Source organism: Fulmarus glacialis, unplaced genomic scaffold (genome assembly GCF_000690835.1).
Source record: "Fulmarus glacialis isolate BGI_N327 unplaced genomic scaffold, ASM69083v1 scaffold41324, whole genome shotgun sequence".
In the NCBI taxonomy this organism is placed as follows: domain Eukaryota; kingdom Metazoa; phylum Chordata; class Aves; order Procellariiformes; family Procellariidae; genus Fulmarus; species Fulmarus glacialis.
In genome coordinates, this window is record NW_009210654.1 from 1 (window position 1) to 70148 (window position 70148).

At 36.7% G+C, this 70148-nt stretch overlaps 1 protein-coding gene across 1 annotated transcript; it reads right to left on the reverse strand.

Annotated features, from left to right (window-relative positions):
• Window positions 1–6205: 6205 nt before the first annotated feature.
• Window positions 6206–46248, reverse strand: CNOT2 (CCR4-NOT transcription complex, subunit 2). The gene is made up of 15 exons (XM_009577236.1): window positions 46240–46248; window positions 46002–46124; window positions 33880–33946; window positions 30402–30549; window positions 29601–29783; window positions 26698–26777; window positions 25418–25543; window positions 22716–22840; window positions 21004–21124; window positions 20736–20892; window positions 16864–16925; window positions 16718–16767; window positions 15754–15854; window positions 15049–15193; window positions 6206–7346 (listed from the first exon to the last, which is right to left on the reverse strand). The coding sequence occupies exons 2-15, from the start codon at window positions 46110–46112 to the stop codon at window positions 7260–7262; spliced, it is 1563 nt and encodes a 520-aa protein (XP_009575531.1). The 5' UTR covers window positions 46113–46124; window positions 46240–46248; the 3' UTR covers window positions 6206–7259.
• Window positions 46249–70148: the final 23900 nt, after the last annotated feature.

Here is a 70148-nt window from a genome sequence, read left to right on the forward strand (position 1 = left end):
ACCCCCCTCTAATCCAACATCACCCCCAGGATGGGGTAGCGACCCTGCAGCTAAATCCAGAAGAATAAAATCATGACTTGAGTCAGGCCATGAATATAGTTTGTGCTTCCCAATTCTCACCTCCGGCTTGGTTAAGTCCCAGAGAGCCCATGTGAAGTCCCGATCAGTACCATCACGCGTCAAAATCTGCTAGGTCTCTATGTATACACACACAGTCAGATTCGAAATTAAAGAAATTAAATATCTGGAAGTGAGGAAGCAGCTACTATTTTCACCTTATTAACTGAAAAGGGAAATAATGGGAGTTGGCCGAATGTTATTCTGCCTCAACAGGACTTTTCGGGGATGCAGGGTAAGTGCTCTGCTCTGGCCAGCCCCAAATCCAGCACCCACACAGCAGGGACAGACCCAGCCTCCGAGTCGTTCATTGTTATTTGAAGACAATAGGTAAGCAAGATGACAGCTGTCAAAATGTTTTAGGCGGGAATTGCTTTCAAGAGGAAAGTATTGACCTTTGAAAGGTCACCCTAAGAAGTGCCCTCTTCGAAGCAGGTCTGCAGAAAGGCAGTCAATCCAAGAAAATCCACTTATTTTGCAAATAAAGTTTGGTTATTACCCAGCATTTCCCACCATGGCAACACAACAGAACAAGCTCTTCTGTGCCAAAGTACCATAAGCAATAGTTGTATTTTTATTCTATAGTCTTTATCATAGGCAATTAGGTAGAACAAAATGTGACAGTTTCAGAGCCGATAGCTGAACTTGATGATACAGCAGACAAGAAGGTACAGAAATAATAGAAAAAATAAATACGGGAAATAGCACTTTCCTCTGGCCACCTTTTTCAATCACTTTCCCACTGCAGAGTGCGACATGAAACTTTAAAAAATAAAGTTGATCCATAGGTTCTTCAAATGGACTATTGAGCAAGGCTTGGCAGGAAGGCTATTAGGAATCCACGCTGTGACATGAATACAAATGGATGCAAATATTGTCCTTGGTTGCACCCGTGCGCTACCACGCTGCCCTCAGGCCAGCTGCTCCGTAGTAGCCATTCCTAATACCAAAGGGTTTCAGAAAACATACTCTGGCTCTAAGCCAGGGACTATTTCTATTTTTTATTAAACTTGCAATAGGGTTTTATACTAGAAACCAAACTCATCTTGGTTAGTCCTTGGCTCTGTTCTTCCATTCCCATCAGTCAGGCTTTGCTGTCTTTAACGGTGGGGCTTGCTGGATATAGCTTTCATATTATAAACAATAAATTTTTAATCAGGTAGATTAGTTGCCTGCCACCTGAAGCCATCTTCCTGAGGAAAGCTCCAGCCCTGCTTTCTCAGTTTAGATCGGCTGTGACTTCTTGTCTTCTGAACAGCTGGCGTTCAGTCTCCCTGCGTTCGATACTCGGTTCAATTGCTTGCTGTCCCCTGTACATAAAGTGCCGTCAGCCGAAAATTAAGGCAACAGCTCACTGGGTAACCTTGAGAGTTCCTGTGCACATCCAACCCCTACATCATCCATGCTTGGAGGAGATGCTGAGGCTTGTATTTTAACTGGGAACGGCGTTTAACATTTACCAGGTAATCTCATCGCTTTTGAAGTTTTGCACAGGACTCATTTGGATCAGTTGGAAGTGAAAAATGATCATTAATGCCCAGTTTGTAAGAGGATAAAGCTGGGTACTAGGGGCCTGTTGAGAAGATTTTAGCTCTGCTGTCACCTGCTGAGGGCAGGAGTCGGGACGTTGGCTCCATGACCACGGGCTGCATCAGGAGCAGCCAGGCTGAGAAAGCCAGGATACAAAGTTAAATGTCTGTACGAAATCTTCAACGGCAGGAAAAGAGGTTGCGATCTGCTTTTTCAGGCCCTTCCTTGCCTCGCTTACCTGCGGCCAGCCACTGATCATCCACCTGACGGCAGCTTGTACGGCCCGTGGTGAGGATGCCTCCACCTCGGTCGTGTACCTCGAGGCTGGACGGGCCGCGGTGGGGCTCTGCCACCCCACGCCCAGAGGGGCTGGCTGATGGGAATGGGCTCACACGTCCCCGCCTCCTTGCAGAAGTCTAGCGGTGGTCCTCGTGATGTCGACGGTGGAGCTGCCTCGCACCATCTTCCATGAAAGTGCCAGTAATGAATCGCCTTTTCAAATAGCAAATGTACATATACACCATAACAAAATGCCTATTTGAAACCAATACTGCGATGCCCACCAGAAAGTAAATTGGCCTTCAAAAGGAGGGAGATCCCAGCCGGCTGGTAGAAACACACCTAGGGCCAGGGGAACAACCAAAACAGCCCTTTGTCCAAAAGAGGAGCTGTAGAGAAAGCTGAAAAGTTTCCACAGAATTTCATTGATGTCTGCATCAGTCAGAGCAGCTCCGGGATGCCTGCCTTCCCTTCGCTCCTCATCAGGACTCTTTTACAGGTGATGCAGGATGGTGCAATCATCAAAATTGGCTTCTTCACTGGATTGTTTGTCTGTTAAACCAGAGGGAGTTCAAAGAAGTCATTTTGCAGAAAATTATTTTGGCAGCTTCAGCAGAAAAAACCCACATCCAATATTGGCATGTTAATACCGACAAGGGAACATGAAACGCAAACGATAAGCCGAAGTCTAGGAAAATAATATGCAAGCTCGGTTAGCACTGCTAATTCTGAAGTGGGTTGAATCAGTAATATTCAAAACTATTGTTCGATGTGCTTTAACATTACTTTCAAAAAAAAAAAAAAGTTTAACTCCAACAGCGAAGTGGTTTTAAGAGTGAAGTAATTCAAACCACAATTTCAAAATAAGTCATCCACCTGCATTTCCTCTGGGCTTTTAAACATACTAGAAGCTTTCTGATTTGTGGAAATAAGAGTACGCATGCTTATCAGAGGAGAGAAATGAAAACAGCTACACCATTTTAATGCTCATACTATACAAAAATAAAAGCATCAGTTGTCAATCCAGACTAACTGCTTAGCCCAACCTGCATTCTTTACCAGACTTCGACTTCTACCAGCATAATTTTTAGGCAGCAGCAAATTTTGACAAACATGATGAAAGGGTACAGTATTTGAAAACTAAGCACACACAGAAATTTTGCTTTAACAGAAGCAATTGTTATATTTAGGATCTTAAATCAAAAGCACTGTCGAGCTACCTCATGCTCAGGATGACAACTGTGCATTTAGAAGCTCTTCTTGAGCGTGACAGATAGCAATCAAATTTTCTTTTTTGTTTCAGTCAGCACCCAGCCATAGAAGTACTTTCAATCTGAAGTTACGGGGAATTAATTAAAAAAAAAATTAAAACGTGTTCCTTTTAGGTGACAAATATCTTTAAAACAATGTTATTTAGAAACCGAACACCCTTCTTCAATAGCCACGGTCACCTATGAGCCATGTGGGATCGAGCTGACTGCCCCATAGACCTCTCTGCCTTCCAGCACTGCTCAGCTCCGGCCAAAGAGAGTTTCTGGTCTCTTCAGAGTCAACAGAAAGAGTCCCTCAGCACTTTGCAAACAATTTTGCATCTGAATACAATGCACAAGTTCTTATTTCGGGTACATTCTCAATATTTTTTTTCATTGAAAATGTAAAATGGAAACAGAAAAGTACAAAAACCACTGGCTTAGGGATAGAGAGGATTTTGGACATGACACGCAGCAAAGTGATATGATTATACATCTTTGTACCGTATGGATGTCACGTCTGTGAAAGAGCAGCATTGGCAGCCATGAATCCTGACTCACACGCAGCCCACACTTTAACGAAGTCATGTGCAAAATAGCTTCACCCATGCGAGTATCTGCAAGCTTCCCTGGACGACTTGGGTCTTCAATTAGATTAATCAAGCCCATGAAGGTTCTTACATGCTTAAGTATTTGTGGCACCAGGTACTTAGGCAGAGGAGACCAAGTCCTGGGTGGTTTTTTGTTTGTTTGTTCGTTCTTAAACACCCAGGGGGAGTACCCTTACCTCCCTTCTCCAGGACTCCCTGGTACCCTCCATTTTCCCATAAGGAGGGTGGTTTGAGTAACAACTGTTAAATAACAACTTCAAGTGTTTTCTGGAATACTAGGGATAATCAAGTGGGTGAAACCCATTTTAGCCCTAGGAATTCAGGGTAGTGGATTCCCAGAGAAACTGGAGCTAACTACTCAATAAAGATTTATAAACAATATGCAATAAGGAGTGATGAATATGAGCGTGTGTTAAACAGGCCAGAAATAGGAATACTTCTACTTGTTTCCAAGAACATCGGGTTTACTACTCAGAACTTACCTTGCACGTTGCTGTACACCACTATAATTACGGGGAAAAAAAATCCACCTCAAATAAATGTATTTTTGAAATAGCATTCTATTCATAGTGTTAGTAGAATGTAAAACCCTTATTCATAGTGTTAGTGGAATGTAAAAACAATTAAATAAACCTCAGAATTTAATTGTCATGTTAAAAACCTCCAGGTCAATTCAGTTGCCAGTTTGCCACGTGTGTAAATGTGTAAATGAGGGCTGAGGTTTTCTTCCTTTCACAAAAAAAGGCAGTATGGGGTTTTTTTCAATTTTTTAAATTAATGTGATATCAGCTAGAAGTGTTTCCAATCTTACACCTTGTTTTCTGTTTAAACCTGTTTCTCCTGCTTCAACCCAGAGTGCAACATTAAATTAAGTCACAGATTTTAATGCCTCCATATATGCTTATTTAATCAACAAATGAGAGCCAGGCTGTTCTTCCCCTTGGAAGGAGCAAAGCACCAGTTCCTTGCTCACGGGTGAGAAGTTTGCTAAAATCAAGCATCTCGCATTTTTGAAGTATTGTGCAGTTGAATGCAATTGTATCATCAAAGTAACTTTTTGGAGGACTTAAGTTCCCAATTTCAGCTTAATTGTTTTTGAAGTGCCATAGGTATTTAGTAGTGTAAGATAGCACTTTTAATGTAACTTATCTTGCTCCTTTTACCATATCTGCTGTTCATTTCCATGAGATTGGCTATGCAGAGGAAAAATGACATTAAAAAAACCCAAGCCTACATTATAAGAAATAATCGCATTTGATTTGAAGATGTAAACATCGTTTCAGGAATCCTTAAAAAAAAAAAAATGCAAAGATCACAGCAGACCTCTGCAAAAAAATGTAGCATTAATTGTGGAGTGAGCAAGACGCTTTTGGAAAATTATCCTTTTTAAAATATATAAATTTCTGTTTGAATAGTCAAATATACATTTGTATCTGCTCTAATTTGAGAAAAAGAAAAAGCCACCATCTTTTTCAGCTGTGTTAGCCATCATCTGGATTATAACCATCCTATTCTTTCAAGTTGAGAAAGTAGTTTGCTTTAACAGTAAAAAAAAAAAAAAAAAAAAAAAAATCAATAGACTTACTTACATTTTTATGTCTATCATCTTAAAATAGACATAAAAAAAGTGTAGAATTTAGAATTGCTATACACCTGATACAGAACCACAGCAATGCCATTAATGGTCCAACTTCCAAGCATAATTCAATACATGCCAACAAGCTGTTTTTGCACAACATAGAAAAACAGGTTAAAACCTAAAAATAAACCCCCACGGGTTCACTGACATGTGTTTTGCTGTCTTTTCTTGCTTTGGTAATTTCAGGTATTTTGAAATGGTTTGCATCACCAGAGGCAACTCAACTAGACGTGGCAGTCACACCAAGAAAAAGGAAACTATCCAAACGTTCAGGTTTTCTTCCTCCGCTCTAGGTAACAGTTACAATTTTTAGAACCAGTGTATATTCATGTTTGCTTGTATCTGGAAGTTCAAGGACTAGTGATCATCAAATGAAATGTATTTCTGTTTTAAGTGGGAAAATACCAATCTGGAACTAAGCTATGATCATTTCTAAACCAAGCTTCTTCCAAGTGTTCCTTCTGTGATGAATTCTTGAAGCATCCTTCTATCATTTGAAATGTTACCCACCCACCTTTCTAAACATGATTTGCTATTTGCTATGACAGAGAGGGGATCTGAAACCAAGGTTAACCAAACTTTTTGGCTGTGGAAACTTTACTGTGGAAAAGAATATAAAACTCTCTCATAAATTTACTTGTCAGCAGCAAAAAGACTCTTCAAGTGTCTTAACCACTGTACAGCTCGATAGTTTTAATACTTCAACTTTTTTTTTTTTTTTTCCATTTTTCACTGTTGAAGAAATAATTTCACAATCTCAAATCAAAGTCAACACTGCAGTGAGGAGAGCTTTTCTACTTTATTACAAAGAGAAGAAGCCTTTATGTGGTCAGAAAATACAAGATTGATCTTTTTTTTTTTCTCTTCCTATGAAACGCTGCTGTTCAAACAGCCAGAGTGAATTGTCTCAGTTCACTTCTTTAAGTCCCATCACATTCACTTGGGTATGGATGTCCTTGGCTGCTGAAAATCTGGCCCTTTAGTGCACAGGGCGACAAAGTAGTCCCCTGACCAGCAGTTCCAGAATGTCCCGTTTTCATATATTGCATCCATGCACACCTCCTAAAAATGAGGTACAGCAGGGCAAACATTTTCCAAAATAGATGTCATATATATAATATATACACATTCGTACATACATACCTTTATTCATGTGATGTCCAAAAATTTAAAAAAAATGTACACATTTATTACAAAATCGTAACAAAGACTGGACAGTGTTTTGCTCATTCTGGAAAGATGAAGCTCAGTAATACACAACTCTGGAAACTAACCAGAGACTGTGGCAATATCTTTCTTCTAAACAGTCAGATATTCTTGCATTAAGCTTGGCGAAAACTGCCTTTCAAAAACAGAAGGGGAAGTAAAATGAAGGAAGCAAACCTTGCTCATCTTTCCAAATGAAATACGAGAAGGATCTTCACATAAAAATGCACAAACATTTTTTATTACCAATAGTGCTACAATGAACAATGCAAATTTTGTTGTCTAATTTTTTGTCTTTTTTCTTTTTTCTTGTTTTTACATTTGGAAAACTAAGTGGTAAACTTTTGTCAGTGTACTCGCTTGTCTTTACAGACCCAAGCTTGTCTGCTGGCGAAAAATAAAACAAAAACAAAAATTCAGACCCTGCTCAAACTAAAGAAAAACAATTACAAATTTAGTTGTTGGGCAGCACATAATTAGTAAGGCAGGACCTCAAATGGTGACCCTTCGCATGAGCCAATTGCCAGATCCTCAAGGAATTAAAACCAGGATGCCTGAGCCACATCAGTTCTGCAGTTATGTTGAGTATTGTGCTGAGACAGCCATACCCCAAGAAAAGGGAAGTCTTTAGAAGGCTTGCTGAGCAGGGTTGTAGTTGAAGGTTGATGGCAGATGAGGCCTTTCTTCTAATTTGTCATATTCCAGATGGAACTCCTACAATTAAAATAAAAAAAAAAAAAAAAAGACAAAACCAAATAAAACAACATATTATTTACCTGCCGAGAACTGTTCGTTCTACCAGCCATACTGGAAAAGCACAAATATGGAAGGGATCAAGTCCTAACTTATCTCAAGGCAGAAACACATGATTTCGCTCTCGGGGATTCTATATTTTAATTAGGAGAAAGTCAGTATCTTAAACTGTTACACCTGCAACATGTAGGCTCTCCTTTTTAATGTTACATTACTCTCAGAACCCTCGTTACGATCTCAAACGATTTTATATGTATATATACACACACAAACCACAAATATAAAATCATGGCACAAGCTGAATTATGAATAAAAGCTTCTGTCTTTCCACAGTTCAGATGTACAGAGACTTATTTTGGATGACCTGAAGTTCTGGGATATTTTGTGCCATTCTACCAGACCCAATTGTAAGTTAAACTAGCTAGGTTTCTCCTTCTTAGTACAAAATTGGGGAACATTATCTAAAATGCTAGCGACAAACTACTGAAACCTATTTAAGCCAGAATTTAGCAAAACATTCCACCACATTTCATACTCAGATTTAAGCTTCAGACTCACCCAACCCTCCTGTACATCCCAAGTGTCTTGTTCCTATATCGCACTTTGCCAATGTCTTTCAGGAGAAATTCTGCTGGTGTTTTATAAACAACCGCACAGAATAAAAATCTTTGCCTATGTGCTTGGATGCCACACAGGCTACTCATTCATAAATAAGCAGCTTTTCTGTCTCACTGGCAAAATCACCCGACTTTTGTTTGAGGATGTCTGCTTTGCGTAATTGTAAAACATTTCACTGATCCAGTAGGAATTCTTATTCCGACTATAGTAATTGCTACTAATAAGATTGTAACCACCCCTGATGTCTAAACACATCCTGATCTTTACAGTGAAAAGCACAGTTTCCTTGCCTGTGACCTTAATTTGTGCACACAATACTAATTAGTGCACTTTGACATTTGGTGCTTGTTACTTCATTCATGCAAAAATGTACAAGGACTTACTTAAGCCTTGTATTTTTCAGATCCTTTCAGCAGTTTAACTGTGTCTCATCCCCATTTTATCTTCCTTCAAGGAGCAGAGTAAGCAGAAGTTTCAGAATTGTTCTTTAATGCTGCTACCTGGTAATTCAACAACAGCTACTTTGGACACACTCAGTAATTTATGTTGCCTAAGTCAGTGGAGAACCTCAGCAGAACATCATCTGTATCTGCAGGGCAAACTTACTCTCCTATTTTTACATACAGATGAAAACACTAAGAGTAGTGAATAGATTATTTTAGAACACTCCCTGAAGTGGCTAAATAGTGTAATATTTCAGTTTTTGCAGGTAGACAAACTAAATCAAAGACCAAGTCATGCAAGACCAGAAATAAAATCTAGGAAATGCAACTCTCAGATCTGTCTTCTTTAAGGCAAAACAAGGTCCATCTAGCATAGAAAGAACATTCAGCATGGTAAGGAAACAAAATAGGGGAAAATGCTAAGCATTCGGTAAGCCTGTATTCCCCAGAGAACACTGTCCCTAAACCTGGAAAATCCTAGCAAAACCTATGTGAGGTTACAGCCATCTGCACCAAAGTGCTGCACATCTGCTTCTGGTTCCCCACGCTCTACTCCAACCAAGGGCTTTTTCAGTTGGTTGGGTGTTTTGTTTTTTTTTTTTTGGTGGTGGGTTTGTTTGGGCTATTTTAGGTAATATATACACAAGTGAATTGCTTTTGGCATTCCCAATTAACACTGCATGCCAGTTGGTGTATGTTCTCTTTTTGTGCAGATATATACATATGTGCTGATACTGGAGAGGCCTGCTCCCTCCTTTTGTCAGAATCGAGATCAAAGTGTACAATTCTATGAGGGTATTTTGGTGTTAAAGGTTTAGGTTGGGTGGATCTTCAGTAATTCTGAAGTCATTTTATAATAGAAAAAATACCACTCAAACTTCTTTCCCATTCGTGGCTTTCAAAGTTTCCATTTTGCACATAATCATGGAAGGGTCTGCAGATTACTATCAATCTATGGTCAGCTGTTGGGGAATTGCTTCTTTAACAAAATTGTAAACAAAGAGAAGAGTTAATAATAAAAGCTTCAGTCAGTTACCTGAACCTCCACACACTCTGAAATGCCTTCAAAATCACCCATGGAAAATGGCTACTTAAAGCAGTAAGACAGTATCAGTAACCTAAAAAGGGCTTTCCAAACTTAAAGTGGTTGCGTCCCTCTATTGGCAGTAGCAGCTGCGAGCAAGGTGTGTGTCTGAAAGAAATGCTCAGTAGCTTGAGCAGTCCTTTGTGTGCCACAAATTGGAAGCCCCTCATTTAGAAGCAGCAATATGATTCCCTACCAAAGTGTCTTTAGAAGTACGTGAGTTGATACTTCAAACAGTCATCGATTTTTAAAACAAACAGGCTTAAAACAGCCTTTTTGATTTGCATCCCAGTGTCAGCAGTGCTCAAGTCCAATGTCCAGTAGCGTATAAGAACACCTAAAGTTGTATCTGACAATACCAAAAAAAGAACTCACTTGACCAAATATTTTTTAAAACTAAAAGGCAATTATTTATTACATATAGAAAAATACTTGTATTACAGGTATAACTTCATGGTTTTGCTTTTGATTCCAGGGGCCACTGTGGTTTAGGATGTGAACAGTAGCACTGATATTTTTAAATATAAACAGACACAAATAAAATGTAAAAATGCCATTTATCCATTGACAAACATCTGTTGTTAAATTGTTTTATTTTCCACATGGAAGTAATTATTAAAAATTACATACCTTTTATTAACCAAGAATAATGAATACTAAATGTGTGTGGAAACTTATAGCATATGTATAACACTAAATAAACTGTTCTACGCAAAGAAATCAATCGCTTCTCGTGTCATCCTGAAAACTTGTTTTGATGATAAATTACAACAGCCTGCACACGTACAAACAATAATAGGTAAGAATACTAAAGATAGAAGAGAATTGCTTAAGGAGATCCACAGCGTTTATAGACAAAACAAATAAAAAGTTAGCCGAACAGGAAGTGTCCTGAGGAGAAAATATTCTGGACTTTGGTGTAAGTCCACCAAAAGAGATGGTAGAAATCCCATGGCTAGCTCAAAAATTCCAAATAGGGACCAAAAAGCAGCATTTATACTGGCTTAAAGATGGATGCAAAGATCCAAATTTAAATTAGGGTCTGAATTAAAATGCTGTGGCATATCTCTATTAGAAGAACAAATGTAACTTTCTAGCAATTATAAAAGTATTTCAATTAACATTGATCTTAAAAGAATAGGGCGTAATTTAATACAGGCAGCAACCCTTATAAGCAAATAAACACTTGGAAATTTAACCTTCTCTCCCATAAAGAATTCCATGTTTTATAACTTCAAAATAAAAGTGAAAGGGTTTTATAATCTTGTTCCTTAAACGGGATTAATTTTCCTTACTTTTCAAAGGAGAAACTCCAGACAGTTTACTTCAGACAACTTAAAATCAGGATTTCAGTAAAAGTGCAATTATAGAAGGCATTTTTGGTCTCATACCCACTTCCCTTCCTCTCTCATTTGTCTCTCTCTCATGTCTCCTCAACAGCAGCAAACTATATAGCCAAATCCTCAGTGAAAAAATCAAAGTGTCTTTAACCATACTGTACTTTCCACATACCCTAGGATGAAAAATCATATATACAGACATATCTGTAATCAGCATTTTCCTGCATTTTGTTTTGCATTTAAGATGAATTTGAAGTTTATTGTCATTCATATTTTTTCACTATTTACTACTACGTATCAACATAGAATTAATTTGATTTTATTTCCTAACAGTTTAGAATTGTCTCATTACTCAGCTGTTTTGCTGCATTTCCTTCTTCGGTCTATTATCTATTAGAAATATAAAAATAGAACCTACAGCTTAATAAAAAAGATAAATATATTATTTGACGTTTTCTTGAAAGAAGTTTTTCAGTCTACTTTACTGGGTTTTGTTAAAACCAATCTAGGACACTATCAAAAAAACCTGTTAAACCACGTCTGGTTTATGTTTTTACAAACTTAGTCTTAAGATTTAGTAATATTATCCAAAGTAAACAGTTATATTTCACTGTATCTATCGTAATGCAGTATAATTCAAAATAGGTACAATAAATACATAAGCTCGTAATGCATAATGCACCATGTCTGCAAAGCACAACACACTAAAATATGTGCTGCCCTATATTTGAGCATATACACTAGAACAACAGACAAATTTATAAAGCACCTTGAAAAACAATTGAATTTGCACATATATGAGACAGTAATTTACCAGAAATAATTCTTGTCTGACTGCTTCAAAAAAGGACTAATGAAACAAATAAGCAGCAATTACCGTTATGGCCTTCTAAGGAACTGATATTCCCAGCATTCACTAATAATACAGCAGTTATAGTAAGAGACTGCAATTTATGAGAATTCTTTTTTTTCCCCCAGCTTCCTATATTTTTAATTTCTTGAAACATTAACTAATACTTCTGCATTTGTCAGAAAAAATTACTTGGCCATACTTTTCTTTGCATTCAAAGCAACACGGAGTTATCAAATACTGCCATTCTTGTTATTGTAAGTCTATGCTAGTCTTCCTCCAAGGAAATGTCAACTCCAGAAATTAGTATCAGAGGTAACAACATTACCATACAACGCCAAGATCACACCTGACATAAATCTAAGTTCTTATTTACTTATCATAGACAGAAATGTCACAGAATTATTTCTAGCGATTCCTTTTCCATGTAACAAAACAGCAATTTTTCCTCAAATCCTTCTCTAGCTTCCTGTGATCAATACTCAACTTGCCTGCTTTATTTTGAACCAAACTAAAATCAAATAAAAATTTCAAAATAATATTCCAGTTCCAATTTTTACATTAAGAAATACACAAGCCTAAAAGAAAAAATATTATTTCTTCCTATGGACACTGGGGAAAAAAGAAAAACCATGTTGTTCCTTGTTAGCTTACTGCTGCAGGTGCAGAACTTTAGAAAATATTATCCCTCTCCTTACCAGCTACCAATTGCTTCTTAATATTGGGGGAATTATTTTCAGTATACAAAGTAAAGAGAAGAGAATCTGTGTAATCTTGGGCAAAATCATTTGGAGAACAGTAGTGATTCGTATCTTCCTTTCACTGCAGTTTCTCCAGGAATGATCTACTCTTTAAAAGAGGAAGGATGCTGTGTGCTAATTAACAACTCAAGCACTGGATGCTGAATTTCAGGACAGCACTCAGGACTCCAAATAGAGAAAATACTGTCTTCAAAAGTAATGCTTAAAACATCAAGTAGCAGCTTCACACATTTACTACAGGTAAAAAAAGGAGAGACACTAAAGAGGTTACTAAATCTTGTACAATGCGTACGGCTACCTCCTAGTAAAAGAAATGTTGTATTTCCACATAGGGTAAAAACTCAATCTGATACATCAATATATGAACCTATATGAGGCTCTTATTGCTCGTAAATAAATGGAACATATTCAGTTGACTCCAAAGAAGAAATCTATCCTTTCAAAAGGTAATTACTTCCTCTCTGATGACCTTACATAATAATAAAATAGCTTTAAACAGCGTCTTGGGAAACCTAAGGAAGTATACCAAGCAGCAAATAAATAATTCAGGTAGAAATTAAACTTTCCTTTTGTTTGAGTTTTCTTTTGAGGGGACTGATGCTCTTGCTTAAAAGTTCTGGCATTACCTTGCACATACGAAAAACCATACAAGGAGGGCTTGCCATTAAAACCTTCAGTTACAACATCTTGGTTCTCTTATGGTCACAGGAAAGGCAGCAGAGGCAATGAGTCATGCATGCAAATGGACTGAAGAGCCTCCCATATGATTTGGGGCAACTAAAACATTTTTTTCTGAGGGGAGCTTGCATTTACTATGCAAATTTACAGGGGGGAAGAAAGAAAAAAGAGCATCATATCTAGTTAATCTCTAGATGACAGCAAACTTCAATATACTGGCTAGGAAGAAATGTAATGCACTTAGAGGGGAGAACACGGAACTCTATTCCCTTTAATTTAAAGCTGATGCTTAAAAACACATCAACAGACATGTAACTATTTAGTGTAATATTTCATAATCTCCAAGTGTATAGATGCAACTTGCTCACAGAAATGAAATACCTTTTCAGCAAACAATTCATAAGTTAGGCTCCAGGTGAAAAGATTTCTGATTAAATGAAATACCTAAGCATGTGGAACCATAAAACATAGTTCCAACATGCTGGAATCACATCTGTTGAGTTCAAGGCTTCAAGACTAATCTGGTCTCATCTGTTAAGTGTTTTTTAGAGAAAAGCAAGAGTGTGATACCGTATCTACAGAAGGTCTGACATGGAAGTTTTACGTTTGCTCTTTCATCGATTAATCCAACATTGGTTAAAACTTGAAGAAAAATCATGCCACATTCATAAAATCTCATATAACCAAACTTAAATGGGGAATGAGATTCTTGACAAACTATTTAACTCAAACAGACTCTAGGTAGGTGTAATGGTTTTATGTATATTTTGAATTTATCTTTTTTTCAGCTCCAGCTGAAGCTGAAAGTATCACCTTGTAAGGCAGGCTATTTTCAAAAGAGCACACCTCTTGCCAGGTTAGCGAATGTTCAGACTCCTGACTTCTCAAACAGTGTTTTGGTACATATTTGCATTAGAAAAATCTTTGCTGTAGCGGAGAAGAGAAATCACAGAAATTGGGATCCAGCAAGGAAAAGGCATTGTACAAGATGGTCTTAAAAGCTGAAATTGGAACTTGGGTGGTCTTAGAAGTTGGAAGATACTGAAAATTAATTATCTTTGTGGGAATGTGGAGAAAGTTAAGTGCAATTTATTAATTTCTTCAGCTAACAAGTAAAGGGTGAACATTACTGACAGTATTCATGGACAGAAAGGAACAAATAGATTATCAGAAGTGGCAAGGGAGAAGACTGTAGCTTTCAGATTTTTTTTAATGCCTCATGGCCTAGAATACAGAAAACGAGCACCATGAAAATATGCGTCCACTCTAAAAGAAGTGATTTATTTCCAAGTACTCTGATGTTCAAACAATAGAGCACAAAAGTCCTGCAGTATGCTCAAGGAGAGACAGTATCGGGGGCTGGGGGTGGGGGCGGGAACAACAAACCAAACCAACAAACCAAAACAACCAAAACAAAAAAAAACCCAAAACAAAAAATCAAACCAAAACAAAAAAGCCAACCCCCCCAAAACACCCCCCCATAACTATTTTTAATTCCAAAGTGAGATGTGGTAGCTCCCTATTGAATTTTCTAAAGCAAAACAATATAATATCGGCAAGCACAATTTCTAAAGTGCCAAATAATGCTTTCTATTCTATAATTCTGTACTTCAAAAAAGCTTTCGATCTAAACAAAACTCCTAAGTTCTACATCCTTGTACCTCCCAAAGAACACAACAAATAGAGAGACATTTCCTCCTTTTCCACAAACAAGCCACTGTTTTAGGCAATCTCTATTCCCTCACACATCAGAAATTAAGATAATGAACTTAAACAGTAGGAGGTTAAAAAGTTTGAGATTTTTGGGGAGGAGGTTGGGTTTTACTTTTGTCCTTTTAAAAATACATGGTTGACAGACTTAAAAAATCTGCACAAGGGAGAAGAGATACCTTAGCTACTTTCCTCCAGTTAAGACAGTCAAAGAAGTAATATGTTCCCCTCTCGTACGTATTGGTTTTCATTGTTGGCTCCATGCCGGGTGCCCTGGTAATCCATACTCTTTCTTCTTTGTGGTATCTCCAATCCCGGTTAAATCTTTCATTTTTAATAGGAAGGAAAAATAATTTTTAGTTATCCGAATTTGACTTCATAAAATACAATTTTAAAGGTTTCGATCAAAACTATACAATGCATTCAAAACCAAAACAAAATTTCTAAGACATCGTTATACCTGTGATCTCATACCTCTTCCATACAATTGTTACACCTCAAACTAATCACATATGAAACTTTAAGAAGTCTGGTAGGTTCAAACAACAAATTCTTTTTATGATTATTTACTGTTTTTCATTTTGCTGAAGATAAGTTAGATGTTTAATCATCACTGGCACTTGCGCCTTTTTCACAGTGCTTCACAATAATGCAAAATTTATGAGACAGACTTTTGATTTCCGCAATATGAATGAAAAAAAAAGCACAAAATGGAACCAAGGTTGGAGGAGGTTATTTAAAAAAAGGTTTCCAGCTTTAGATTGACTAAGCTCTGTTTTCAGTGTCTAACTTGTTGGGGTTTGTCTTTTTTTTTTTTTACATCTACTACTTCATTACTGCAATAGATTAAATCATATAAGACTGACAAAATAGTTTGAACGTACAGCTCTACTGCTGCTAATAGCTGTAATACATCTCCTCCATTCATGTAATAGAGATAAAACAGGAGATCTTCTCCATATCGGCCAAGTTTTATTGCAGCCAGCTGCAAAAGATTGAAGAAAATGAGGATGAAAAATCACAATAGGTAAATGTTTTAAGACATACTATCCCACTTAAATAACACAAGGATACATCCAGAACGTGCTTCCATCCTAAGTGCGTTGCAAATGATACTCTAATATAACAAGAGTAATAATTATTAAAACAATCATTTTTCTTCACTTTTAGTTAACCTTTCCAACTTAAAAGATACAACAGAAAAATAAACAGAAGTAATGAATCAGCAAGACAGAATTTTCTCCCTGCACCTGTGTGTATCCTCATCTACTTACTTTTTTTTTAATTTAAAAAAAAAAGAAAAAAAGAAAAAACCCCCACAAACATTTACATGTATTTGCTCACTTCACACTCTAAGTAACATTACTACAACTTCTTACAATATTTCTCAGTGATCTCTCTTACGGAACTACAATAGTTGAAAGAAAATACATCTAAGAAAAAAATCCCTATTCATGTAGATATGGAAAGCAACAGATAAATGTGAGAGTATCTTGAACCGCAATTCTAAGCTTATCTCAAGAAGAAATATCTCAATTTAATATGGCATTTGAATATTACAGTATATAGATTATAACAAACTTCTGCTTTGCATGAAGGGCATTCTCTTGAAAACATAGTATGTCCTTTAGCTAACCATGCCCATTCTCAGTTTTGTCTTCCCTTTCTTTTTCTAAGATGAAATGGTTGCATGATGTGTCCAATTAGCCGGTTAATGCATCACTGTTCCTAAAAAGATTGAGGATGTCTGTAAAATGCACTGATTTTGAACATTACCTATCTGAAAGAAAATTTAGAGAATTACTGGTAATAAATTAGCAAAAAATAAGCACACACACACGTACTCACCTTATCCCTAATGTGAATGTTAGTTAAGTATTCAGATGGAACATGGAAGTCTAAAAAAGAATCGGAATTGATGCAACTATTAAGACATGTAAATGAATATAATTTGCAAATATTAGTATTGAATTAAATAGTTATTTCTCTCTTACCTATGTCTTGAGGTCGACAAGGTGATGATGCCCAGGGTGATGCAAATTTGGGATAAAGATTTCTGAAGAAAAAGAAAAGCTCGAATTTATCAAAATTAGAAACAAAAATCAAAACAAACAAACAAACAAAAAATCCCCACAACCAAGCTTGCAAACCTAAAAACCATACCACACAACCAAAATCACTACCTGGGGTGAGAAGGAAGAAGAAAATCTCCAGCCCACTTTACTAAAATAGTTACATTTATTCATTTTCTTTTTAATATGTGGAGTAAGATTGCGTTTAAACTGCCATGGGAATCTACAGGGCCAAGATTTCCTTTTTAATCTGTCATTCCTTTAACTTAGGTGCCAGGGATCTCAACGCTTTTTAGGGATCCAATTGTACACAGGGTTTCAATTTGCATAGGAACACCTGCCACAAGCCTGGTGGGTTCTGATTTATTAGCTTATGATTTAAAAAGTGAGGACAAGCTTATACTGGCAGATTTTTTTTTTTAAACTAACTACTAAAGATATTACTCTTCTTCTAAATTTCAGTGACGACAAATAAATTGAATCCCAGAACAACATGAACATAAGTTTATTATGACTTAATATTTTTCTTTTATATAGACTTTGCTAACATATATTAAAAAAAAAGGAGCCATTATTTTAATAAAGAGAAAATTATGAACCTTCCAACTCTACTACAATGACTGACGTACTGAGGAATGAATTTTGTATTAACAGTTAAAGAAGTGAAAAAAAGGACTGAGCAAAATGTACTTTTGGCAGGTAGCTACAGCCTGCTTTTAGTTATCCATGATAGCATGCTATTATGGCAAGTTTTGTAAATGAAACTTGAGTATGGTACACCCTATCAAATCCTTGCTTCCTTCTTTTCAAGGGCGTAATAATTACTATTAAAAATATCAGAAACCTACCAAATTACCTGAACACAACCAACTCACAGCTGAGCTATATGGGCCAAAACCTACACTGATCAAGTGGTGTCAGTCTTACTCTAAGCTAGTTAATCTTACTGTTAGCAAAAACTTATGCTTTAAAGCCTGAAGGAAGATTTCAATGGCAAAATCTGCAGATGCTGAAAATAACTAAACCATTCCTTCTACTGAAAGCACGGACAGGCATTGCCCCAAGAAGAGGAGTGTCCTGCAACTCCATCACCTTACGCGTGCCCTACAGGTTTGGTTTCCTAAGGCAAAGAATCCAGGATTTTACAAACTTGGGACTGCACCTCTATGCTATAAAAACTGAAGAGTTTGTGCCTAGTGTTCCCTCCATAATACAAATAAAACTCTACTAATTTAACATTTTTCAAGGAGGTATTGGACAGCCTACAGTCTATTTGATGAATATTTCAGAAAGCTTCAGAACATGAACAAATAGCTACATAATCTGTAAAGAATTAAATATAGTAATGCTGTATTTTTAAATTTTTGTTCATGTAGAATTTTAAGTTATCCTAAGGAACTAGAAGCATATTTCTTAACAAAGTAATACAGGACTGTACAGGCAACACATAATCATTCTTTCAACAACCAAAATAAATCTTAACCTACCTGCACGGAAAATCTATATAAAACTAGGAGTTAGAAGGGTTAATTCAAACCATTAGAGATATATACAGAATTCTAAAATTTTGTTTCTAACAGCACATTTATTGTGCTAAGTGTTTAAGTCAGACAGGTATCTTTACCATAAGAAGTACCTCACAAGGCACAAAATTTCAGATTTCCACATGTGAAATGCTTTTAGTTTTTCTAACGACAATTCATAAAGGAAGCAAAGACCGTTTAACATAAGGCAAGATGGCAGGCCAGACACTGAGGACTGCACAGGCTGTTTGCAAATCTTTTCTGTAGCATAAAATAAAACCAGCTTTCTGGTTCCGATACAGAACTGTCTGGATAAAATATTAACCCTACCCCCTCCAAGACCCTTAATACCCTAATACAGAAATTAAATGTTAAAAGCTTTTAAAAATCCAGCTATTTACAGCGTACCTGCTAAGGAAAAGCAGCAGCATGCCAGGTATACATACTGCTTATGTACAAAGACACACTAATAATTTGGATGCTGTATTCAGGAGCTGCATAACACAGCTACAAGTCATCATATCATCAAAGCATGTTTAGTATTTCTCTGCAATGAAGTACTAGTTTTATGTAGACTTTCCACCAGGTATGTTAAGCTTAAGCTTTCTGTTAGTCATTAAAACTAATGAGTAACGTTGAATAAAACATCAAATAGTATCACCAAAAATAGTATCACTACTACTATTCTGCATGCCAACATCTAAAGAAAGAAGCTATATAACCAAAAGACATAACTAGATTCCACCTCTGTCTAGGAACAGCTCAAGAATTCAGATACCGATGTACTTGAAATTATTTTAAATGAACAAAGGCATTCTACTTTCAGCTGATCATCCTCAAATTATGTTTGAGCAGTCTGTACAGAGAACAGCAGATTACTTCAGTATCATGTAGATCCAGGAGACCCATGTCCCAGTTAGTGCTGTAAGCTCTGGGACTATCAAGGAAAAACAGCAACCCATGGTCAGTATAACTGTTCTTTGTGCATTCTCTTTATGTTGTGAGAGAAGGGGATGGGAGCGGGAAACTACTGGATTCGATGGAGGAGTGACCTGCGAGACTAACACTACAAGCGAAGAAGATACTCGGTTAACGTAACACATTCTGCAAATAACTACAGACAATTGTATTAGAAGGCTAACTTTGGATGATCGTTTTGAAGTACTTTCGAAAGTGCCAATGGCATAAGAATTTGACAATTTGACTAAGTTTTGATGCAAGCTCTACAGAAAGTATTTCTAGACGTGGTAATTTCTAAAAAGTTACATCTCTAGAAAAAAATATGTAAATTCATGCCAATTATTTCAAGACAGAAAAAATCAGGAGCCATTTTTCCTATGCTTTCCCTCTCACCTTGATATCCACATTCATCAATCTTCCCTGAACTCATGCATTCAGAGTGCAGCCCCATATAAATTTGTGAAACGTGGAAACTGTGTGTATGCTGTTTGGTCTTTGTTTTGTTAATATATTACGTGCAAACCTTAAAATGCATATACTACTGTCAATAAGGCTAACACTATGTAAATCTCTGCTGAAACAAAATGATGGGAGATTCCCAGCTGAAAGACAGAGTACCAGAAATTAAATTGCTCTCACAACTACAATCATCTAGAAGGTAAGCGGTTTTGTCCAAACTGACCTAGGTTTCTTTCTATAACTAGTGGAGAAAGAGAAGCACCCTGGGCTGGTGATTCATCTCATCTATCTTAAGCACTTATCTTACCATTAGTGCTGTAGCTAATTGCTTTTCTCCCCACTGCCTCTATAAGAAGCCTAGATGACTAAACTTACATGAACTGAATGACTAGAAGTTAACTATAAAACTACATTCTCATTTAAATTAATCTTTGGTGCAGAGTAACACTGTAGATGCTCTGTTCATTATTATATTAATATAAATCGAATTTACCCCCCAAATTGCTGAGAGTTAAGTGTAGATATCCTCAAGGAATATTATTATTTGAAAAATAACATATACATGAAATTTATTAACAATACACTGCCAATTCCTTGCAGAAAGTCCTAAAGAAGTTAGGAGAATAAGCAAAGCCACTAGGTTTATTGAAAGCTTGCATAACAAGATCTGAGTATGCCTCGAAGCACAATTCTCTTGTTTATGAAAATTTTATTTTACTGTCATTACATTTTCAAATTTTATTTGGTAAAATACCTTGTGGGTTTGATAGTCGTGTGAGCTAAGTGAGCCTATTATGAATGACAGCATAATAAAACCAAAACTGAAGATAGTACTAAAAACCAGAAACTTACTCAGGAGAGTTGAGATTGAGACCTAGTGTTGTTAAATCACTTCCTAATGCAAGATGTACCATTCCTGGATCCGTCTCTGCTGCCCTGATGAATGTTAACAAGCCAATCATTCCAAACTGGTCCGTCACCATCCCTTGAGGAATGTTGGTAACCCGACCTGGGCAAGAAGAACAAATTAATTTTCTCCTTTCAAGAAGTGGAGGAATCAACAAGGTGATACAAATGACTGTCAAAACTTTTAAAGAAGAAAAAGTGGAATGACACATACCATCAGGTAACACCTGGATCCCTTTTTTCTGCTGGTTGTTGTTTTGCGTAGTTGAACTTTTATCTCCAGGAAACTTGGGCCCATCTGTGCTGGATGATGTTTTGCCTGATGTACTCAAATTCTATTAAAAATAATTTGCAGAGTTGGTATAATGGAAACAAACCAAAATGGAAAAACTTGTTGACCATATCTTTCAGTCAAGTGCTCTAAACCAGTACGTCAAGTCATGCTAACTAATCAGGCACTAAAATGGAACCAAGTTGAAGCTCTTGAGTTCTGTTGACAGACCTTATGTAATATTTACCATTTCCTAAAGTATATCTGTCATACAATAAGAGCTATTAATGAGCCTACAGCTTGCAAAAGGATAAGAAAATATTTTACACCTGAGTTTGAATATACAATAGATATCCCAAGTGCCTGTGACTAGAGGATATTTTGGACTCATCACATCATGTATTTTTCCCATACAGTCTTGCTCCTGCATAACACTCCATGACGTAGCAACAGATAATAACTCAAGCGAATTTCAGGTGCAAGCAACATACAGTCGGCACATTTGCCACTATCAGGAGAGAGATGTAAACACTGTGATTGTGCTCCAGGCAAGAAAACTGTGATTGTGCTCCAGGAGCCCACATACTGACAAAAGAGATCTTCCATAATTATTATTTCTTACCCTTTATTATTCTTTAAAACAAGTCTGCAGTTACACAAGGTATAATCACATTTACTTCCTCCTTCCTTACTGTATTCAACGCTAACTGTATCAGAACATTTTCCACATAATAAACCTGGCCAGAACATTTGGGGACTACGCTTCCCCCATCCCTTTTTTGAACAGTTGCATTTTTCAGTTTTCACGTGAGTTTTTAGTCACATCTACTACCTACTCATCAGTATTTATGCCACCCTGATTAACATACTTTTTGCAATTATAAGTAATAAAACAATCAGAAACTAGAACATTTTGTCAAATACTGTAGGAAACTGTTCTCTGCCACCCAAATTTTATTCACCTTTCATTTGTAATAAAAAAGCAATTTTTATTACAAATCTTTCAGAATAAACAATGAAAAAACCCCATAAACCTATGATCTAAGCTATATATGTAACGCATGATAATTACAATACTTAAGATACAGTGTATCCCAGTACATACTACAACATACTATGGTCTCTATTAAAAGAACTTGTTCCCTGTGATTTCATTTCCCCACCAAGAATTTCACCCTGAAGTGATATTGTACCACCTAATTTTTAAAAGATTTGACAGCTTTGAGGAAAGATTTTATAATGTGTAAATTACTACTACTGATGAGCGGCACCAACAGCGAAAAATGAGCTGGAATTGGTAGAAAAAGAAATTATGAATTGCAAAACTTGAAAAATATACATCAATTCTCAAAAATAAATTTTGAGGTGTTCTTGCAAGTTTCTCTCTGGCCCCTCCCCAAAATACAAAAGGATACACAGAAATTATATGAAATTAAGAAAGTAAGGTCGCAGTGACTGTTGGGACCAAAAAACTTCCTGAGAAATTCCATTTACATAGTTATATATGAAATGCTGCTTATGCAAAATTTCTTGTTAATTTAGAGGGGCAAATTTGAAAATCTTATATTACAAATATAGTCACTGCCCATTTTAAAATGTAATCATAAAAAGAAGTATGAACACTCAAAATAAAAGAAGATTTAAGGTTTACTTACAGATTTATTGTCATCATTACTCGATGTTGGGTCTTTGTAGCTGGAGCCTGGTAATGCTGGAAAATCTTCATTGTGTATTGAAAAGTCCTGGGACTGCTCACTTGCTGGTTTTGTTACCATTCCAACTATCATCAAAATGAAAGCAGGAATAACATTAAATGACTGTTAAGTAAAGAATTTTCTGCTGTTGATCTTGCTTACTGTCCATTTTCATTATGTGCAAGCTATACAGCAGAAATGACTTTCAAAAAAACAGGTAAACCAAAACAAACCATATTCATTTAAAACATCCACACACATTAGACTAAAGCCTCTTATTTAGGTGTGAGCTGAGAAACACTCCAGGTTAAATTCATAGACACATCCACTGCTTTAAGAATAAAGCCCAGTACTTTTACCAGGAACAGCACCTGTTTTGCACATCTAAATAATCAAATAATCTTTACAGGCATTATTAAAGCGGTATTTAAGGAAACCCACTGATGAAGGAAGGATGTACTGCTTTTAAGATTATAATACATTTCTCCTCCATCCCCTAATTGCATGAAGAATTTCTTAGCATAATCTCTCTAGAAGCACGTATTCTTAAAGGATGCCCAGCTAACTTGCAACAGAACATATCACCAATGGAATACTTGCCTGTGACATAAGAACGACTCCTACTTTCAGTATGAAAACTGAAAGCATTTAGCCTGCAACTCTCAGTGCTCTGACCCTAATTTAAAAAAAGTAGGCCAGTCACATTGGAACATGGATTCCGACTACTGAAAAGCAACATTCTTTTTTTTTTTTTTAATGCCAGTTAAAAAAAACAAAACTCAGAACAAAACAAACAAACAAACAAAACAACCAAAGAAAAGCCTGCACACCACACACCCAAGGGCAAATATTCTTTGCTGAGAGACAGAGAAGTAATACAGTGACTTGGTTGCAAACTGCACTAGAGGAAGAGAAGACAGAAGTAGTCTAGGGCCTATTTTTCAAAGATTCTTAATAGATGTATAGGATCTAAAATAGTTCAGTAGCTGACAATATATATGACTTTCTCTAGTATTCTGAAGTTAGAGATCAAAGTTCCTTTATTTTAAGAAAAAAAACACCGAGTTAATCTTGTTTCTGCTGTTCACCCTTTTCATCCAGAGTTACTATGATTTCTTCCACTGGATCAATAAAACTGATAATGAATTAACTGTGTGTTGCTTATTCTCATTCTATCTAAAAAGTTGTCTGAAGTCTGATTTTCCTAAATAAGCTAAGCATGAAGAAAGTATGTCTCTGCTCAGTTTCAAACCATTTTTTTCTTGATCATAACCAAAAGTGCTCTCCACTTTTTGATGCTGGAGACAGAGTCCAGTGCATCTCATAGCCCTATTTCTTGATTGTTTCTACCACCATGCCTGTCCCCTGCATTAAGCAGATGCTCAAGATAAGTCTCCAGACAGAGAAATTTCTTTCCTGGTACATCACACAGCCGTGTGAACAGCTATGCTAGCACCAAAATGGGGAAATGGTGTAAGCATGGGAGCAATTACAGATTTTTTACGCGGCAGTGCTGCTGAATGTTGAACTCCAGCTCCATGCTGGAAGTACATCCGTGTGGATCTCCTTCCTACTTTCTATCAATTTTCCATGTAATGGCTTCTCTTCGAGAGACACACAAAATCTCATGTAAACCACAAGCCGTATTAGCTCTCCGCTCTCAGGGTGACTTTTCAGTGTCTTTATTTGGGGAAGTGACTTTTCCTTGTGTTCAGGAGCACTTCAGTTTAACTCGTTTAGATCTTTCTCACAGCTATCTTAAGCAGAGGGCCCTGGTTACGCCCAATCCATGAGGCTACTTTCTCCTGATAACGCGGCATCTATTATTTCTCTCCAATTAAAGTTGGAGATATCTCTGAAAAACACTAGCTTTTTATAGTTAGAAAACACTGGGTTATTTTTGGTTGGAAATTTGATAAGTGTCACAAAAATAACTTTAGGTTATAAAAGCAACTTTTTGGAGTAGCTGATGCAACATGCATGACAAAATCTACTAAAGCAGTAACAAAAAAAAAGTATTGTGCCTCACGCTAAGCTTACCTGAATTTTTTCCAGACCCAAGTAATATGATTTGTATCCACCTTAAAGTTTTTCCTTTTATTATTTTCTAAGCTGTTCAGCAAGAATTATATAAGAGACAGACTTGGAATCTGACTGATAATAGTTGATGCTTACAGGTTATTTTTTGAAATCTGATGTTCATCATAAGAGTGACAGTGAACAGTACTACAGTAAGTACTACTGATAAACAGAGAAAACACACAGTATGTTTACAGTTCCTGACTTTTTACACAATAACCCCTCTAGTAATCAAATATTCTAAAATTTACTACTTAGACCTCAACAGTTCTTGTATACATGCAATTAGAAAACAACCTATTGCCTAAGAAATGTCTAGAATGAGCAGCTTCAGAGTAATCCTACCATACAGACTGAAAACCCCAACAACCTCTATTGACGGTAAAACTAAAGCAGATGAGTTCTAATACTTACAAAAGCCTGAGGGGAATCTCCAATCACAGAGATATTGATTATTTATTTTAACAAGTGAGACTTAGGAGCTCAAGTGTCTGGCATTTTTGAAAAGACTACCTATGAACAGCAAAAGGTGAATTAAACAAATACCGATTTCATTCAAAGAGCTTTCAAAAGTATAATCTTACCATAGGGTGCCCTTCCAGCTAAAGGGTTTATTAATGGAGTTGGATTGCCACTTCCTTCCCTTCTGTTTCTGTCTGCTAGTGCTGGAAAATCTGAGAGGTCCAGTCCTGTCACATTTTCACTTCCATCTACAATAAAAACAGATATTTTAAATTCCCTTACATTTTTTACTCAAAGACTTCATTATGTGCAAGATAAATGTAGGATATATTTTCTTTCTTCAAGTTGATCTTTTTACTCTTACTATAATTATTACAAATAACTACAGCCTCTGTGTTATGAGATTAGCCTAAAGAGCATCAAGATGTTTGAGGTTTGTTTTTACAGAATAGCTAGTCAACAGTATTTAGTAACAAAGTCTATTCATTTTGAATTAAAGACTGCACGTGTAAAATACAGGCAGACTATCAAAATTACAGTACTAGGATAGGTAGCCTGTTTAAAATTTAAGGAGCTATCAAGAAGAAATTTGAAAGAAGATAATAACCCATATTAGCAGCAGCATCAAGGAGCTCTTTTGTCCTCAGATAAGGTAAGATAAAGCTGAAGCAGCTGTAAAGCCAATGCAGTGCAAGTTACATGGGAACATTTTTTTATTTGCAGAAGAAAATAGTACATAGGCGAGGCCAGAGCTGCAGCTCTATAAAGATGTCACAAGGTCCTAGGGGATGCCCAAACCCTTCCACTCTGTGATGTCACCAGCACCTCAAGTTGCTTCATATACACAGTCACCTACAGAAACGTCAGCACGGAAAAATCTAAGGCATTTATGCACAAGGATATTTTCTCCTCTCTAGTTCATTAAATTCAAGCGAAGAACTAATTCCCAGAGAAAAATCACAACTGAAATAACTGATTGAAAGGATCACATTCTAAACCAGCTGTTGAAAAGGAGTTTAAGATTTTAGAAAATGCTTTCCTACTGTTTTTACCCTATATAATGTTTTTGTAGAAAATGGGTAAGTCTTTTCTTCTCTGATCCCCTTTTCAATTCCATAGGCTATTTTGCATTTCTAACCGACTAGGTATAATCTATAGTCATGTGATGTACAGTGAGTATTCTACAGAATACTTTCACTTTGTCTTCAAAAGTATTAAAATCCACTGTTATGAAGTAGTAACAGTTTCATAGCACTGCTCTTGGAGCAGCATTTCTAACAAAATAAACAACTAAAAATTATAACAAAGCTGCACTCCAACAGAACAAAGTATTTTCAATTAGACTTAGTCAGAAAATCTCTCTACTGTACTTTAAGACCGACATTAATCAGAGTAAACTCACCTGTTCCATTAAAAATGTTACTTGATAAGGAGTTATTCATTCCAAATGCCTGATTTCTGTTCATCCCAAATCCAGACATACTGTGAAAAAAATCCAGCAAGTCAGACAAAAGGGTACACATACTTTGTAAATTCCAGTGGAAGGCATTAAGGGGAAAAAAAACGACGACACTTAAAATTATTTCAAGCTTAAGCAACCCACATTAGCCTAAACTCAGTTTTTAATTATTGTCCTTTACACTTCTGAAAACTCTGAGCAGCAGCAGGAGGCACTGCTCAATCAAGACAACTGGAATGACTTCAAAATAACTTAGTTTTTTAATAGCCACTGTGTCTTAAGACATCTGTCAACTAACAAGTTATGACAAACGTGATCATTACTCAATAATTTCATACAGAAAAATGAAGCAGCAGTAAATGCAATAGTGAAAAGTCAGACTGCAATCCATTCATTTGCAGGTGGGAAGCTGGACCATGGAAGTGATCAAGTTTATCATGACTCAGTTATAAGCTGAACAGTTATGGTGTGCAATCATCACCACATACATGTGGCACTATTACGAGCACAGGGATGGTTTCTGCCATACAAGGAAACCACCTAAATTAAAGTTTCATATAGTTAGGCAAAGATGTCTGAAGACATCTAAATATCATATAGGACTACTGTGGTCAGAGAGACACCCTCACAAAAGATCCGCTTCATTCTGTGTGAGCTGGAGATGTTGAGAAGCCCAAAGGTGGGCCCCAGCTGAGTGAAATTCTGAATTTCTGCCCTGTGGGAAATCGCAACATTCACTTTTCCCCTGTAACAGGATGGAAGTTGATGTTTTAGAAGTTTCTGTAAATAAAAATGTCAAACGTTTTCCCAGTGGAAATTTTACCTACACAGACTTTTTCCACAGTTACAAATCTGAAGCATTTCATTCCAATTTGAAATAGCCCTAAATGCTTCATTTTGGATTGAGACATCAAGGAAGGGAACAGATAGCCAAGACTGGTCCTGTCCTGCTTTGCTTCACCCAAGGTGGTGTATTTGAAAGACATCCAGATCTTTGACACCTCACGCACCTGAAGAAACACATTCCTGGTATCATCTGTGAATTCTAGACCTGGTGAGAGCACCAGGAGACAACTCGATCTTGAGGGCATATAATCTAACCTGATGACAGACAATGTTTCTCATGCAAGGGGTTTTTTGTTTGCTTTTAAAGTAATTAGGAATAACCATGTTAAGAATTTCTGGGATAAGAAAGGGATTAGGCCACAAAATGCATACTTCCCTATAATTATTTGTAACCTGTTTCACCAATGTACCTAAGAAAGGGAAAGTGAACTACTTCTTATGGTCAAAAACCTAAAAACTTTCATTGCTACAACTAAGGCAACCATTCAGAAAACACTTCTTGGAAGTCACATAATGCATGCACCATAAATTTTTTTTTCCAAGTATAATTTCAAAATTTTGTTAAATATATCAATTAACAATTGGATATGTACTACTACTACTATACTTCTGTAAGCTAATAAACTGTGGAGTAAGAACTTGTCATTGTTCCAGGAATATTTCCTTCCCAACTGGTAAAAATTGTAGCTTCTTGAAAATGAGATATACAATGCAAACAGTGAAAGATGAGAATTTTAATTCAAATGCTCCTACAGACAGGGATTTCATTACCTACCCTACAGTTGAATGATATCTAAACAAGTACATACATCAATCTCCAAAATCATGTCCTGTGCATGTAGAGTTTTTAAGTATATTAGTATTTCAACTTTTTGTGATGCTCAAGTTTCAAAAATACTTTAAAATATAAAACTATCTTTTTAGATTAACATCTCCTTTACTTGCCACTATACATCACAGGAAACAAAAGGCAAATTCTATGTAATCAGAGGCAAGATACAAAGCCTTCTCACACTCCAAGAACATAAATTGCTACTACCAAATCTCTATTGCTGTGATTAAGAAAAGCATTTTTATGCCTGTATCAGTGTGAAACTACAGAACTAAATAGCCTGACCAAGTTTCAGATAACCGTGATACTAGTTTTCATCTTCCTTTACCCATTTTGTAAAATACTAGGATTTGGTTAGAGGTGGCACCTGACTGCCATGAGCTTGTTTGTGCTCCGTGTAAGAGTCAGTCCCCTAAGGAAGGGCCTGAAGGGAGAAAAAGGACGAAACTGGGAGCACAGAGATCGTGAGGTTGTGGAATGAAGCCCGGAAAGCAGTCAGCTGTGTGAAGCTGTGACTACACACATTAAATAATTAGAATCAACACACTTTTTACTACAAGTTTATCCGTATGAACTAAGCATAAACACAGCACCAAAACACAGTTAAAGCCTAATGATTTATGATGTTAGAATCTTGCCCAGAGTTAGAAAAAAAGCAGAAGTGATTGAGAAGCTTTTGGCATCCAAATGAGCACCAAATGCTTAAATGAATGGCAAACCACTATTTTCTATATTATTCCAGAATTTAAAGAAGTAAAATATTAGGTCCCTACTGCATATGAATCAGTTAACTATTCTTCCAGAATAACTACCATGTTTTTAAATCTTGCCTTACTTCTTCCCAAACTCATAGATGAATAGTTTTAAAATGGATGCATATACCCAAAATTCAAAATACGTTTCAAAAACAAACGTGGGAACACATGATAAACATCACATATTTTAAAGAAGCAGCAAGTAGAAATTCAATAGTCAGAAACAGAATTTAGCTTAAAGGCCTCAAAAAGCTTGCGTGAATATTAAAAGCAGCTTCAAAGTTTATTGCCAGGAGATGAGAACACATGAAGCAGCTTTCGAGCTTTATTCTAATGGATAAAAATGAGATTTCCAGAGCAGCATTTAAGCATGCCCATGGCTGTACAGTGATGGTCCAACTAACCAGCCTTACCTGTTCACAGTAAAAGGTTGTCGAGAGGGTTGCTGCTTTGGCATACATATTATGCTTGGAGAGCTTCTGTTGGGGCTGCCTAACCCTGAACTGCTCATGCTGTTTGTCCTGCTGGGAATTCCAATGCCCTGACCAACCTGGGAGTGGTTCATCATATTCCTAGGATTCATAGGCAATATCCCCCTGAAAGAGAAAAACCATCCACAGAGATGAATCTGTACAATAGTATTTGGTTACTCATTTAGATTACTAACGTAGGATGGACTCTGAGCTGTTGCAACTTAATTTGTGCTTAGTCAATACAGCATGTTTGGATTACTCTCTATAATTAATGTAGTTTTGGATTTCTTCAGAAATATCAGATGACCCATTACATACTAATCAAGTCCTTGGTCAGGTTTAGATAAATACTTAAGTATTATGCATCTGAAAAGGTGTTACAGCTCTTTTTTTAATGAGCACTTCAGACCTACTACCTTAATATTCTTACATGGTGTATGACATCCATACAAAAATTTTAACCGTACATTTACCAGAACAATCAAAAACCAGCCTCTTACATTCTGAAGCAGAATTTGCCAGCAATTTGTCCTTTACATACAAAAATCAAATACTGTCTTACAGTAAGTCCTTACTGTTTTACAGTATTATTTCCCTAACACAAGCAGTGGTCAATAGAAACTACTTTTCTTCTTTTTTAATTAATCAGACTCTAAAGTAGTTGAGGCAAAATATGCAGAACATTTAACAAGAGCTCTGCAGAAAGACACAATCGCAGAAATATTGGCTATCAATAAATACCTGCTCGGAGATGGAGGCGTGTGAAGTGACATTGTTGGTACCCCTGTTGTTGGCGTTACGTGGCTCGGTAACTGAGTGCCTTGTGATAAGCTGCGATTTAACTGAGGGGTATTGTTGCTCATTCCCCTCATTGGAAGGCCTAGTGCACCTATTGAAAAAAAATTCAGAGGGGTGGAGATATAGAGCAATCAGGAACAAAGTCTTCTCCATCAGGTATAGATGGAAACAATTTATGCTGACAACCTACAAAAAAGTGTAAAGACTGAAGGAAAGTGCAGTGTAAAAACTAAGTCCTTGTTTGCATAGTAGAAGCCCAATTATCTCAAATTTAGCCCCATTTCTGTTAAACTTCAGAAAGGCTCTTTAAGGAATTTTTGTATTTGAGTCACTAACAAAGTTTTGTTTCCTTTGAGATGTATACTGTACAGAAAGGGTTCAGTTTTGAGTTTTTTAATGAGGACGTGAAAATCTACAAATTATCTCAAAAAAGGCAGCATTTTGAGAAAATTAGTAACTGCACTCAAGAAATACGTTAACTACTCCTGAATAAATTGGTATATATTTGGCCAATATTTAGAACACTGATCTGTCTTGTTAAAAATTAAGCAAACCTTTAATAAAAAAAGAAAGTTATGAATATTTAGTTAACAATAACACTGCTTTTAGGACAACAAAAGCAACATTTCAGGCCAGTTCTCTGTAAAGTTTAAGTTCTTTTTGATAACAGAACTTCAGTGTCCACAATCAAATCAAGTTCAATCTTTTGAGAAAAGAAAGCAAGCAGAATTTTATCTGCCATCTATTAGCATTTAAAAATGTACAGAAGATTTTTAACATTGTGATCAAAAGTATTTTCTATACAAACAATTGGGTGTGACAGAACAAAGTAAGCACTTCAGTGAGGTAAAAAAAGAAATTACTTCAACGCAGAACAGCAAAAGATAACCAGTTCCTGCCCTGTCTCAAAATGTCCAAAAACTTTATGAAGTTCCTCATCATTCTCACATGGCTTTTCTGTGTTTATGAAGTTTTGGAACGATGTTCAAAGACAAGAAAAAGTCATTTAGTGCAACATATCAACAGAAACCAACTTAGCATATGAAATGTGACAGCTATAAGTAACGGTCCCTATTGCTTTGGCACAAGGCTGCTGAGGTAGACTCACAGAACTCAACACCTTATCTTGCAGACCAAAGAAAAGAAAAATTATGATGAATCAGCACTCTCCCCTAGCAGATCACCCTTGCAGAAGAGCTGAATATGCCAGTGTATAACGTGATTAAATACTAAGAATGCAAAGAACAGACATAGCATATGCTCAGGTTATTATCATGGACAAGGTCTGAAGAAACCTCCCAGTTGCTTAGCTCTCACACTTTAAGAACTGCTGTCTGTCCGTGTCTTACCCTACAAGTTGCAATCCAAGAGGTTTGCTATAACACTCAGTTTTGATAACACTCAAATTTATCCCTACACATTCAGATTAAGAGGTAATGTGACTTGCTATAACAAGGCTCCTAAGACCTCATTAAATGCTGATTATATCAAGGTGTTCGCTGTAAATATTTTGGCAATTTGCTGCATCAGAATAATTTCAATGAGCATAAATATATATTATAAATAATATTTCACGCTGATTAACAATTACGTGGAATTTTAAAAATAAAATGGTAAAGAAAAAAATACATACACTTTCCAAACTAGATACAGTATACTGAAAAACATGATTATAGTATTCAGGTTAATTTTGTGCAAGCATTTGTTTCAGCAAAGCCAGTTTTACACTGATGGTTATTGTTGTTGGCTTTCTTTAAATTAGAATTTTTAATGAGTAGGGCTGTTGCAGTGAAGTAGAACCATCTTCCTGTGGCTGGCAAGTAGGGGCAATTGCAATATCCACCATAAGGAAAAAAAGAAAAATTTTTTTCTTATGCTTCCTTTTTCCACTTTTTTAACTGAGACAAGAGATCTGCCTGGGCTATATTGGAGGCTGATCAATGAAGTGGCCAATTTCCTGCCTAATAGTTAAGTTTATGTTACATTAACTCTATAACATGACATCCTGCTAAATGACTGACAGCTACCAATCCAAAAGTGCATAGGCATTATCAGCTTTGTTTTTCCCAAAAGTATTTTAATCATAAGCATTGACTTCAACACAGAAGTTTCTCGCCCCTTTTTCTCAATATTTGGCAGAAACTGAACCCTGACAATATTTACTTTCTAGTTTTTAGCCATGCATGTCTCCATGTTACAGAGATTATGTCCTAGGCACCACAACCAACTGAATGAACAACAAAGTTGATGAAAAAAGTTAACCTCAAAAATAAACAACAAATAACTGTGATAAACAGTTATGATAAATAGATGAGTAAACTACTTCAGTATCTTTATACAGTTAAGTCTGAAAGGTTCAATAGTGCCAGATTCAGGACCCAAAAAGCCAAGAGCCAAACATGACTCTCAGACTGGCCAGAAACTGCTCATATAAATCTCAGTAGCATAATCGAATGCCATTTTATATCACATGGTCACTCATCAACAGCCACTAAGATAGTAAAAAAATCACTATATTTTTTAAACTATTTGAAGAAAGCCAAAAGAAGTTGTGAAGGCCATGCATCTAGCAGACAAAGCTTTTGTCTGTCCAGATAAAAAAACCCACACTCTCTCAAGTATTCTAAAGACACTTTTTCTTAGAATCCAAGTCAGATGCACTTGGCAAGAAAGTTGCAAACATTCAAAAGCGTACAGTGATGAAGAGAGATGTTCACAAACCGTTTTACTTGTGTAGCTGTATATTTAACTCAGATATTCTGAATCACTTTCTGGATGCAGCTCTCAGCTACACGAAGGTTCAGTTCTCAATGCTGGCCATTAAATTAGGTGGCTAGTGTTACACACTGTGGCTGTTGCTCTATAGCTCTTCTTTTGCAACAGTATACACAAGACCGGCAGGTACAGAAAAAATCTTCAAGGTATGGGAAAGAAACAAACAGTGGTGCAGAAGGCAATAATGTTACTGGCATAATTCTTTGCCAAATGCGAGTTGCCAAGCGTGTACACAAGATTTAATTTGCTCCTGTAGAGCATGATATATCAGTTATAATTTAAGGTATAATTTCCTTCTGTTCCTTACATATTTTTCTGAACCAGATTAATTCCTTATTTTTTCCTTCAGAGAGCCACAGTTAAATCACATTTTTTAATAGGATGATTATATTTGGATATTTAACAGCTGTACAGTGTCAGTATATGACACTTTGCATACTAAACACTGCAAAAATGCATAGTAAGCAAAGCAAAAATGTATCTTCAAAAAAAAAAAAGAAATTAAAAAAATCACACAAATAAGGAGACATACTGTCTTTTTTACAATCACCAGAAAACAAAGCCATATGAATGTTCTCTTTCGAAAGAGCATGAAACCAGAACATATTTAGCATAAAATAAACATATCAATAAAAGGAATTCTTACTTTGTTGCCCGTATAAACTTGCCCCAAACTGAGACAGCTGACCTGATGTTGAGGGTGATGCCAGCATCTAAAATATAAGAACAAAAGGTTATTAAAGACACAAAGATATCGTGCTATCTTGCTCTGAAAGTTTACAACAGTACATTGTTTTGCCAAGAAAGCCAAAACAGCAACTGAAAATTCCTTTTAAGCCATCAAAAGTTTTAGAAACTCTCCAAAATATCTGCACAGTAACAACTGTAACAGTATATTACATGTCAATAAAAATTTATGACTTACATATATAAAAACTGACTCTTCTACTTGCGACAAATAGCATAGAGGAAGAAGATCTAAAAGCTTTCAGTTTTTCTACCCTTGTAGCTAAGAGACAAATCTTTACAGAAGAGGATATACTCAGTTATTTAAATCAGTTATAGAGGTTTTTTTCCCCTGCAAAACGTGTATCATACAAGCAGATCAATCCCAGTTCAATATAATAACAGCAACTGCAACGTTTCATATTATCAGTTACAATAGCAAAAGGTGGGAAATGAGTGGCTAGGTAGCAGCAGGTATAGAGAAACAGATACGAACTTCAGATAAGATTCCAATGTTAAAATTATAATGTACCCCCCTAAGAGCTAGCTTCATGCTTGTATACACCATATGAATAGGCAAGATATACAAATATCAGAAGTAACCTTTCCTGCTCTATTGTGCCCACTTCAGAGACAACACATACTACCAAATATTTCCATTAAAACCTTCTTTGTCAACTTTCAGACATCACACAAGAAAAGTGACAAACTAAAGAGACTCTGGAGAAGAGTAAGATCTAAAAAAAAAAAATCATGATCTGTGAAGAAAGATTAAGACTTAGGTTTGCATACTCCAAAAAGAAGGCAACTACGATAGGGACGTGACACCAGACTTCCAGTCATTGCTGTAAGAGGAAAAGAATAAACTACTCTCCATGCTGCTGCAGTAATGGAAAGTATTAATAAATTTGAGAAACAGGAGATTTAGGCTAAATATTTGAAAGAGAAAAGAAAAGGGGGGAAAAAAAAAAAAAAGCCCTTTGCAATCTTAAGGACAGTTAAGCGCTGGAACATCCATCCCTGGATGTTTTTAAAGAACAGATTACATGTTCATCAACATTAGGTATAGCTGATTGTCCCTTTGAGCAAGAAGAGGTATTAGTTGACCTAATCCAGCCAGCTCACAACAGAATATGCTACTCATCCTTACTAACCCATGGGCAAATGTCTGCTTCTTTAGTGCAGTAGCCTGGACTTGGATTGAATTTTAGGATGGTTTCAAGGAAAGGAACATCTGGATTCTTACACAGAAGGGGATTTCAAGCTTTTTCAACTTGAGAGTAAAGAATTCAAATCAAAGTAACTTTTACTGTGATAAACTGCAAATTACTTCATTGACTTAATCTAGACATGTAAAACTCAAACAAACCTTATAAACTGAATCTGCTAGTTGTCTATACTTGGGGCAAATCTAGATGGTAGAAAAGAGAAAGAAGACATGCAGGGTAGACACTAAATATCATAAGTAGCATTCATGCCTGTAAATCACAAACTATTTATGATTTTTTAATACATACAGGAGGGATGAGAAGAGAAATTACAGCAGGCAATTACTGTAGACCATCAGAAAAATGTATCAGAAATATCACCCCAAAATACTATATATTCACACATATTTTGAACAAAGTGCACATATTTGATAATAAGCAACTACAGCAATAAACATCCACACTTGCACACACAAGAGATTTGAAATGCTACGACAAAAACTTCCTGAAGAAAAAAATACAACTAAAACATATGCCACACTGGACCAAAGTTCTCCTTTTTTAGTGAAGAACATTTAGTGAAAAACATTTTAAATAACTACCAGCGGCTTCAGCTCAGCACTCAAAGTTCACAGGCCACATCTCCATCAGCAAGTAATGCCACCAGAGAGAAGTGCATTCGTAAAACAAAAACATTGGTCCTGAGGGCCTAACATACATAGTGTATGCATTTCTAACTAGAGTTAGCCATGACTAAAATACTTGATGCCATGGACTGGTTGTCCGTTAGTGAGTGGAACATGTTTGGGGCACTCCGGGAGCATCTCTTCCAGCCTATTTTGATCCAGAAGGAATCAAATCCACTCACACCAAGACTGCTCTGCAACGTGAACCAAGGCATGCAGAAGTGAGGACACTTGGGAGACGGACTTCAAAAGCACACTCTCCACCCAAACAAACAAACTGATGTTTGTTAAATATTGATAAAACAAGCTGATACAGTAGTTTTAAGAAAGGAAAGACAAAGTAAAATGTTGAAGTAAAAACCCCAAACATTCAAGTTTGACAAGTTGGAAAATCCTAGAACATGTTTGCAAGGTGTGGCAATTTGTAGTTCCATGGAAAAAAAAAAAAAAAAAAAAAAAAAAAACACCTTCAAAACATAAAAAAAGGACAAAAAAAAAAAAAAAAAACCAAAACAAAACCAACCAGACATTGAGATAGAAACAGCAGTCAAAAAGTACTACTAGCTTTGGGACAGGTAAGCAAAAGTTAAGCCAACAAGAAGATCCCATAAGAAAAGCTGCTCAGGGAATTCAAAAATCGCTGTGATGGCATGTGATATAATAAGCAGAAGACGGTAAAAATCTCAGCGTAAAAACCTTTTATTTATAATGTTAACTTGGATTAAAAAAAAAAAAACCAAAACCACAGACCTAAGAGGTACTAGATTACTTGAAAGAGAGGAAAAAGAATCCCACCTCTTCTGAGTACTACTTGACTTTCTAAATTCAGTTAAAAGAAAAAGAATGGCAAATAATATTTAATGAACACTGCTTATTAGAAATTGGATTTTCTTTTGAAACATTGCAAAGTAGGTCACATGTATTGTGCCATTTGCTTTTACATGAAAGTTAATTGCAAATGACTTGTAAATAGAAAACCATAATAAAGGCCAAGTATTAAATTCAGTAAGTCTAACAACTAGTCTTAAAGTCATAACATACTTGGAACATCAAAGATAACAAGCCTGAAGAAGAAATAAATAAAAATTTCTGTGGATCTGTTCCAGGCTGATTAAAGGCAGCATTTCTCAAATCTCATGGAGAAGGAATATGTTGTATGTGTATCTCACTTATTCTCTCTCTAGTTTATTTTGTAATATGCCAAAAAAACCTCCCCAGTATTAAATACTTTTTTCTGTCATAGTTAAGTAAGGAGCAGTTTAAAATTTTGTCTTCTTTTTCTATTATTTCCAATAACGCAGGTCAAAACCAAAACAACTAAATTAGCCAAAACCTTAACCTATGCTACCAGGACCTTTATTTGCATTCACAACTTCTGAGTCACTATTATAGTCTACTCAAACTTGGTCTACCAAAGATAAAGATTCAAGATGAACGCTATTAGTAGTGTTAAAAGCATTCCTTCTGGCATTCTGCAATCATTTTATCTGACTGGACTACCAGCCACATGACACACAAAATGTAACAACTCTCTACAAGTGTACTTGCAAAGGTGGCTGGAAGTGACTGGTGAATTTCTTTTAGTCTACAACAGCCAAAGGTCGTGATAATCTTAATAAAAACTAAAGCAGTCTAACCCTTAAGGTCACTAAAGCCTCTTCCGGTTGGTAAGATCTTTCAAGCTTTATCCAATTATGTCAATATTTTAGGAAGAAAATACTCAGAATTATACCTGTAACAACCTTTGAAAAACAAAACGTACCAAATTACTGAGATCACGTCAATGGATTCTAGCAGTATGTATACAATATCAACTTTTTAAAACAACCGACTAATAATCTTCGATTGAGTCAAGGAAATAGTTAAACAAGCTTCTGACACCTATAGCTTTTGCTGCACATGCACAAAAAAACCCTCCACTCTTCAAACTTTGGCATTTAGGTTTAAATCAATTTGGCAGTGGCTAACAGCTACAAAAACCCAATTGTGAAATAGCATGGGATTTCTGCTTCTGTTCCAACCTTGTATGACTGATCTAGACAGATTGTTTCAACTGGCTTTCCCTGTACATATTAGGAGATGGAGGAGGCATAAGACTTGCAACTCCTACAGGGCAAGGAGACAACTGAGCAAAAAAGCCCTTCTGTAACATGAAGGGTGCACTTTATTCTGCTAGCGTACGGAAGGACCGACACTCAGTACTGGCAGGCTGAAGGACTGAGTTGATGATAGTCAACTAAGATGTGAACATCATTTTACTCACAAGTCTCAAATAGTCACAAGTGCAGTTCTGGTCATGGAAGATTCTGCTTCTAAACTCAAACCAACTGATGAACCAAGCAGATGGCCGAATTTTTCTGGACTGGTCCACATCAAAAATCAGTAAGCTGTAACATGCTATCAGGCAATTTCCTAAGCCTAGTGATGAACGAGATTTTACTGTAACTGCTTTTGTTAACTCTTGATGGGTTTACTGCAGTAAGTTCATTTAAGAGTGTCAACAATCTCGAAAAGACAGCACCAGCTTAAATTTGCCAGAACTGTGAAAAAACTGCTGCATTTTACAACCCTCTCGGGAGACTAGCGAACCCAGGCTGCAGCCTCCCTGAAAGCCGAGGGAGGTGGCAGGAGGAGGCCCGCCAGCAGAGCTGCCTGACAGGGTTCCCACCTCCCCCCCGCACTGCAGCATCCTGCCTCTTCCAAGCAAACCCCCAACTTACCGCGGGGACAGCTGCCTGTCACTGTAACTGTCGCGGTAGCACACCTCGGCACGGCAGCACCAGGAAAACTCAGTAAAGCAACACTTCTGCAAAGGATGCTACATTATGCAGTTATAGCCTAAAGCTGCTTGCTTACACACAAAGCAAGCCGAAGTTAAAATACATCAATCCAACGCTAGAAAGTCAACTAAAAGCAAAACAAAGAATAAGCAATTAAGTCTGTGAGTAATATCTGGTCTGATAAATGATGGTTTTCTCATAGGTGCAAACATCAGCATCATTTTGTATTTGCACTACGTTATTTCTGGTATCTGCCATCTGTGCTGCACTATTTAATAATAAAATAGCTGACCCACAGCCTCGAAAGGAGAAAGTGTTATATTGACGTAAATAATCATAAGTCAAGCCAACAAATACGAGATTAAAAAAATTAGATTTTTCTATACTCTGCCAGTTTAATATTTAGTATTATTATTAGTCCTCCTCTAGATTACAAAGCATTTTTAAATACATTGTTCACAAAATTCACATGTTATAAGAAAATATTTCCAAATCTCAAAATCAGAGACCAATGAAGAAATTTTGAAAGCCTTATATTTGCTGCCTATTATTTGCAAGTGAAAATTGCTATTAGTATATGTTATTTGTGAAATATAAAACCAAATACAATACTGAAAAATATATGAAATTTTATTCAGTCTTTCAGATTTCATCGTTTACAGTTGTGGTCTCCTGCCTTCAGTGGCACTTGGGAAGCACACAGAGGTAGGACCACACTGCAAGCATCACCTTTTGCATTACATTTATCTGGAAATTTTTTGTTATTGGCAGCAGTATCTCAAGATCTTAAAGGCAAGATGTTGCCTTTGAATGACAATGACATTAACATGAGGTTAACATGGCTATTAAAGTTAAACTGTAAAAATAAATTCTCCCTGTGTAGAGACATTCAGTTTGATGGTACAGTATGTTAATGAGCCAAAAGATGACTGAAAACTCGTTGAAAGATGCTACCAAAAATGCCATAAGCAATTAAGAACTAGGACAGCAAAGCAAATATTTAAATTTAATTAAATAACCAGTTACATACGAAAAGCTAAAAAAAGCCACCCACACACTCAGCATGTAAACCACCAATATTACAATACAATATGTTCAGTAAACTGAATTATTGTGTACGAAACCATAATCTCCCCCTCTAGAAGAGACAGAGGATTTTATGCATGGAATTAATCTGGTCCAAGGACCCACTTCAAATGCTAAAGCTGACATACAAAAACTATTATATATTGTTGATTTAAGTGGAGATGCAGTAAAACATAGCTTTTAGATAAAGTACAGAAACAACATCTAGCACAGTCATTTAATTCTTCTGTAAAATGTATCTAAATACAAACTCAACCATAGCGAGAAGTGTATACTCCAGTCATCAACAGTGAAATTAATTTCCTTGTGAATAATTTCAAATTGTAAAGTGAGTGATGCGAAATAACTTTGACTAATTCAGATATATACTTCTTGCAAACTGTGTGATAGAGTATGAAAACCCATTTTTTTCTCTAAGTAAAATTGGTTTATCATGTATTGTTTTATTTGATAAACCCATCCCAGTAGTAACTTGTAGGTGACACAGTAAAACAGTGCACCTTGCATCCTAAAGTTTTGGGTTTTTCTTTATACTGTGTAACTTTATTATGAAAACGCAAGTTATAAGTAGAATGACAATAGGCTCTGAAAGGGTATACTGCATTAAAGCAGAAAACTCCCTCAATTTGTTTCTAATCTCAGCCCCTGCAAGTCCTTCCAACTGTTTTCAATTAATGGCATTGCAATTTTCATTCATTTAAAGTTTGGTTTTGCTTATTTTTTTAAAACACATTACGTGCTCACTAAAAGATGCAAACTATGATTAACCACACTCTGGGAAGGTAAAAAGCAACTTTGTTGCTTTGCAACTCTCCCTTCAAAGAAAAAAGCTTAAGCTATGTGTTTCACAAAGCAAACAGAGCAAACCAACCCACTATTCAGTCAAATCTGCAAGAATGTTTCCATGCAAAGTAATGCCTACGAAAATATTCATTCGCCATTTATAATTAGACATTAATCTATATTCTCACAAAAATAAGCTTTACTTTTTTTTCCTCCACAAATGGATCAAAACTATTCAGACTATGAAAAGTTATGTTAATGTTAAGTAGCTCTATTCAACAAGCCAGCATTAGCAAGAATGCTGTGACTGCTTCTGATACCATGGGAATTCTTAAATACTCAACAACTCCTGTGCAGCATCTGAAGTTAAATTATGACTAAGCTGACAAACTCTCGTGCAATGACTATGGCAAATGCCAAGCAAGACACCTTGGGAAACAAGATACCATAGGTTTTCTTAGAATCCTAAAAAATAGCATTAGAAAGTCAACAATCCAGCTGGAGCAATGTGGTGTTCTGCAACCCTAAAGCCAAAGCTGTCTCCAGAAGACTAATTAAACCCTTCCCACATTTAGTTTCCCAAACTTTGCAAGATTCTGCATCTCTATCTCCTTGGTAAGCTAAGTCTTGTTTCAGGGTTTAATCTCTTGTAAAAGTACCACCTCTTTGTAAGGCCATACATTTCAAAACACAGTAAGAGTTAGGTAAAGGTCCTACAAATTACTTTAATGGAAATTTGCAGGAAAAGGCTTCAATAACAGCTTCCGACCACCCCTTCTTTGTATCGCCACCATCGTGCGCATTACAAGACAAACCCACTGACGTCTGCCTTCATGCAACTGTCTCATGACAGAGGAACACCTGAATTTGATCCCTCACAAACATGCTTCTACTACATCAGGATGGGAGAAACCTCTGGAAAGCAGAATCAATAACCCATTTCACCGTGCTCAATATACAAATCTGAGGACCTCCTACTTCAGGAAAGGTAGTGCCAGGGAGCTAGATTAACAGTTGCAATAAACCAAACCTAATCAGCAGGCTAGATCTTACTTGCCCCAATTGTTAAAATATATATTTGACTTCACAAGAAGCCACGTTCTGAAAGAACTGAGCTGCAAAAGAACATCAGGTCTCAACTGAGAAAGTCCAGAATTAGTTAAAACATTAAGATTTTTCAGAGAGGAGAATAAGCTCAGCAAACTAACCATTAGAAGTGCAAACCAGAGAATTATTACTATGTTACTGGTGAGCATTTTATGATCTGTTGAGCAACTGGAAGAGAAAATGAACAGCAAAGCATTGGGCCAAGAAACGGAAAAAGCATTCATTGAAAAAATTATCCTAACTTTCCTCATAATTTGGGCAGATCTTCATTAAAAGCCATGTCTGTCTACTGTCAGATTTATGACTGCAGTTCAGAATAGAAGATGCCCTGACCTTACATTCTCACATAGGCATCTCCAGTGGATTGGGCTAGACTGGTCAAAGCTTGTAGAGCACTTCTTACATTCTTATACATGAGAAATCAAAGTAGTTCAGACTGAACGGGTCCCATCTTTTCTCAAAGCTCATTGTCATTTTTTTTTGCTCATTTGAAGATGGTAGATTCAAAAGTATATGAAGGCTTTGAGCTACCAATTTCTACCACTGTCACTATCAAAATAAAAATACATGTACCCCTGTCCTCAAAATTATTTTGATGAGTGCATAGACAGCTCAGTTAAGTTGGTGAAATTGGCCACAAATAAACTCTGTAATTATTTTGTGGGCACATTGCGCATCTTGTCGTCAATTTAAGTTACAGGACCACATTTGTTTCAAGCCAAATCTTAAACTATTTTCTTAAACTGCTCTAATATCTGCAAGTTCTATAAAATATCTAATTTCTTTGCCAAAGGATTATTGACCTGGTTATCATGCACTGACCCTAAGTGCAGTAAAATTCATAAACAGAGCATTCATGGATATACTCTGTTCCACTTCCCTACTTAGCACAGCAAGGTTTGTGATGACTCAAGGCAAAGCCATTCATTTAGTAAAAAGGAAGCATTAGATGGCTTGAGTAAGATCTAACCTCATCTAAGGAGTCATAATTTTGTGCCTGAAACAACAGACCTAAACAGCATCCCTATGATTTTGGAAATACTTGTGCGCATGAGTAACATGCAGTTTTTCCATTTCAATTGCCATATCAATCCTGATTGTCCAGAACTGTATTGCCTAGTGAAAAAGCAGGTTAAGTTAAAGAAAGCTTTTAGTTTTTAGCTACTCTGAGGTTCTGAAATAAAAATAACATGTCCTAAACTATTTGCTGGTACTTCTTCCCACATGTAAAAAGTCTTCAAAATTTAAGACAGGACTTGAGCAGCCTTAGTTCACTTTCCCTTTGGGTAAAGAAAATTATTTTAAAATTAAAATTAAAATTAGCCAAAGCAACAAGTCACAAGAATACCACATCAGTAAGTGCTATGAAAATTGTTTATTAAAAGGGATAAAGTATTTTTTCCCATCTTTTTCAGATAGGTTCTAAATTCTTTTTTCACATAATGAGTGAAGAACTACTTCCTAATACAATTTGAAAAAAATTAAACCCTCCACCTTAGGTGTTAAAACAAGGTAGAAAGCTGAAAAGCTCCCAACCCAATCAAACTGTGCAAGTCATCACTGAAGACAATGCCTCTTCACAAGGACAGAAACCCTGCTGTAAAAGTAAAGTGAAAAATAGGTTCTGAAGTTTATACAAAATAATATGCTTGCAGTAATAGCCCTTACTCTAAATTTTAGGAAGCTTTCACCATTCTGCATGTTCCTCTGCTTGGAGTACACATACACAGTAGCAATTCCTTGGAAAGCAGCAACTTTTAAGGTTAGAATCAGTAAGACTTCAACAAAGTGAAAAACCTAGTCATGTCCAGTATGAGGGTAAATACTAAACAAGCTTTACCCCTTCCCAAAGAGCAGTATTTAAGGAGGCCATTCACAGAGGGCTTCCTTCAGAACTACACTATTTCAGGTTGAAGAACTCTAGAGGATAAATGAAGCATAAATGAAGGACTCAGGATTCATGTGTATATATGATGCATTGGAGAAAAAAAAAATTAACATTTAACTCCTTTGTAGCTAAAACCTGCAATACATTAGTTTTCCCTGCTCACAGTAAAGACATATAAGAAAATGAAAATGAGAAAAAGAGCAATAATTTAAATTGCCGTAAAACTGCACCTTGTTTAGACAATTCTACTATAAAAAAGGCATAGACACTGCTGTTTTTCAGGAAGCTTACAAAGAGATTGTGTATGCTATGTTTTAGTCTTTTTATTACCAGTTGGATTTTCTGAATATAAAAGTGATTTACTCCTCTCTCCAAAGTTTTCTCTACCTTTATTTTTCCCCACATTTACCTATTCCATTTCAACATAAACGTAAAGACAGAAAGATTCAAAGTGTTTCAAGATCTAGAATGCTGGAAGATTTTCCCCGCAGGTGTTCATGAAACTGGATCCAGGTTTTGAACATTAGTCTTTATTAGCTTACTCAGAGAAAATTCTGAGCAAATTTATTTTTGTCTGTCAATACTAAGTGTTATCCAAATAGCAACACAGTATTTATTGTGTTCTCATATACAGAACAACATCTTTAGTAGAATTCCAGCTGGAAGACTATTTGAAAACATTGTTATTTTCAATTGGAAAAGGTTTTCAAAGCCGCAAAATTGGTTGGAAACTAAAAGAATACAACCATGTTTGCAACCTTTCCCATCTACTGTGAGCCAAATGAGATATCAAAAGAACATGTCATACAGAACATACATTTAGCTATACATGAGTGATCAAAGGCGTACAGACAATGTCAATATCACCACTACATATTTATTTTGATCAACTTTAAAAAAAAATATTACAATAGTATATAATGGTTTAAGATTTCATAAACATAAACCATATTGACTAATGGTCAATAGTGAAGCTACAGGGGAGGGGAAAATCCTTTAACAAGGATTTGGAAATAAAACTTTAAAAAGCTTTTGCAAAAATCACTCTTCCATTTCCTGTCGGAACGACATCACTCTTCTGCCAACTACAGCAGCTTCTATGCCCCATTTTGGCCACTTCTCCCACAAGCTTTCACGATTTCTCATCTGTCATTCCTGGTGTCTGGAACACCCACCTTCCTTCTCTTGAAGTCCCATTCTAAGATCCACTTCTGCAACATTGCCTACAGAAAGAGTAGGCAACTAAAACACTCATTCATTGCATCAACAACGTGCCAAGCATCAGCTTTCACTGTGTACATTGTACAGCATAGCGCTCATCTCACTTTACCTTTCTTACTGCACCGTACTAATTGCTCTCCCTCAGTGCATCAAATCTAAAAGTGGGGATTTAATATCTAAGAATCACTTTGGAGAAATAGTGTCTACCTCTCAGTGCTCACAGAAAGGAAAGTATGTTCAACATTACAAATATTCCATTGTGCCTGTGTGCATCTGTGGTATGTGCACATATGTAATCAGAAAAGAGCAGCCTATTTAATTTTCTTTACACTGTAGTACATTTTAATCCTTTGCCAGCTCATCTGAAATTTCTCATCAAAATAACTTATGAAACTGAATTGGAGAGCTGCATTTAAGCATTTTTGTTTTGTTTTAAAAAGCCTTCTACTCTAAACCTATTTCCTTCTATCTTTGAAAATCTGGATTAAAATTCAACTAACTAAGAGTCTATAGGAAATATTTATGTTTACATAGGTCAAGGTCTATCAAGACTATGTTCACATCTGCTATTAAACAACTGTATTTCTGGACAGTCATGAAGGCAGACTTGAAGCAATGACACCTTCTGAAAGACTGAAGGGAATTTTTTTTTTTTTTTTAATTAAAGAGAAAATCTAGCATATACGTTGCTTACACATATTAAATGCAAGCCTGTCACAAGATGGTATTACTGACCTTCAGGTGATATGAACCTCAAGTCATGCTTTCAGTCTTCCATATATTTCTACGAGCCACTCCATATAAAAGTGAAATACTTCACTGGCTTCAGTAATGCTAATGCAGGTCTAACACACAATAATGCATTATCAAGGGAAAAAATGTTTAAGAATGGTTGGGTTTGTAACTTTGTGTCATTACAAATGGGAAGTAGAATACTTGAGCAGACAAACAAGCTGCACAAGGCATTTTCAGAAACGAAAAACGGTTGAAGATGTAAAATGCAAAACCATTACAAAAACACTGTAGACACAACATGTAAATACAAGATATAATCAATAACCCAATTTAAGTTACAAATATAATTCTTAAAGATGAAAAAATAAAACCTTGACAAGCATGTGACTGAAGTTTACATGTATAAACTCACTAAAACTAAAGCACTTGCCACTGAAAACACTGTCATTCACAGTTTAAAGCTAAGTGAAGCCCTTCCTCATATATATTTCACACACTTGAAACTATCTCACTATTGAAAGGGGAAAAAATAAGCTTATTCAACTTACATCTTTTTCTGACCGATGTGGGAACATCGACGATTGGCTGTAGTACATGTTTTCATCATGGTAGTCACCATCAACCCCCTCTACAAACTTCTTCCTTGAAGCACCAAACATGCTGTTTGTCACCTAAATAAGAAGAAAAACGATTATATACCATATATGATTTGGTTTGCTATATACTTATAATAGTATACATTTTAAATATATGTAAGGATTGTTAAAAAAAACTGTTTCTAAACACTTCAAAATTCCTCTTTAAAAATATTTTCTGTATATTGCCAACATAATGGTTCTTCCAAGTGGGATTTTCATCTGACAGAAACTCGTATTTCAGAAAGGATTGGGGTAGGGAGAGGGGACACGCTTTGTTTTTTGGAGGGGTGTTCGTTTGTTGATTGTTTTTTTTGAGTCTCATGACCTTTCACTCAGGTTTATTTAAAATTACAGAATGTCAGATAACACAACAGCAAATTTCTTAAATTTTCCTCTCCTCACGTAAACACTTTCCATCTAAAAGAAGAAAATTAAGGAATGTTCTTTAGAGCCCAGCCACCTTATAAGAAATAACAATAAAAAAAGGAAGGGGGAAAAAAAAAAAAAAAATCTATAAAATCACTCCCATGTCTCATCCCCACAACTTTGGAAAAGCAGCTTTCTACTTGACCCTGTGCACTCGGAGCCATGATTAAGTAAGAGAAGGTTGAGCTTAACCCCATTCAACAACCTCATCACAGACTGGCAAAGTTACTGCAGACAGCCCATAAAAAACCACTAGATTTTATTTTGCCGTTACTCCCAGAGGCGTGCACACACACGCACACAGAGCGAGCTGCTAAGTCAGGAACTGGAGACTGAAGAAACAGCAACCACACAGTTGGTCACAGAACCTTAATTCATTAGAAAATTTAATCCTGCAGCAAGGTCATACAACATCCCTAAAGCATCTACCGCATGCAGTGCATATTTATACACCTGACTCTCTTATTTATGTAAAAATACACACACCTCTGTTAAGTTCCTAATCTATCTGGCTACGAAACACTATCACAGCGCAGTGTGGGCTAACCAAGCCCTGTCTTAACCTAACAGGTTAATGTTCAAACCCACAGAACAGCACATACTGGTCAGCACTGAGCAACAGTTTCTTGTATCCTACAGGGAGACTGAAGAGAGCGCAACCAACAGAATAGTAATCAACCCTCAGCTACCGCCCTACATAACATACCTTCAAACGGATCTTTAACATCTCGAAAGGTAAGGAAACTAAGTCACAGCTTATGAAATGCTCTGAGCCCTAAGATTCACTATCTTCACTACTGACAGCATTAGCTAAACCTAAAAAAAAAAGAAAAAAAAAAAAAAAGGACAATTTTTAAAATTTTTCTTAAAGAGTTATTTTGCACTACCTTACACTCATGCTTGAAACTGAAATTTCAAAACATTTATTCTGGTTGGCTGCAAGGAGAGTTACTTTCAGCCTGAAATCCTCTTATCCCTACTGACACAAAATTACTCTGATATTCCTCAGTGTTGCTTATTCAAATTTCACCTTTACTGACGAAGATTTCTAGGCAGTGTTTAATAACATGGTGTTCCTATAGTAGCAACAACTTAACGCCATGATTTCAAAGTCCTAGGAGTTTTGAGTAAAAGTAAAGTCAACACTTCGGATGCATTTCATACAGCTATAATCACAGAATTGCCCTAAAACGTTCAGCTAAATGAAAACCTATTCCGCTACTCCTACAAGAGGGTTTCAGATATTTAGACTACTGATGCCTCAAAACAAATTTATAATCTGTTACACACATGTGAAGGCACGTAAAGGTACTGCACACCTTCTCCAAATGAAACTTGTATTTTATGATATTTACAAAAATGTGCAAATGTAAGGTCCCAAACTGCTCGAATGCATTCAGCTGACTTTCACATTTGTAGTGAAGCTTTCATTACACTATAAGCATATCCCACTGTGCTAATCCCCTTACAATGCAATTATCACCTACCAGATGGGATGGAGCATTTAACAGGCTAAGGGGATTATCTTGTCCTTTGCTCTGCCTGAGTAAAGTGCGGAGAGATGAGCAGTTGCCTTTAACCGCTGTACAAAGGATATTGAAATGCTTTGGTGAAGCTGTCCTGAGCAATGAGGAGAAGCTGAGCATCTCAACCAACTACTGCTCTTGAGAAGATAAACGGCAGCTCCTCACAAGTCGTGAGGAATTTTTTGGTGCTCCTTTAACAATACCTGGGATAAGAGAACTTTTTTTGCCATATAACCTTCCCTTGTGATAGATCATCAGAATAACAAAATTTAACTGTGACAGAAAGCAAGTCACCATGCCGTACTAATGTAATACCTGACCATGAGCTACAGTACAGGAACTATATAAGGGGAAAAAACAATTCTGTCTTTGACCCTGTAGCTTTTGATCTTATTTCCACAAAGGTTTACACATGGTTGGCTACACACGCACCATATAAAGACTTCCGAATCAGTGGGGTAGGGTCAGAGCTTTCAGTCTCAAAATGTATGTTTAAAGCTGCTGCAAGAAAGCTAGTATGTTCAAATACTAAGTCTGAAAAGCTGAAAGATATTTTAAACACTCTCCACTAAATTTAAATTGTCTAAAAGATTATTTTCTATATTGATAATTGTGTAAGACAGTGGCCCAAAAACTAATCAAGATTATGCCCTGAAGACTGATATTAATATGGAGTCTTACAAGAGCATCATTATTAAAAAAGAAATGAAGAAAACTTTTAATAATTAGATAGATTAAGTATTGATATTTTTATTGGCAACCCATATTTCTACATGATACCTAACAGGACTGTGCTGATGAATCCCAGAGAGCAGAGCAGTGCATTGCAGGCTGCAGCTGCAGGGGAAGAGGAGAAGGCCGGAGGAGCCCTGTCTGCAACCCAGCTGCATCGCTGCACCCGACTGCTCTGAAGACCTTCAGAAACTTTTTGCAGAGACTGACACTTCTTCGCAGCAGCATTTTTGTAAGCGATTCTGTGTCATTCAATGCTGCCAAGTGAAGCAGTCGCGTGCAGTGCTCAAGCTGTCCACGCTCCCACCCAGGGAAGCGGTACAGGCGCTGGAGGGCATTCTGGCAGCTGCCACTTCACTAGAAAGAACTAGCCACTCAGGGTGAACCACAGCACAGATCACAACAGAGAAATGCGGCGTTGCAATTCACGCTGCTATGCAGCCCCATTACAAAACTAACAGCACGATAAAGACCAGTAACTGAAAGGGCAGGAACTGGGCTTAGAGACGAAGCTGCAGCTGCTGTAGCCAGGCTGCTCACTTCTTGCTTGTTCTTAGGCTAACACCAGCAGCCAATTTATCTACTTCCCAGTAGTTGCCGGTGACAGTAAACCGCTGGCAAACTTCTGAATCAGAGCACCTATCCCCATGCACACTTTTATAATATTACAGCAGGTTTACATAATGACAGTGTCAGATGGTTGCCAAGTTGGCAGTAGGCATCTTCCTATCCACATTAACTTATTCCAGTATTCACTAACATATTCATTAGTCAGTCATGCTACAAGCATATGCACATATATTGAAAAAACACTGCTGCAGTACTATTTCTAAGAAGGTATGAGAATAACTGGGGCTGTGCCAAATGCGGGCAGATCTGCAGATGGAACTTTGTTGCTTATTTCTCAGGACAAGAAGTCACCAGGAAACCTCATGCACAAAGACTGCAGAGTTCCTTTTTCACAGACTGATAGATCAGTGTCCAATCAGCTACAAAAGTAAATACAGCAAAGTTCATGCAGCACTTATAAATACATTTTAAACCCTTTGGAAAGTAACAGTGACCTGAAGTTTTGTACCTTCGCAGGGTCTAGACTGATGAGGTGAAAGGTAGAAATCAGCTCTTGTATTTAAGTCTCTCATTCATACATATATACTTATATACACACACACACACACTTATGCTAACACAATCTCACAGAAGTGGTACTCCAGTTGCATGGCAATTTTATTAAGTAAAGAATTCCTGTCTACTCAGCCTAATTTCATACAGATCCCTCTCCTAATCCTGTAACTACTTGTCCTGTTCTACTGTGGGAACTCAGTCCTCTGTTGCACAAGACACACTGGCAGTGTAACCATTCATTAAAAATGTAAAAAAGGTGCACTTCTGTCAATTCATGCTTTAGCATAATATTGCAAAAGTACTTACAACTCCCACCGGTAGACCCATGTACAAATATACAAATATTAGAAAATATTCGTGGTAACAGAGGAAAGAAAGGGAAGGAGCTACATGTTAGGATGGAGTTCAGAGAACTAACCAGCCGTCCTGCCACAAACCATGCCCAATTCTGATCAGACGAGCACAAGCGCTTCTTTCAAAGCACAAGCACATCATGTTTAAAAATCAGATTTGCCCAGAACTTTAAGTTAACGTTAACCAAGCAAAATGCAGTCCCACACCCGAAAAGATCTTTAAATACTTCTGTGGAACATTTGCTAACCACCACCACTACAGGGGAACTAAAAGCACTGTACAAATGTTATGAACTTGAAGCACCTAATAAGCAGTTTGCTGTGGTCATTGACCTTTACCCTGCAGCTGAGTATATAACACATGACAACCAACAATACTTATTTTAAAAAAAATTGAAAAAAAAAACCCAAACACAACAGATTTCAAGAAAAATCCTTCTCATTACAAGATACACTGCAATATAGCATACTTCAGCACACAAAAACTTGCTTGTTAGCAATAACTTAAAATACATTATTGATGCAGAATTTGTTAAGGAAAAATTATTAGAAACTTTGTCATCTTAAGCTGCAAAAAGATCTCTATAATCACTTATAAAGCGATGCTATGATTGTATATTAAATTAGTTTAACAGCCTGAAGCAAATTATAGTATTAAAATATGAAAACTAATTATGTTTCTGTTTTGCAATACTACTATAGGTAGTGCCCAAGGAGAGCTCAACTTATGACATTAACATAGCCAACTTTAAACTGAGAGGATACTATAAAATCTCCCTGGAGAATGAATATTTTTAATTTTGCAGAGAGCAGAAAAATCGATCATTGCATTACAACTGATTAAACTCAAAATCTTTATGAGAGCTGAAAACTATATACTGTAATACATGTTTAAAAAAAGAAACCACTTCAGGAATTTTAGCAGTATCTTCCCTTTCCTGCTTCTCCAATGACTATGGTATTTGTCAACATGCCCACTATCGTTACGTGAGAGCATAAGAAGTTGTAATCTCAGTCTGATGTTACAGAGCTTCCACCCATCTATATACTGAGGCTTCTGGTGTTGCTGTTTAGGTCTTACTAAGCAAAGTTAATAATTTACTCTATTTTTCTTTTCTGTTACAAATCAATGTTTTCACATAAGGTTACATACTTGCGTATCCAAAGTATCTACAAAAGCGACCCTTAATGAGCCTTTCAGTGAGAAATAAGTGTCTCAAAAAATAAGTGTCTATCAAAAGTCACATGCCGCTAACCACCAAATCAGCCTGCAATTTAAGTCAACATATAGAATTTGGAATTACATCAGTTGGTAAATGATAGCATAAATTCAATTTATAGTAGAAACTGCTACTGTTTATGATCCTATTTCTCAAAGATAATTCCTATTTGGCCCAAACTGGAACTGATAAACAATAGAATATATACTACTAACTTGCTAGATGCAAAAGACCTCTCAAATACTACCCTTTAGTGATAAGTTATAGCTATTAAAAAACACCACAAAATGCACACTGGTACAAATAGATACATTTTATTTTCAGGATGAAAGATAAAACAAAACTAGAAGTTGAGATCCTTTGTTCCCTCATTTCATTTCACAATCACAGTCACTCCATTTCTCCAAGGTGACTGATAACCTCCAACAGTATACTATATGCTTATGCTACAGTAGCCCTTCAAACAACAACTTTGTAGTATCAACAGTACATAATAATGGAAAACAGAACATTTCACTATATTTCTTTTTTGTTAAAAAGTCTTTTTCCTTGATGAGCTTAATACCGGCACAGATTTGTACTCACTGTAAGAATGCAACAGTAAAATAGGTGTTTTGCCCATCTTTAACAACTGGCTTTATATTCTTTTAACTTATGTAAATATTTTTAAGTTTAATTCTCAGAAATATGGAAGACTGGAATGAAGACCACCACAATATACAAGAAACAAATCTGCCAAAAACCTTGAAGGTTGGATAGCCTTTAGAATAATCTCATAATACTTGTGTCATATGGTTCATAAATTGATTATTTTCCAAATTCACAGAACACTGTAGAAAATAACATCCATAAAGCAACTATTTGATTTACAGACTTACTTAGGTCAAGTCTCAAACTAGTTCAAGATATAACCAGTCTCCTTAAAACACTGCATGGTCTTTCCTTTCCAAAAGGAAATAATACGACAGACAAGATGCATAGCAACTTCTCTGCAGGAACTCCAGAAAAACATTTTGAGCATGAAGGAAATAAAGAACATATAGCTGCAATTTAGCCTATCCTCCACTCATATTCTCAAGGACAGCCATCTACAAGGTAAAATTTTTCAAGTGTTCTATAAAGTATAATAATGCTTTCAAAAGCTACACTAAAACTGTGAATCTCTGCTGCATGCAAACTATGTCAGGTAAGTGCAGTCCCTAACATCAAACAAGCCACAGAAAAGCCACAGAAATTCTCCTGACCAAGATCTACATGCTAACTGTTTTAAACCTTTAACCATCCTTAACTATTACAAAATGAACATTTTAAAACACTCCTGAAATAAAACAGCACAGAAGGAACAAAAAAACCTATCCTACATTAAAATAAAAATAAGCCAACATTGAAATTACTAAAGCTAAACTTGAAAATTGAGATTACAAGAAGCTCCATTTGGTTTCATAACATGGTTGACACCATGCCCATCCTGGGGCAGATTCCCGCAGGTTCTACTCCTACTAATCACAAGCACAAGATATGGAAGATGTGAGAAAGCAATAGTGGTTGGGAGTATGACTTTGCACTAAGCTGTGTGGACGCCTCTTATGGGTCTGATCAATGAGATGTACTCACTCGGGAAATAATCTTCGGACACGCCATTCAACAGAATCCAAGACACACACAAGACAGACATTTCAAAGATGAGAAAGGCAGCAAAGGATCTGCGAAAGCGACCAGAAGAGCAAACAAACTAGCACTCTATCTAGAGCAGCTGTGGGGAGAAACCAAGAAGCCAGATGCATTCCACCTTATTTAGTGATGTGACCTGAGGAGAAGCAGGAGCATGTCCTTTGTAGACATGGCAATGACTATCCACACACATATGCATACCCACACACATATTGTAAAACACGCAGCTGGATTACCTGTCAAAGACATGGTTTAACGATCTTGTTGATCAGGAACAACTATTACTTAACTGATAATATTATAAATAATATTATTTACTCAATAATAAGAAAAAAAACCAAAACCAATATATCACCTTTAAGAGCTTGTCCAAAATGTGAGTATATTTACCCACTTTCTCTCTTCTTGATGCTTCCAGACATGTGTAGTATTTACAGTCCATTCAAGACTAAGAGTGGGTTTAGATTTAATTTAACATAGCATTTCTGACCTTCTATTGTAAAATGCAATACATTTGGCTGTGCAATGCCCTTCAACTCTAAGGTTTCACCATGAAAGATGACTGCATTTTAGAAAGAAGTGACAATCGTGCCAGTAACTTTAGGGGGCAATATGTTGGCTCATACTTTTAAATTCAGTACTATTTTAAGTATGCATGCAGCGAACAACAGCAAAAAACAGAAAATAACTGATGTACTGGCATACCTCTGTTACCTACTTAAGACACTCCTCAGCCATAGTATTTTTTAAAAAATAAACTAGTTCAATTTGTACACAAAAAGTAACTTTTAAAGTATGTTCTCAGTTGATGATCCATCAAGACAATTATCAGCTACACATACACTACCTGTGTATCACATTTATTTACTGATTGTCTTTTGGGAATACCATCAAAGAAGAAATCAGTTACTCTAAGAAGCCAGACAACGAAAATTAAGTTCAGAAACCAAACAAGCTTCTGAAGTACCTATGTTGTCATGGGAAACCAAAATAAAACCCAACAAACAAGCAAAGAAGCACGTAAAATAACAGACATGCAAACTTGCATTTCTAGCAACTATTACAGTAAACTTGTCTATGAAAACTGGTATTTGGTTAATATGGAAATGGGTCGGTCTTAGAAAGGAGAAATTCAGCTGCCAAGTTTGTAAATAAATAAGCAAAAAAACAAAATTCCGTTCTGGAAAGATAATGAAATTTGCTTCAAATATTCTCATAATAAACTTATTACTACAGTGGCACTTCTCCTAGCTCCTCAAAAGTTTATTCTGTGAGTTTCTCTTGACCACTATTTTGCACCTCAACCATAGGAAAAATTGCCATTGGAAGATATCAGCATGACAACTTCCTACCTTCTTTTGTTTGATAACCTTCCACTCACCCCATTAGGTATTTCAGAAATGCACTGGTTGAAAACTACTTGCAGTTTTAACTAAAAATTGATTTTGCAATTGAACAACATTGCAATTTGCCATATGGACTGCATTAGTGCTTTTGAGTATTTTGCTGTAAATAAAACAAGTTTTGCTGTATTTCAGAAATTACGCTTTCATAACAAATTAGAATAAGATATCCTCTAATTCAGCAAGTTAATCTATTTGAATTTTATCTCCAATTTCATGCCCGGGCTTGCCTTTTTTGTTGCTTCGTGGTGTGGTTTTTTAATAAAATAAATAAAAAGGCACTTTACCCAGTTAGAAATTCTAGATCAAGTCAGATGCACTCCAGAGAGCTCCTTAATAGGGCATATACAATGGTAAAGCCCAGCTTTAAGAGATTAGGAAATCAGCTACTGCACTAAGTTCTTCAGAAATAATAAAATCCTATCGTTTCCTCCAGTCCCCAGAGAAATAAGTTGGAATTCAGCATTTTCTTAAACATCGCAATACTCAGAGCAAATTGATAAAAATGCAATTTCTGTGTTCAGCAGTATTCTGCTGCAGCGAATTGTGCATATGGCCAAACTCCCATGATGTATGCGCAGTCTGAAAGCTGGATCAGGTAAGTGGAGAAATGAACCCATAAAAAAAATCATACTAAACACATGCAAATTGTTCTTCTCAAAGACTTCAAACTGTGACAGATTCTATGCATTTCTCATGGAGGCAAAAAAGGAAATAGTGACAAAAAAGACATCAGTTAAAAAAATTTGCACTTCCTACTCTAGAAACTCATTTCTGTATGAAGTAAGTTGTAAAACTAGTTATAATTTAAGTAATTTCAGCTGAAAACTCAAGGAGGGGTGCAAGACAATGAGGCAATGCAGATATAGGGAACAAGAAGTTTCAGCCTGAAAAAACTGTTGCTATTTGTATAAGCAACAGAGAACAGGGGATTTCAACAGGGAAATGTCAGTCTGCTGTAGGATACTGGCACTATCAAGTCTCTCTTTACTGTACTCCCCCTCTGCTAGAATGCACCAAAACAGGTCAGTTCTTTTAGTTCCATAATACGTGCATGGTCATACAGCACAGAAAAGATCCTCAAGGGACATAAATGCACTCCTATAAAGAGAATTAAGCAGGTTAAGTGATAATCAGACAGGCAGGCAGTAAACCAGGTTTGGAATTCTAGCATCTTAATTCATAGAATCCCCAAACAGGACAAATATGTTAAAAATGCAAAGAAATTAAGTGTGGCTTTTGATGAAAAACTCAGAACAACTTAAGGGAAAAAGAAAAAAAAGAAAAAAACTTTTAACAGGTTTTCATTCTTCACTGGTATTCAATAGTTATCACATATTCACAAAACATTTTTTCATAGCAATTAGAACAGGAAATTAACTAAGTAAGTTTAAGTAGGTCGGACTTCAGCTTCACAATCAAGAAATCTGCTATGCTAAAATATTTCTTCTCTACCAAGTATTACAGCTTCAGTATCAACACGACATACTTTGCCACCTCTGATGCTTGGTATCACTCCTAGCCACTCAACACCTTTTTCCACAAACGACAAGACAACTCAGATGATGCACACATGGACCAACAGAGCTTAACCTGGAGAACAAACCAGGTCCTAATCTAGCCCAAACCAGCCAATTGCTCTCACTAAGGTCCCACTTGTGAGGCAGAGGTAATTGCTCCCAGTATTACAGAAATGATATAAAGGTTTCATTAATAAGGAGCATCTCAGAAACCTTTTATGTTGATGAGTCCCCTAAGAAGTTATAAAAACAAAAGAAAACCCTTGGCAGAGAGTAACGTGCAAACCTTATTTTACACTGAAATGAGGTGGCAACCATTTTTCTGAATTATGCCCACTGTAACTAGTATGTTAATAGCTGATACTCCTCCCAGGAAAGAGTCCCTAACTGTTCTGCAAGCCAACTGCCTGCTACCACTTACTGAAAGCGAGAAAGGCCATTTGCCCATGTGGAGGACAGATATGTATTTGATTGCCAACATCGCTGCAAACAAAGGGTCTACTTTTTGGTACTTCACAACAGACAACCATGTGTTAGTCTACAAATTCATCTGCAAGCTTCACTACGCTCCCTCTTTTTAAAACATCTACACATTTAGTTACACACCAGCCTAATGTGACATTATACTTCAAAAAAATGTATATACTTAAGCCTCCTAAATGGTAAGACATAGCTAAAATAAAATAGCCTTAAATAAATGTGGCACACTAAAACAACAGCTTGTATACCGATAGCCAAACATCTTACTCATTTTGTACAATTTAAAGCCTTTTAATTCACATGTAAACTGCATCCCACTGCTTCAAAACCTTCGCTTAATTTTTTGCATTTGCCAAATCAGAAACTTTTACAAGGAAAGCTGGTGGCGAGGAAAGAGAAAACAACACTCCCAAAGGTCTTCGGGAGGCTTTATCCCTCCAGGGGATGCAAAATTGAAGACTGCCAGCAGCAAGGATACTGGCAGGGCAGGGGCTGGTAGCATGGGGACCGGAGTGGGTGAGCCGGAAACATTAAGGTCCATTGGGCCTCACAGGCAAGGGAAGATGGTTGCTGATAGCGCAGCTGAGGAGCGACTCTCAAGCAGCATTAGGAGGATGGCGTCAACATGCTTGTCAGTGAGCAAGTAAGACAACCACATGCACACTCTATCATTGGGAGAGTGTTTTTTCCCTTTCTCTTAATCTTGATGTGGTCCCTTATATCACATCTAAGCCAAGGCGACATCGTTTCATCTGCTAAGTGTCCTCCAGCTTTCTCTGTAGAGTCACTACCTTACATACTCTTCAAGCAATATTTCTTAACAGTTCGTACACACCAATTCAGTTGAAGCCAAAAATGCCCATTGATAACCTTTCTAGATCTGTACTTCCGTAAAATATTAAGCCGTATTAAATGATGTACATTGCAATAACTATCAGGTAGTCTGTATGTGCTCACTGGACGCTATCTTCTGTTAGGTCATTTACCGTTTAAAAACTTTTGCACTATGTATCAGACAGGGAGATAAAGCTTATAAACTGAGATGAAAAAACAAACTTTGAGGTAATTCAAATTTGGTTCATGATCTCAGGATTTATATATTTTCATCAGGTCAAATCTCTTCTATCGTGGGAGAAGAATAAAAGATTTAAAAAGAGTAGGACTCCTTTGACTTTTTATTTGCTTTCAGCTGGGACTCCCGGCCAAGAGGCCAGATATCTGCATCTGTGCTTTGGATAAAAGAAGGGTAAGCATTGCTCCAGCAGGGACGTTTCCATGTTGATTTTGAACAGGCTCCTCTTTCCAGGAATACTTAGTTATCTTCTTTTTCTTTTTTTTTTTCATAAGAACTGATTCCACTAACTTTTTAAGACAGCAGCACTGCCTACCTATTCCTTCCTAGATACAGCCAAAACTTTAATGTTTGGTTAATCTAAAACATTGTATTTTAAATAAGCCCTGGTTTCCCAAGCATTTCCTGCAGCTAAGCGCTATACAGTCATATGCAGATCATGATTAATGGAGTAGCAACAGAAATTTTTTTTTTCTTCTTTCATTAGTCGGATGGAGTTTGTTGACATTAAGTAAATGAGTACTAGACCCACTTCTACTCTAGCTTTTGCAGGGGTGGGAGGGGGAGAAGGTATGTTGTTGGGGTTTTTTTTTGTTTAGGGATCACAAGATAGAGGACAACTGAAAAAGAGCACAACTAATCTTTAAAGATTTATCTAACAGCACGTTCACACAATACAGTATTTAATGTAAGCTGCTGACCATTTGTTTGAAGCATCCTCAAGAAAGAGGTAGTAACACTATTTTTACTTTATGTCGAATTTTAAGAAATACAGGGTTCCTTTTCATTTGAGTTTCTTTTTTTTTTCCAGAGGTATTCTAAAAATAGAAATAGCTGAGAATATTCTGGCCAAAAAATTAATTCTGCACACACAGCACATCAAACATCTTGTCTTACCTTAAAATACAACCGGAAAATTCAAAACACTAAGTATGTTTAATATATTGAATCCTTGAAGAGAAAGAAATATTTACGAGCTGCCACAACTTCCTGGCAGCATACTTGCTTCTCAGTGACTCTCCTTCTCCAGTCTAACGGTACGTTCTGCAAAAGCAGAAACATTTCCCAAGAGCGCAGACAGGTTGAAGTTAAATTCATGTATGGCTTTTTAGTGTGTCCTCCTAAAACATACTTAAGAGAGTCTGTGACTCTTCAGGGCAAATGCAAAAATGCAAAGTTAAAACTAAAGACTTCTATACTTCGGTTATTCATTTATTATTGTTTTAAATTAAAGCCTTAAGACGCTTTAGGAAGCATGTTTTTCAAAATATTCCAGGGCCTGTTTCTTGTAACCTTCTGACTACACAGCCAGGCTATGTTGTGATTACAGCTGTACCGGGTTCAGCCATAAAATAAAGCACGACAAAACGACTTTGATGTTTTTACATCATACCTAAAGAACAAGGACACAACCAGTCTTAAAAAAAAAAAAAAATTACTGAATTTATTTTAAAGATAATGAAAAAGTACCAGAATTATTTAAGACTTTAAATTGCTGGACTGCAATTCTTCATTAATTTTTTTATTATTTAAGTGTTAATTGATGTTAATAAAGAATTTTCAGAGTTAGATACTATTCCACACTGGAAAAGATAAATTACAGACTCCGAGATCCCTACCATGCTGTCACAAATACAATCACCAACTAAAACTAAGAAAGCAGTAAATGCACCTATCATGCCTTTCCACTATACTAATCTTCCACACATTTAATTTAAACTTCTTCAATCATTCTGTTGTCCATTAAGGTTGTCAAAAATAAATTAATCTAGCTATGCACTCTCTCATTTAAGCAGGTGGACTTCAGTCAGACTCCCATATTGTAGAACTTTGGCTCAATATGTACTGTAAACTTTGTTCAAATATCAGAAACTGAAATAACATGTCATTTTTCATTTTAAAGTAATTCCCCTGTGAAGTGACAGACTTTATGCCACAACATTTTAAAATAGAGGTACCTCAAATTGGCAGCCTAAGCTCAAACTGCAAATGTTGCATAGACCTGGCCCAAGTCCCAGACATGGGATGGTCCCCTCCATCTCATACCTTCCTCACAGTTTCTCAGAAAACAGTTGCATGTATTTAGAGCTCCAAGACAGGACGGCAATGTTTAGCGCCTCAACAGCCTGGTAAAACAAGCAACAGGGCGTTACTTCCCACTATTCTGTTCTCATTAAAAAATAAAAGAGTATTTTTACTGAAAATGGGACTACTCAGTCTTCAGCTTGCTTGCTGAAGTCTTGCTCACAATGAAAGTTTTGTAGTTGGTGAAGTGCTTGCAAATGCAATACCTCAACTTTCAGTTTTTCTTCTCCTACAGCTGGTTTCATAAGATTCAAAAGTTATCCTGACCAGCAGCATTACTAGGCTTTCATCTAGAGTTGCAATAGCAAAACACTCAAATCAATTTCAGTATGAACCCATTTTACCAGTACTGCAGATGGGGAAAATATAGGGATTTAAATCATTACACCACAATCTGATGCCAAATTCTTACAAGTCTTCTCAGGGTCAGCCAAGTCCTGGAAGAAGTTCTTGCTTCTTGAGTGATACAATCCCTTTCCTGCCCTCCCCCACCCTGCACAATCTTGAAGCAGGACTCTTAGAAGTTTTGCTTTTAAAAAGACACATTGTTCCAGCATTAAATCTTGTTCAGGAAAAGACAGAGAAAGACTGATTTCTTTACCATATTTGCAAAATGTAAAATAAATTTCAAAGAACTACATTTATCTATATATTAAATATTTAAAAAAAAAAGATTTGCACTCAAAATCCAAATGAATACTTTAAAGGCATGAATATGTCTTTCTCTGAGCATCAGGCTGGTGAGAATATGAAGGGTGATACATTTCATCATGAACCTATATACTGGATAACTGGAGACAGTTACGTGTTACATAAATATATAACTATTCTTAAATTAAACAAAACATCACCCACATAGTACAGCTCTCTTTCAATGACAGGAAGTGTACAATAATTAGTTCTCAAAAACTACAAATGGCAAAAGCATTTACAAATACTGAAGTATACTTTGTGTTTGGTCTCCTTCATCACTGTCATCATTTTTAAAAAATGGTTTCTGAATCTCTGTGGTACCATAAGCTTTTTTTACTGCACTGTTAAATAAATGTATTCTTTACCACTCTTGTTAACCCTTTCCCCCTTTTTAAAAGAGAAGTTATCAACATGCTTATTGCTACAAAGAAAAAATGTTTCTGGAGGCAGCATACATAAACAGCCCACAGAGCAGCACTGTGCACAATTCACAACTTCCAAAACCTAGCCACGCATAAAAAAATATGTTTTTCTAGGTCTGCCCAGAGTTTATCTTCAAAAAGCTAGTTTAGAAACAGCAATACTTTTAATGTATATGGGTAAGAATAAAAGAGCCAAAAACATATATTCCTTACAGTGACTGGATATATATCATACATCGAAAGCTTTCTGCTTATTAACCGAAAAAAACTTGACAAGATTGCTGGATCACCCACATCTAAGTGAAACGTAGCAAAAAATTCAGTCACAAACAAATTATTTTTTAGGAATCTGAACTTAAACAGTTATCAAGCAAATTCTGCTGCAGACAAACCATTTGCCTCCAAAATTGGAGATTCCTGGGAGGGAGGATCCATTAGCACTCACTGCTTCTGAAGCACTCACTGCTTCTGAAGTACTGACCAGAATTTTGTTAAGCAGCTGCAAAGAAAGGTCTACACGACTCAATAAACTAAATATCTGATGAAAGCTTTGAAAGCAGAACAAGGGAAAATAGATATACTACTGATGGTTGGTAGAAAGCAACCTTAAAGTTCTTTGAGAATAGGAATGTTTTTTAGGATACTCTAAAATCAGTTTATAAGTGACAGCAAGTCAGGAGGGAAGAATACAAACACATAACCATGATCCACTACAGGCTGCAGTTACAAAAATTTGATGGTAAGCAAGGTTTTTGGATTTTGAAGTGACAGAGAGAAGCCCTCTACACATTCACTGGACAGTTGTTACAGTAAGGGGCTGCATAGGAAGACTTGGGGCTTGGGGGTTTCTTTGTAATTAAAGACTCACCACAGTGTGAATCATCACTGAGCAGGATTTTCACCAGGCATAAGGTTTCACAGCAGTGAAGTCTACTGTCACAGTCTTGCTCTCAGCTGGCCAGTTTTCAGCCACTCGGCTCCTTGGTGCAGCTTTGCTACTTGGTTACAGCCATGGTTACACCACACCATAGGGGTAGGACAGTGCAATAGCCACAGCCTCAATTTACAGTATCTTAACAGCCAGGAAACTGTATCTGAAGATCAAGGTACTAGGAAATGAAGAAAGGCAAGCACCCTGTTGTCCAAATTCACTTTACCAAAAGGATGAATCATTGTATGATGGACAACACTATTAAGCAAGTACAACATGTAACTGACGACATGCAGTGGTGGATTGAACTAGAGTGGCTGATACAGCTGCCATCGTAAGTTTTTCCATCATGCCCCTTCCACAGGGGCTGCTGACAAGTTGCAGAATACGAGTATCAACTGAGCTACCACCAATTTACTCCTGGTAGGTTATACTGAAATTCGCACAGGATTTGCTACACACCCTGTCCAACCATCCCTACAGTGGGTACAACCACCGCTGGGATGGCAGGGTGGTAATCATACCAACCCCCCCATCTTTCACTCCACAGGGTGCAAATTGCCACGCAGCACCTGCCTGTGCTGTTTTCCTTTATCTGCTGAATTGCCTTCTCACTGGGAAAGAATGATAACAAAAACCTAATAAAGCCACAGACCCTAAAAGATCACAACTACTGTTACCTTCATGCCTCTCAATAAAGCGTTAACACTCAGTCTAAAATTTCAGTTGGAAAAAGAGAATGTTGACCAATGCCAGTTAATTTGTGCTTCGCATAATAAGTGTGCTATGAGAAAATAATGCTAAAGGAAAAGTATCTGTCAGCAAGCCATGAAGAACATACAGAGAAAAGATGCACGATTTGAAGCTCTTCTTTTTCCTTTTTTTTTTTTTTTTAAATGAAGATAAATTTGCTAAACTTTAGATTAAATGCTTAGATAGCTGGTTTGAGCATGCATAGCCCTAGTTACGCAGACAAAACTGAGGAACTGTAAATTTTTTTTAAAAGATAAACTTTAAAAGAGAACTTAAAAGTTTCTACTTTCCAGGGTATTTTGGAACAAAGTAATTCTACAAAGATTTTTCGTATATTATGGCTCTGTGAATTTTGAAAGTATTCTGCATCCTCTGTGTATTCATTTTTCTGGGCTTCCTGTGAAGTCTATACTCTGACTAATTCACAAAAGGTTGAAAGGAAACCGTTTAGACTTTTTACCTTCTGGGTAGAAAGCGCATCCTTGGCCAGTTCTATTTTCCTCCTTGTATTATTGTTTTCCAGTTTAACAGCTTGCTTTCTTATTACAATTGTGATAAATTTCAGAGGAAAAATTATTTCAAATCTCAATTATTTATAGTGATCCAACAAATTTCTAAGGAAGAAAAGCTGGGGCTTAGCCTAATAAGGAGAAAGACAGGAGTCCCTCTGGGAACTTAATGACTTCCAACATTTCTTATCTGATCTTTTGCTCTGTATTGATGCTTCCTAATTTCTTCTCATCAAGAGCAGAGCATGCGTGCTGTTCTCTACAAGGATTCTCCAGTTTCCTTCTGCAAAGACTACTAACTTTTATTATTGGTCTTACGCTTTAATATAAAGTAGAATTTTACAATTTGTTCCCTCCCCCCATATATGTTCATAGGGACTGACATATCCCCTAAATCAGGGTCTCTGAAATATAACTACTTCGTTCTTGTTCAAAGCAAGAAATGTGGTGTCAAGGATTTAATACAAACAAAAATCCACATCTGAAAACATTCTCACAAAAGCATTCCTCTGTTCTAAGTTCTGTTCTAAAATACCTACTTTTAAGGGAAGCAAAACAGACATTAGACATAGTCTTCTGTGAGGGGTTTCTGTAAATCTCTTGGCATAAAAAGTGCTAGAGACTGGAAAGGAGAGACAACAGAGAGAGAAAAGTGCACAACCAAAGCAGGTTTCTTTTACAAGACAAACCCATTTTAATACTTCAAAAAGAACAGAACTGAAAATTACTCTCAATAAATGAATGACTTTTCATCTGTGAACCCAGTATTTCAGAACAGGTCTGTCTGGTACTGCTTCATGAAGTATCAGATCTAGTCCAAATTTAAATAAGCAGGGCTGCACTGCCACTCCTGAATCACATGCCTAGGAGCACCCAAGCTATACGAGTCCTTACTCCCCATACCCCGGTGCCTGCACTGCCTCATGGATTTCTGGCTTTAAGAAGTGATCCTATTGCCTGGTTGAGAACAAATAAATTCATAAACAAGAACAGTCACCTGCCTTCCTTATCACAGCAATTAAGTCAGGACAGCTTTTGTCTTCCTGATACCAAGGATATCTGGAACTGCAACTTCTCAAACTCCCGGTTACCAGTCTGCATACTCCATTGCTGCACTTTAAACGTTGGCTCTCAAAGCTGAGCCTTCACCTGTGCAGGGAACTGTAATCCCACACTACAGGCTGCTCAGATCTCAGCTTCTTTCAAGCACTACGTGGGAGACTGAAGAGAAACACGTTTTGCCATAAAAATCATTCTCAGAAACTATTTGTGAAAAGGCATGCTCTCTAATGGTAAACTACTTACCCAGCTTTGCTCTAGGAAAGCCAAAACAGTCTCAAAACTGCCTTGGAAGCAAAAGCAACACACCGATAAATTACTCTGAGGAACAAGAAACCAACCTGTGCCAAGCATAACTTTTTCCCAACCAATCTGGGATTCTGGGACAAGAGCTAGGAGCACATAGGAGAAAAGTTCATGTTCACATTTAAATCCTCAAACTGAAGCCTAACTGAGCATAACAAACAATACATGATAAATGAAAGGAAAAACTCTTCAAAATTACTTCTGGGACTTTCCGCAGTGTATCATTAAATTCAAACACATATTGCCAAAATGTAAAACAGAGTAATCACAAAAGCAAGCTATTCTTGAGGTCTACTGACTCTTCTGCTCATCTTATTTTAATGAATCTTAAGCATGTCACGACACGTTCCTGGGAACGTGTCCATGCTACTTTAACGTGCTACTTGGCAAAAGCCCAAAGTTAACTCATATTTTTTTAACTTCATGTCTTCTTAACACGTTCACATATTTTTTTCCCCAATGATTTGTAGGCTCTAATTAACCCACAGTCTGCAGTCCGCTGAAATTCCTTCCTAACTCACAGGAATTTAACAAATTTTAGTTTTAAAATGGTGTAATATCCCATTTAGAAAAGGCACCTCCTTCCTACTCTACTTTTAGGCTATAAATATAAAAACTGGCTACATTACATAGCATCACAGTTTGAGACTTGCAATAAAAAACAAAGCCACTGAATTTTTACTTTAGTGATGTAAAGATAAAATAAAACAGTCCTGAAATTGAACCTTCCATCTTCAAAGATGATTTTATTGAATTAAAAGCAATGCTTTCCTGAAACATCCTATATAATTATTAACAACATACATTTCTGTACGAACAAAACCAAGTTGTTTTCGGGGATTTTTTTAGCTTTTGCCATTTGAGCTGAAGGAACACCAGGGATTCCAAAGAACATATATTTGCAGAGCAGACTATGCTAATATGAAAATTTTGATCAAGGATTTATTTTATTTCCTTTTTTAAGGGGATGAATAAAACGTGATTGTTATTCACATGCCAAAATACAGAACTCACCCACCCACTCTACGGTACTACTGCTGCAAAGTTACAATCATGGAACCTTGACTAACTTTTGTTATGATTACAGAATACTGTAAAAGATAAGAATATACTGAAGTGTAACAGTTATTGCACAACATTTCAATGCACTGAATGTAGTAAAACACCAACAGTCAACAAGATAAAGATGCCCGTGCCCAATTCCTTTATAACTTATATTACGTAAGTTATGTTCAAATTTGGGAAAACTATCAGAAAGAACACTTTGTTTACAAGTCAAAGAAAAACATTTGCAAAATTTTTAAAAGCACATATAAAGTAAATATATTTGTTTCAATTTCTATCACACAAATGCACATATGCATCATTCCAAGGCACTTTTTAATAAAATCTCTTAAACGTAGGGAGCACATTAATATACTTCCAAACCAATTCCTTACACCTCATCGTTGAATCTACTTCCTGAATATTTTAAAGAGCAAAATATTACGTTTTGATAGCTATCCCACTCCCTTAGAATAAGGTTCTCCTCGAAGAACCTTAAGTGCACTGAAAATAGCTACCTACCTACACACTGTACTTTTGCCCATTAATTTTTTGTCTCTGCTGAGGTAAGCAAATTTTGACCGGTGACCACTTCCTGTAAATGAAGTAGATTAATAAAACATCGTTAGTAAAAATATATTGTTATCTTCCAGGCTTCTTAAAATTCTTGTTGTTCCATAAATGGAAAACCAAAATCCATTTCAAAACATTTTGTGCACTGAAAATAATATAAAAATAAACTTAAAATAAAAAGCTTCTGAGTAGTTTTAAAGCAAAAAGCAAATGCAATAAAAAGCAATAATCACACACAAACTAAAGCAAGAGTGATTAACTGTCAAAATTTCAATTTAAAAGCAAAATTAGTACTATTTTGGAGACTTGGGAAAAAGATGAATCAGTAGTAAGCTTTCTTCCCCCAGAAAAAGAAAGGAGTTCACAACATGAACTAAAAGGCTACAGAGATCTAACGTATCTACAGATCCTTTGTCCAAACAGAAAGGCACAGATGCCTTGATGCTGTAAAGACAAGTTATTCTAAAAATAATACAGAATTAGTCTCATAAGAAAACCACATAAAAATCACAAACGCTCCCAAAATTATTTTTAGCTGTATGTATTTTATTCTCTGCTAAACCCAATAAAACTTAAATACAGGCCGATTCTTTCTATTGTACACCTTAAAGGGAACTTTGCCTCCTTACAACAAATACAGAAATGCTTCCAAAACACCCTTGGGACAGCAGGGGAACAAGCACAAATTCGTGCCGCAACAGTTTTCAGAGATGGCTGGAAAAACACAACCAGAAGCTGGAAGCACAGAATCCGTGTTTCCAAATCTAAAGGAGAAGGAAGGAAACAAAAACCATTCCCAACAGAAATTTTGGTTCACTGAAGAAATAAGGGGGGGGCGGGGGGAGGAACAACCACCAAAAAGCAATTGAGAAAGCAGAAGCTCTGACCTTTCGGGATCTCAAGAATCAGTATGTTCTGGCTGTAACTGGTACAGGAAATTAACCACTACACTGGTGAAAAACCACATCACCCGAGCCTTGAACACAGAGCAGCATTCTAGGACCCTAAGCTAGTGAAAGAACCAGCTGTTGCATGCAATGATAAAGTTGTAATTTTTTTTTCACCAAAAAACCACACTGTTAAGAGTGATGCCCAGAAGAGGCACAGCACAACCAGTTGTGGGTACTGCAGCTACAGGATAAAACTCCACCAAGCATTTTGCACCATTCCTTCTCACAGTACTTTCCTAAGGTTCCTCACCTCAGAAGAGCGGCAAAATTTCAAAGTAGATTTGCTAAATAATTCGTGTACACTTACTCTGCAAAACTTTTTCTTCACCTTTAAGCAATTCAATAAAAACACTTCACTGAAAATATCACCAAAGCTCTGATACATTAGGGGACCTATTCAAAGTGGTTACCACTAAACATGGACTTAAGTGTCTGAAGAAAGTAACCAAGTTCCCCAGGCCCACAGCAATTACCCCTGTGGTCCCTGAGCTATTCAAGTGTGGCTCCAGTGCCAGGGCTGCACCGCACAATCAAAACCATAGTTTGCCTGTGGTGGGGCGACAGAAGGAAGCAAAGCAGGAGAGGCTGCCATCTCCGACACGGCTATACCGCCCTGGTGCACACCCAGCCTTGTCACGTCCCACAAAGAAACCACACGACACCAGGCTGCTGCTGCCCTCCTCCTTCCACTTCCAACGGTTGCAAAGTCAGTTTACATCACCAATAAAGTCAGCAGAAAGTTTCAGATTTGCCTGGTTCTGTGAAGAGACCAGGCCTCACAAGTCAAGTGCCTACACCAGACGATCCAGAGACGCTCTCCCTTCCCAGCACTAGCAAAGAGCAGTAGCACTGCCCGATGCAAGTAGGGCTTGGCACCGTTGGTATAAGGTTGTGCCTGACAGCTGGTTCTTCACCTGACAAAATGGAAATGGTACCAAATACTGTGGAAAACCCACTGGTTTATTTTTTGAGAAAGGGATTTTTATAAGAACTACATTTGGTATAAAAATATAAATTGTATCACTGAAGTCTTACAGGCAGATTGATCCTTTCTGCCTGACAAGGGACTGGATCCTTAGAGAGCTCCAACATAGTAAGACATAAAACTTTAGAGTTTCCAAGACTCCCTTCCAGGTAGGTTCTAAACTCAGAATGCATCACCCCACACTCAGTAATGCTGCCTTCTTTACTTGCCTTAAAATGTTACGATTTCAGTTCTAGCATCCGTACACTTGACAATATTAAGTAGTTCTTCTAGCACTGTAATCATTCAGACTGTATTAAGTTTCTTTTATTTCATTAAATTCAGACTTGCTACACGTGGAATGGCTTTTTCATCTAGTCTTATAAACCTATTGGTGGGAGCATGCACCATACTTGACATGCAAATATAATAAAATCATAAGAGAAATTAAAAAGGGTTATATTCTTTTCCTGAACAGATATTATGAAGTTAGTCACAGCATAAGCAACTGGTTTTAGGGTATAATCACTAAGTACCATTCTTCCAGCACAAAACTAGACTTTCCCTGTTCCCTACAAGAAGGGAAAGGACTTGGGTGGCAAAGCCTCTCTAGGCAGTGCCACAGAAGTAGCTGGGTTTCAGCTCCTCCCTCTCATCTCTTTACAGCATCAACTACACCAAAGCAGCTTTGTGTTCAGTTCCAGCAGCAGACATTGTAATGCAATCTTTACCAGGCCAATTCAAACAGCACTGATGGAATTCCACAACATTCCAGCCTTGTCATCCCTAGGACAGGGATTAAGAAAGCAAGAGCTGGACCTTAATCGAGCACCGAAATATGACTTGAGAGAGCTATAGTCAAAACAAATTGAAAATAAATACCTCTTGAATGAGAAAATGCCAATCTTCACAATTTTGTTACATGTGTATATGATGTTATATTGAGAAGATAACATGCTAATACAAATATTAGCCTATTTCATATATACACACGAATTCTATACTGATTAAAATCACTGTAATTCCACCTCATTACAGGGCTTTTGTTCTCCGTGTTTTATGAGAAATGAGAATCCTTCGGCCCAAAGGCTGTGCATCAAGCTGTATTCTTCTTTTCCAAATTAGATGTTAATTTGTTCATTAAGAATTTTGCAGGAAACGGGAAATTATCCCTAGCAAAGAGATACCTCATACTCAAGAGAGGCTAGCAGCTGCTACCATCTCCTGGATGGTAGTCCCTGGCTCCTGCTGAGCTTTCACTTCTGCAGAATGCAGGAGCCATCGTCTACTTGGTAACATCATTACTGGCTCTGGGACCCAGGACAGACCTACGTTACACAAACTCCCTGAGGAGCCTATGCCTGTGTCTGACCATATTTACCAAAAGTCCCTCCAACCTTCGAAAAACCCCTTTGTACAAACATCATGAAGATCTTATCCCTTCCCAGAGGACAAAGAATAGCTTCTCCTCTCCCTCTCCTTTTGCACTCATGAGGCACAGCATTGTACTCGTTCCCAGAGGAAAGCAGCTCTAGTTCTTCCGCCCTGCTCTTCTGGGACATCTTTGCAAGACCCATGTTCCTTTTTACAGTTAATGTATTTCTGTAAGTACAGTACTCCATATGAGGTCCTAACATTGTCAAACACAGCAACAGTATTTCACCACAATTTGGATACAGGCACTCCTACGTATACATCCTGGAACGGCATCTGCTTCCCTCTCTCCTTCAACAACGTACTGCCGGCCTGAACGGCTTATTACACACTACAAGCACTACATCCTTCCCTGCTAATTAATCAGTACTCCTTATTATATATTTGTACTGTTTGTCATCTCTGTATTTGCCTTTTTATGCAAAATGAGTACATTTACTTCCTCTTCTGTCATCCAGTAATTCAGGGAAATACTGACAAGTACTAGACTCAAGAAAATGCATATGAAACCTACAAAAAAAGTGAAGTACTTACAATACAGTTTTCCAGACAACTTGTAGTAGCTTCAATCTAGGACATACCTCCTTAGCTTATGTAGACCATACCAGCATATGCCAAAAGCTCTTTTTAAAATACACAGTATTTACTGCTTCTCCTCTACTCAGATCTTCTGCTGCACCACAGGAGGATACCGGACTGCTTTAGCACAGTTTGGTTTTATACTAAATCTCTTTCAGATTAAGCTTCAAGAGCAATACCCAAGTCAAACTCAGTCTATAGCATAGAATCATAGAATCACAGAATCA

What these genes read in the sequence shown, in the direction of transcription:
- CNOT2 (XM_009577236.1), bottom strand. Translation starts at nt 46,112, where the DNA reads ATGTTTGGTGCTTCAAGGAAGAAGTTTGTAGAGGGGGTTGATGGTGAC. An exon ending in CACATCGGTCAGAAAAAGAT is followed by an intron (nt 33,947 to 46,001) that starts GTAAGTTGAATA and finishes CTTATATTTTAG; the next exon opens with ATGCTGGCATCACCCTCAAC. An exon ending in TTGTCGACCTCAAGACATAG is followed by an intron (nt 16,768 to 16,863) that starts GTAAGAGAGAAA and finishes ATTCTTTTTTAG; the next exon opens with ACTTCCATGTTCCATCTGAA.